At 41.4% G+C, this 72,089-nt stretch overlaps 1 protein-coding gene across 1 annotated transcript; it reads right to left on the bottom strand.

Annotated features, from left to right (window-relative positions):
- Positions 1-32,503: 32,503 nt before the first annotated feature.
- Positions 32,504-71,695, bottom strand: RFX6 (regulatory factor X6; the record flags this gene model as incomplete). The annotated part of the gene is made up of 19 exons (XM_081997883.1): positions 70,835-71,695; positions 70,417-70,573; positions 68,663-68,786; positions 67,067-67,128; positions 57,639-57,716; positions 54,047-54,074; positions 49,635-49,742; positions 47,218-47,295; positions 47,011-47,124; positions 44,904-44,953; positions 43,976-44,135; positions 42,416-42,560; positions 41,038-41,147; positions 38,908-39,025; positions 37,696-37,818; positions 36,088-36,297; positions 35,053-35,562; positions 33,835-34,053; positions 32,504-32,670 (listed from the first exon to the last, which is right to left on the bottom strand). The coding sequence occupies exons 1-19, from the start codon at positions 71,031-71,033 to the stop codon at positions 32,504-32,506; spliced, it is 2,760 nt and encodes a 919-aa protein (XP_081854009.1). The 5' UTR covers positions 71,034-71,695.
- Between the last annotated feature and the right edge of the window lie 394 nt (positions 71,696-72,089).

Here is a 72,089-nt window from a genome sequence, read left to right as displayed (position 1 = left end):
CTCAAATGGACTGGGGATCCAGTGCTGGACCACAAAAGCAAAGAAGATTTTCACAAAGCTAGTTAGCACTAAGCAATCCTTTAAATCATACCCAAAGCAACGATTATTAGCAATTTTAACTGGAGACCCTGGCATGAACACCGCTGCTGTGAGCAGCAACAGCTCAGTCCCATTAAGAGTCTTCTATTTCCAAGCACGAAGTGGTCGGTTCCCCACACCATGTTATAACTACCCCAGGGTAGTGCTGGGGTGCAGTTTCACTATCAACTTATGCCATGAGCTGCTGATGGAGAAAGAGGCCAGCTCTCCTCCCCTCTGATCCAGGTTACATGTCCTCTCCCCGGTCACCAGTACACAGCTGCTGCACGGCCAGGCTGAGTCACCTCTGCTGGCTGCTCTGGCTACAAGCTGGCACTGAAGAAAAGCAAAGGAGTAGATGGATGAAGTGATGTGGCTTGCTGAACCGACACACAGGGTGGGGCAGGGTACACAGTCGGGATCAGGGACAATAAAACTGTCTTTCTGGGGGAGAGCCAGCATCTAGATTGGCCTCAGCACATCGTGAATCCATGTACTTGTGGTGTATGTGTGTGACGTGTCCGAATGCAGAGAGGCCCAGCCAGAAGTTTTCATAAGTGTTCAATTAGAAGAATTGTGATTCATTTTCAGCAGACACCTTTTGACTCAATGTGCCTCTCAGACTGTATTTGCATTTGCATTTTTCCCTTCAAGCTTTCTTAGGCATAGTTTTTTGTATGGAAATGACATTGCTTATGAAAATGAGCAGACCTTTATTGCACACTGTCTCCCTTGATGATCCTTCTGGAAAGCTGTCATTCCTCACTAAAGAAACTGGGAGCTGGTGTTGGGCAGAGGGAGACTGAGCCCCATTACTGCTGCCACTGAGTCTGAACTGGATGCAGGGATCTGCAGGTATACCCCGTGAATCTCTGAAATACTCATGCCCCATAAAGTATCAGGACATGCATTTTTTCCATACAGAGCATTAATTTCTTTTTCCCTCTCTCATGGAAGAATTCAGAGATTCATAGATTCAAGCAATTTTTTCTTGCTTGACTCTGTTTTTACTTTAGACCTTTCTTTTTTTCCTAGAGATTTCCTTTCACCTCTTGCTAACAATTTTGCAGAACAGATTTCACAAAATATTGTATATTCCAAGGTAAACAAAAAAGGGTTGCAAAAGTTTGGACTCTCCAGTACTCCCTCCCAGACTCCCAGGAGAGGGCTTGAGTTAATGCAAGAGTTTATTTTTCTCTCTCATTCCCATTTTTCACAAGGGAAATATGAATACTGAATAGCTGAATAGATGGAAAGACTTAGGTGCAGGTAAAATTCAGCAGTCTTTAAATAAGGAAAGTCAAAAGATGACTCCAAAGCTTCTGCATTTGGATTTGAAAAAGGGCTGAACAGAGGTCCCGGAGGCCAGTACTGCTTGAACCTTGACTTGCTGCAGGCTGAAATATGCCTTCCAGTTCATTCAGGGGCAGGGCTATATTTCATGGTTTTGGATACAGCTCACAAGCTTCCATCACCCTCAGCCCCTGCCAGATACACAACTGAGGCCAGCTTCCTGTTATTTCAGGTCACTGTCATTTCATCTGCCTTTAGACGCTACGTTTTCATAAGTTTGAGGAACGCTACATTTGCTATCTCAACAGTTAAGCTTTTGCCCTGATTGTTCATTTTGGAAGTCATCCTATGTGTCATAAAAGTATGTCAAACAGATGGGATTTGGTTCGGCTAAAGCTGAAGACTGGGTCTCTAAGGATGTACCTTTGCGTGATTGGACCTGACCTGTAGGAGTAAGCACAGCCAGTCTAACGTCTCGGGCAGCAAGTTCATTCAGGTGGTTTGTGATATTGTAGTATATCAAGAAACCATTTTCCCTGCCTTTCCTCCTACTATTTTGTTAGTCTAGTAAAAGTTCAAAGGCTCAAAATAAACAAAGTATTTTGAAATTACATGCACCCAGGAAAGAAATAAACTTTGAAAGAATGAGTCTGGGATAAGAATAAGCTGGTTTCTGGGACTCGTGTTCAGGCAAGTGAAGCATGATGAGGAGGTCCAAGTCTTGGCTACTTGTTGTCTGTGTAGACACAACCACTGGTAGAGCTGAGTGTTCATTTCTGTCCAAAAGCTTGACTTGGTAGCTGACTGCAAATGGGTCTTGATTGACTTGATGCCCACTGACACAGGGAAATCCTTTATGAAAATATCTCATTGCTCTGTGAGTCAAATTATGCCAGAACTTCTGCTTGTTCTCATTGGTGAGGTAAACTAAATGAAGTTCTACAAAGAAAACAACTTGTGACTCGCAGAAAAAAGGTGACAGAATGATAAGTATGGCACACTTGGATGCTGCCTTCACCAAAAAATCTTTCCTTTACTTACTCCTTCTACAAGCAGTAGCTCTCCCCGTGTCCTTTTCTTTAGTTCTCCATCTTGCAGAACTTCTGCTGGTATTTTTTCTGGCAGCTTACTAGAGCCTTGGAGTAACTGTAAAAATTAATACAGGGGAAAGACTAGACTGGAAAAAGTAAACTTTATGGAAAAGTGCATCTGTTAGTCTCTGGAATAGTCTTCACAGGTAGACTCTGCATATGGTGTTTTTCAAACAGAACCAGTCGCTGGTCAAGGATGGTCCAGAAATGGTTGGAAGAGGATAGATAATTTTAAGAAATGTTTTTTTCATCTTGTCTAGCCCTGTTAGCAGGCCAGTGTCACCCAAGGCAGTTGTAATGACAGACACCATTGCATTGCTAGCACTTGGATCCCAGAGCTAGTTTCCCATAAGAATGGTCAGTTGGAACAGGTATTTTTGGCTTGCTAGCTGTAATTTTAAACACAGATATGTGTTTAGCAGATTTGGTTTGAAACTGTAAGACGTATACTTTAAAAAATGAAATGTACAAATTGCTGAACATTTTCAAGTCTCCAAAAGAGTACTCGAACTACCTTCTTTGTATTCTGAACTACTTAACCTGCCCTTCCATAAGATGCTGAAAACATTAATTAAAATTATCTATCATTACCAGGTAAAATATACACAACGCCCTTATTTTAATTTCAGACTGTGGGTGTCATAATGTCATTGGACAGTTTGATGCAAGACAGCTCTTTGTGTAGTCACTGCTGCAAAATGAGACTTGGCTAAAATAGTAAATTAAAAAAATAATTTGGAATTAAAATTTGAAAAAATAATTTCTCATTTGTGCCTTGAAAGCCACAGCTGGTACCCAAAAGATCCCATATGCTGCCTTCATATGAAAAGCACTGTTAGTGTAAACAACACAAAGTGGCACTCAGCAAGCCTGGGGCACTGACAGAGGGAGCAGGAAGGGAGAAGGTAGATAAAAGTGCAGCTTTCATTCAGTTTTCTTCTGATTGATAGCAGTTTTTTGCTAGTTGAATGGTATGACTACCTCTCTACCTGAGAGATCTGATGTCCAGTGCACATACCAGGTCTATAGTGTTGGTCTCTTCTCCCAAGTAACCAGCGATAGGACGAGAGGAAATGGCCTCAAGTTGCACCAGGGGAGGTTTAGATTGGGTATTAGGAAAAATTTCTTTCCAGAGAGAGTGGTCAAGCATTGGAACAGGCTGCCCAGAGAGGTGGTGGAGTCACCATCACTGGAGGTGTTCAAAAAACGTGTGGACATGGTGCTTCGGGACATGGTTTAGTGGGCATGGTGGTGTTGGGTTGATGGTTGGACTTGATGATCTTAGAGGTCTTTTCCAACCTTAATGATTCTGTAATTCTGTGATCTCCCCCTTACGCTTTTAAAAGTCTTCAACAAACCCAGTGTCTTGGGGTGAAGGCACAGCTGCCAGGTTTTGTGCAGTTTCCTGTCTTTGTGACAAGGAGTTGCAGGCTAGAAGAAGTTGGGATACCGTGTATTGCGGTTTAACATGGCAGGCAGCTAAACGTCACACAGCCATTTGCTCAGCCCTCCGCTCCAGCAGGATAGTGGAGAGAATCGGGAAAAACAAAGGTCAAATTCATGGGTTGAGATAAAGACAGTTTAATAGGGCAGAAAAAGAAGGGATAATAATAATAATAGTAATAATAATAATAAAGCATATACAAAATAAGTGATGCACAATGCAATTGCTCACCACTCACTGACCAATGACCAGGCAGCTCCCAAGCAGCAGCCCCCAGCCAGCTTTCCCCCCCAGTTTATATGTTCAGCACGACGTCATATGGCATGGAATATCCCTGTGGCCAGTTTGGGTCAACTGCCCTGGCTGTGTCCCCTCCCAGCTTCTTGTGCCCCCCCGACCTTCTCACTGGCAGGGCAGTATGAGAAGCTGAAAAGTCCTTGACTTAGTGTAAACACTGCCTAGCAACAACTAAAACATCAGTGTGTTATCACACTGATATTTATTCTTATCCTAAATCCAAAACACAGCACTATACCAGCTACTAGGAAAAAAATTAACTCTACCCCAGCCAAAACCAGAACACCGTATAACTATGTCAATATGCTGTTGAGAATGGTCTAATAAGCCCTGCTGAGAGGTAGCATCTGTTGCTTCCATCTCAGTTTAGCACTAACAGGGATACATCTGCTGACTTATATCTGGCTGGCTTGGTACCTGAGATGAATGACCGTCAACATCTGATTCCTTACGTCTTGAAGGAGGATTTTATCCATTGCAAATCAACATTATTAATTCTTTTCTAAAGCATTAGGTTGTCTCTCTCATTCTTAAGAAAATAAAAAAGTACTTTAGAAAAGTCTTATTATTAGAAAATTATTTCATTCAATGGAATGGGCTGCAGAACCCATAGATGCCCCCAGTTACCACGTGATACTCTCTACAAGGTTGGAAAGTGCTCAGGCCTCAAACCCAGCAGCTTCAAACAGGACAAATATAAAATAGCAGAGACCACTAACCATCTTCTGAAGGCTGAACATTTACAAAGGATAGTTGTAAGTGAATATCATCTACTCCAAGGCAAGCTGAAAGCTTGAACGTCTGCCAAGGATGAGCCAAGCCAAGGGACATGACTTGGCTCTCCCTTCCAGAGTCTTGACAGGGGCCAAGGGAACTTGCTCTACGTGTATGGCAAAGCATATAAATTAAATGGGTTTTGACGGTGGCCACCAGAAAGCAGTGTCAGCATCCTGTCACTTGGCTCTGCTCTAGCCCTGCTTCTCAGGCTGCAGCAAGCAGCTCATGGTGAAGGGCACAAATATCTGGATTACGCCTGAATCCACCCATGCTTACTGCAGGTCACAATTCCCCTTCGGTAAAGCATGGGATAAGAGCAGAAAAAGCCTTCATTCCTCAGTCCAGGCTTTTATTTTGCCAACTACTGGCAGCTAACTATGGAAGAAAACACCATGGTTTTTTCACTTGTTGTTTTGTTATCAAAGGAGCAGTTTCCAGTCCAATCGAGAGTGTGTGAGGACAAGAAAAATGAGGTATCAGCATTGGCCTTTGTGAATAACTAGTCACCAGCAACATTTCACACCACAAATCTGTTTGAATCGGAGACAAGCCTAAATCCCATGGAACAGGAGGCATGATCTTCCTGGGATTAGTGAGCACACTCTGTGAATATATGTCCTAGCTTTTGGAATCTGTAGCTTTAACAATATTTATACAAAAAGTAATCTAAATGGCACTGCTAACTTGAAACTAACGGCAGCTGAATGTACCATAATTTATCTCTAAGTTATAGCTGAGCATAAGATTTACAGTGCCAAAAATTCAGAGAGATTTCCCAGATATTTACTACCAATGAGAGAAATGCCTGTAATGCCTGATGGCAGAGCCGGCGTGCGCTGCTCCAGCGCCTACGGCTCTGCTCAGGTTGGGAGGCATGTGCTGGGGGCAAGTACGTTTATGATCTATCAGCCACCGCAGAGATCAGAATATACTTTCACTGTTGAATGGTGTGGTACTTCTCCACATTTTCCTAGCTCATATCGCTCAATAAATAGATTAGGTGAAGGATGAATATGTGAAATAAAGTGTTGCTATTTACCTCTGGGTGTAAAAGATAAATGAGTGGAAAGGGGAGACATTGCATGAAGATTTTAATGCAAGTGCTAAGAGACAATGTCGATAACTATGTGTAATACAAAAGTAACAACTACTATACCACAGATGTATCAAGAACAGAGACCTGTTATACATGCAAAGAATAAGACTGGCAGTAAAACAGAGTCTCTGCAATTGTGAATTTCCAGACTAACTGGGAGGGGAGAATTCCTATCTGTATTTATATATGGGAAGCTGAGTCATGCAGAGATTGAGAGATGGGCATCCTCCAAGGGAGAGTCAGCCCGCCACAGGCTGGGGTCACCCTTGGGGACATGTCTATCTCTTTCCTGGGACCAAGGAAGCACGGAGGAGACAAAGTCCCAACTGGGGACTGCAGTTTGGTACAGAAGACTCTGAGGGACTTCAGACAGTCTCCCTGGGAAGCCTCTGGCAGAGCAAGGAGTAGATACTACACACCCAAAATTCATGTACCATAACAAAAGACATCCTTCCTCTTTCCCTGAATAGGACCTGAAAAATGTGTGTGATTAAACAACACCCTGTCATACAGTTGTATTAACACAGTTCGATCGTTAGACAATTAGGGAGACAAAAAAAATAAGAAATGTCAATCAATAGTCAGACTAAAATTTTGTTTTAACTGAGTTAAAGAAGGGAACAAACTCTGAAGTGACTTCAGTTGAAGGAATTCAGAAATTTGCAATCTTTTTGGAGGGGGGGTCGATTCAGTTCATTTTTAGTGTGTGAGGCCTTACATAGTGCGCTTGGGCGTAGATTTGGGGGGACTGCTGATCCCATCCTGCATTTGAAGATGTTTTAATCAGGAATTGTAATGTTGGCCCAAAGAACCGAGCATCATTTTTATCAAAGAAGTAAGCTATGGCAAGTGATTCAGGTTTGAGAAAAAATGACAGCAAGTATTAGTGTTCATAAAACGTCGTTGGATCGTTTAATCAGCTTTCTTGTTCAAGTCTGATATCTTCTTTTCACCCATTTACCTTCTTCACTGAACCTAATAACTTTATAGGTAGCCCTAAACTCTTGGAAATAATGTTCAGGAGACTATGGTTTTTTAGACAAGGACCTTGGAAGATCTTAGGGAAAAAAAAAAGAGACTTGATCCTCCTAGACCACGTTAGTGTTTGATCTGGAAGCTGAGGGTACCAACTCAAACATTTCACATGAAACGCGGGTCTCTAAATCAAGACACACATCCACTCACCCTGAGTGGTTGTCTAAAACAGGTCAGATGAATCACCCTCTGGAGGAAGGAGAGCAAGATGCCTACAGAGACTAAATATTTATGGTTTCTTGACCATGAGCAAGATGAATCCTGTGCTGGGGAACTGTAGTTTGTCGTATACTATGAAAAAGGCCGTGCATTGAAGGCTACGTACAAAGTTGAGTATTTTAAGTGTCCCTTCATCATCACATCAGAATCAGCTGAAAACACATGTTGGAGTGGGGATGAAGCAGCACACAGTGATGTACTTCGAGGCTGTGCCACAATGCTTATGTACAAGGAATTAAGACAGTTCAGGCAATCTTATTTTTTAATTGATAACATGAAGTCATTGGCTTACATTGGATTTCCCCCAGTATAACTCAGACTATAGAAGAACTTAAATTATCTTTTAATGAGCTCCATCTTTGCTGGTGACCCGTGAAACAGTTGCAGTGTACAAACCGGCGTTAGCAACATGCTCGGCAAAGCTGCTGTTTTCACAGGCTGCTCATGAAAGCACTGTAACAGAAAAGGTAACAAAAAACAACTCACTCCCAAAATGCTGTTTCTTCTAGGTCTTGCACACTCGATGATACAGCTCAAAAAATCTCGCTGTTTTTTTTCCCCCCCTTCAGTTCTGGGAAGAAAGCTCTCCCTAAATTGCTGGTGAAGCATGTCCCCAAATGTCCTATTTCCTTAACAGGTGATAATGTTCTTTTGGAAGTGACAACTAGCCCCAGCTGTTGAAACATTTTGAAGACTGATTGTTCTGATGAAGGGTTACTTCATGTGATGAAACTCTGATCAGTAGTCCAAACATAGGATTACTTCTAGCCCCTTTGTTTTGAGAACTGCTTCGCTTACTACCACATGGGCTTAAGCACGCCGAGGGATTTTCCCCGTACGGGCGTCAGTTTGGTAGATCATTTGCAGGATTGATAGTTGTGTAAGTTCAAGGCAGTGATGGACCTGAAGGGGTCAGTGGTAGTGTAGCTGCATGAAAAAGGTATGCGAAAATAAAGGTAGCATATGGAAAAATCTGTCTGTAATTAAGTCTTCGTTGCCAGAGAAAAAGAAAAGCAGAAACCGCAATCTGGTGTTTTCCTCTCCCAAGCTCCTCGTGTGAGCCTCTGACTTCTCTGTCTTCTCTGACTTACAGAGCGGAGAGGAAATTATTTTGGGGGAACCAGAAAACCCTTCATACAAGCAGAATCCTTAGGAACACTTACAAATACCATATATGCCTCTTCATCTTGGTGATTTTCTGGCATCCACTGTGACAGTATGTTATTTACTGCTTTTGTAATAAAATAGTTTTGGAAGATACTATGTATGGAAAAGCGGTATAGAGGGGGATTGCAAGCCACATAAAGCAGGCACCATTTTTTTCATGTATCACCCCAGTTCTTAATGGGACCTTAAGCCTTTATGGTTAAATAAAATAGTGTTATAAGAACATATAAAGTTCTCCTCTGCTTCTTTGTAGATGTTGTGCACTGAGGTTTCGGCTCTGGAAGATGTTGCTTGTTGCTACCCAGAATTGAGCCTTTTGCAATGGGCAATATTTTTTTAATAAATTACAATTACGTAGCACCAAAGTTTTGGCACAAAGAAACATTTATTTAGGTACAACAGCACTTTGCTAACATATTCTGTGTGAAAGAAGAAAGCACAAACATCACACATGTGTGATGTGAGTATACATATACATACACATACACATATACATACACATACACATACACATATACATACACATACACATACACACACACATACACATACACATATACATATACATATACATATATATAGTAAAAGTTTGTTCATCTGTAAATTAAAAGGGAACTAATTGTAACTAATAGAAAATTTTATATATTAAGGTTGCCATAGTTTCTTTAACTCACTGGGATGAGTGTGCCATGGCAATTTTAACCTAGAGTTTATTAGCTGCTGCATGATGATTGCACACCTAATTCTTAACTTTGGTTCATGCAGGGATGCATAATGGACTTTCTCATGATTCACTTCAGGAAAGATGTTAAGGAGGTGAGAACGTTATGGATATTTTTTGAAGAGGGGTTATGGTTAAATGTTTATTTCCTGTTACCATTCCTTTCTTGATAATAAGTTTCTTTTTGGTGTGGGAGGGAGAGTGATACAAAGGACTATGGAAAGAACATATGTTACTATGGATTTTGCATTAAGATAAATTTAGCTGTGTTGTCAGTTAGAGGTACTGCTAGGTGAAAGCATGTCTTGAATTTAGCTTGAAAGACAGTGAAAATAATGTGCATCTCATGACACCTGTGGGTGCAGCACAGATAATCAAAGCACAGGTATTTGAATGTAGAAATCCAAAGTCTTTAATTCTGTTATCTCCAATGGTGGCTTTTTTTTCCCTCTGTACCTCCTACAAGAAAGCGTCCACTGTCATGTTTGCAGTTTACATTGTTCTTCTATTCTTCGACTCTATTCAACACATTTTCTTCTAGGCAAAATCAAGAACCAGAATGAAGGTTTATGTGTACACATCTTTGCTTATCCTGCTCCTGTACATTTCAAAAGGATAAACAGATTTCTTGAAAGTTCATGAAAATGTGCCCCAATTTTCTTCTGCTCTTTATCTATTCTGCTATTTTGTCTGTTACTGTACAATTTGAGGATGACAAGGTGACAAGAGGAGAAAAGGTTTTAATGGAAAGGACCTTGCTGAGTTCCACTGACAAACAGGGAGAAGTGGGGGATGTATGTACCTTGCAGATTTGGACTAGGAGATTGGCACTACTGGGACAATGTAATCTGAATGATGAAAAATAAGTCGTGACAATTTTTGACAGCATTCAAGGGCTTACACTAGAATTTGTTTTTACATGCATTTCTATTTTAACAAAGAAAACTATCACATGGTAGTAGGAGAAATGAGCGTGACATTAAATTTGTAATTATGAATTAAATTATTTATTAATTAATAATTAAATTTAAAAAAATAAATTAAAATTAATTAAATTATTTATTAATTAATAATTAAATTAAAAGATGTCAAGACACACTTTAGAAAAACATTCCTAAATTGAATTTGGCCTTGAGTCTATGCAGGCACAAGGGTCACAAAGAACACAAAGCCTGAGCTAGACTTAGTGGAATACTTTTGAGCTTTGGAATACATCCCCTAATAACAAATTTATGCCTGAAAATGTCTCTTTGCTTTCATACAGCCCCTGTGAGATAAGGATGTGTTAGCTATTCCATTAACCTTTCCCCATTACCTCTACGGCTGTTCTAACAAAAAAAAAAAAACAAAACAAAACAAAACAAATTTAAAAAAATGAAAGTGCAAGACTGAAAGTCGTCAGAAAAAGCCTAAGTGTTAGGCATGAGCCGGCGTGCCCAGAGAGCAGCTGGCACTTGTGCGTCTCCCTGGACGGTACCCGGCAGGTAGCAGTTGGTCCTTCGCAGACTGGTGAGCCCCGAGGGCAAAACGGGAGCCTGGGCCCCCATCCTGCGGGAGCGGGCTGGAGGGCACAAGGATGGTGAGGGCGGCACGGCTGCTGCAGGGTGACGCTCTGGGCCGAGAGCCATGTGGGACATTGGTTAGAGGGTGAGAGGAGTGTCCTGCAGGGAGAGATGGAGCGAGCAGGGCAGCTGGGAGGTGGTAGGGCTCCGAGTGGTGGGAGATGAAAGGAGGAGAAACTCAAAACAAGTATGCACGCCTCCGAGTCTCCAAAGGCTAAAGCTGTTAAACTTTGGAACCACACTAGCTCCAGGAAATAGCTGAAGTTCACATCCTATCCCCACAGTCTGCATTTAGCTGCACATTTACTCTTAAGTTTATTTTTAATTTTATGGCTGGTCCACATGCCACTGGTTGGCCGATGCTCCCGGCCCTGCCATATTTACTTGGGAGCTTCAAATAATTCTCTTTTTTATTTTTCTGTGTGTGGTACAATGCTAAACCAAACAGAAACTAACTTCCACATTCCTTAATTTTCCTTAACTGTTATTGGTAATTTTTTTCAGATTTCCATAGTAACTTTTACTTCAGGAATATACAAGAAGGGAATGTAAGCAGGGTGGTTAAAAAGTTAATTAAGTTTATTAAATGATAATAACACAGGAGTCTGATGTTGCATCATTAACAAAATGAAGTGCTTTAAATCATTATAAATCCATGAGCTAAGGAATTAAACACTTGACCGCATAGTCAAGTCCCAGCCCTTCCTAAAATCGGGAACCTCAGTTGGCACACCTGGATCCTGCCTGCCCCACACACAGCAGGGGTCCAGCCAGGGGAGGCCAGCGCCGAGGCTTTGTCATCTCCCCCTCTGGGGGCAGAGGGAGGAGAAGGAGGTTGCAGGAGGTATCCAAGATGTCCAGCCTCTTAGCATGGCACAGCAGAAGAAGGATGAAGAGCAAAGTCAAGAACATAAGGGGATGCTCCCATCCCGCTATGGGACTAGGGGAGAAAATCCATCACCCAAGGGGACATCCGTAGCAGATAGATTTTCCCCACAAACACTAGAGGAATCTGAAAACCCACGGTAGCTGTAATGATGGCAGTTTTGACAATAATATTCATCTTGGCTGAGGTCAGGAACACACTTCTCTGAATGTGGAACATTCACAGGCAGTTAGTCATATAAACCCAGACGGCAAAGCCTGCCACAGTGTGGAAGATTTTACTGTAGATCAGGGTTGCAGCTATGGTGAACTCATAGCGCATTGAAAAGAAAATGTCTTTAGAGCATCTCAAATTAGATGCTCTCACATAACGCTCAAAGCCTTTGCATATTTGGTAGAGGCTTTTTTTTTTTAAACTATGCCTAGTTTACCATAGCATTTTTAAATTGAAAAGTCACATTTCCATTGAGCAGAAAATTTTATGATAGTTGGATGTGGTTTCAGGAGCAATTTTTAAAGAAATGTCCTGATCCAACTCCTTCAGGGATCCTGTGTTACACGTATAGGAAACTCCCACGCATTCGCCTCTGTCATCAGTGCTAACACCTCTCACCAAACCACTGCAAACAGTGCCCTGTTTGTGTGAAATCAATGGCTCCAATTTCTGCTGGATTTTGTTAAGCGCCTAAGTACGTGGTTGAAATCTGGCAGATAGAGGGAAAAAATGAAGGTTTAACTGGCACCACAACAGTGTTAAAAGGGGGATTAGTATTAGCATGTGCTTTGAATTCAGAGTAATAGAAGTAAAACCAGACACGTTTTGTTTGGCATCTATTTCATGTCCCAGTGAAACTGGCATACCACCATTTGATCAGGCACGAAGCCATCCCAACAGATGGTCCCCAGCAGCAGCAGCCAAGAGACCATGTATGAACATCAAATGTGTTTGCGAAGGGCAGGACTCCAGGCTGCCAATGTCAAAATTGTTTTCCATTCCCAGCTTCCGTGCCGATGGCTAGCGGGGCTGTGCAGCCTGCTCCACTGGCCCGGGGACCCACCCAGCGCCGTGGGGAGGGTGTACGGTCAGGAGTGTTATCAGACTTTTTGTGCTCTCCTCCCTCCGGCCTTTTGGCGGTGGCCTTCATTGCTTCAGCTTGAAAATGCTCCTGGACACACTGTTGGGGTTTAAATAAAAAGATGGAAAAAGCATGGGACTTCTGCTCGATGATTTTCTCAGGATCTGTGTAGGCAATAAGGGCACCAAAAGTGCTTACAGAATGGGTGCATCTGGGAGGCAAGGAGACATTTTTTTGAGGACCAAACGAGCACATGTTACTGTGCCAGCCACTACGTGTTGCAAGGAGAGATTTTTTTCAGTTCCCAGTTAGCCAGCTGCTGAGCAAATCTGTTGTTCGTGTTCCTGGGGTGTAGCCTACATAGGCTGTGAGTATGGTTTGCAGATGTTTAGTTAATCCATTGAGGACCTGAATGAGCCCCAGCTCTTCCCCTCTCCCAGTCATGACACCTTTATGTGCAGGAGTAAATGTCGTTCCAGCTCCCTTGAGCCCTTTTGCAGTCACGAGGTACCTTCCCCGCACTGTACCTGTGCAGGCATGTGCTTCGCTTCCCAGGAAAGACTGAAGCACTGAGATTACAGCCAAAATCTCTGCTTCTCCTTCCCTTTTCTCCTCCTGCTCCAAAACAGAGGGTGTTTATACCCAGCCAAACACTCCCTCTCTATCACACGGCAGAAGAAAGAAGGAGGCAAGCAAGCCTAAAACATTGGAAGAATGACTGCAACGCCAGCTCGGTGTCCTCCCCCCTGTGCCCACCAGCGCCTGGCCGAGGCAGACCTGCAGGCGCAGAGCAGGAGTGGTGGCAGGAGCTGCCTCCAGCCAGCTCCTCCTGGTCATCTCCCTCGCTGGTGCACTGTGCAGAGAGAGGAGAACCCCGAGGCCACGTGGCAATAAGGGGCGATCCCCACACCACATGGCACTGGCTGTGGAGAGGATTTTTCCACCTCTTCTTCATCTTCCACACTTTTTTCTGCTCTACAGGAGCCTTTAGCTTTTTGAATTAGAAAAATACTCTGAAGTTCCTTTGGAGTTCACAGTGCTGACGATCAGCCTCCTGTTACTCAGGTTCGTGGCTTAATTGCCATCCACTGTGTACCATGGTGTTGTCCATCAAGGAGCTTCCTAGAGCTTAACGAGCCAGACATGTAAACTTCACAAGCATGCGAATATAGATATATGTATTCCAAATAACTTCTCTCATTGCTGAAGTGCAGCCATCCCGCCATGAATTGTGGCAATTTTTCAACAATGTGCAGCTGCATTACAAAGCTGTGCAGGATAGGAAGTGAAGGATACCTCATTTCAAGGAAACTCAGGAGGAATCTGAGGTTGGCTCCATAGAATTAATCCCACATGAATTTGTCTCCTGACCAGGTTAAATAGTTGGCAAGTGGAAAGGAAACGAGAACATATTTCATTAATACTGGGGCATTAATTTGCTTATATTTGAAACCTTTTATGTGTATGAACCTTGGAAATAGCTTGTGATTCAACATCAAATGCTTTTGTGCAATTGTCCTGCCAAGTGAAACTTGTTTGAGCTCCATTGATGTTCCAATACCAACAACTGATACAATCTGGCTAAACCCTAAATTTCCATTTGTTACACTCTTTGAATGTCTCCAATACTAAATAAAGTGTCAAAAAAATGAGATGGATCTATGAATATGTTGGAGAGCAAAAAAAGGGGTTACATACACTGATTTGTATATTCAGTGAATACCAAAAGGTCTTGAATACCAGAAGGTCTTGAATCTGGCTAGGGTTGCCAGAATTGGTGCCAAACTAACTCCAAACAGCTTTTTCAATAGCATCTCCCCTCATTAAGCTCTCAGGTGGACCAGCTCGAGAAAATGCTGACAGGGTCAACACGATGGTGCTTCCAGCCAAGTCTTTCAGTGCTACCTAATGAATTGCAAGGTTTTTTCCTGGCAACGCCTGCAGGTCTGTGGGAATTCCTCAATCACAGACTGACCAAGCCTAGATTCTGGGGCAAGAGAGAAGCAAAATACATGACTTGAAAATAGTACCTCTGCCTGCAGCTTCCAAATGAAAGCTCATCAAGGAATAAGTCAGAAACAGCCCACTTTGTGACTTCAGTTTTGCTCAGGTTTGTTTGACTTTGCTACAGGCTCACTACAGGTACTTTATGTTTTCCTACAGGTTTGTTGTTTTAGGTTGGGTTTTTTTTTTTCCTCTTGGAATGAAATAAGCAAAGATTATAGCAAAAATGCATCAGTTCTGTGCGCATCAAGCTGCAGATTCTTTGCGAGTCTGACATAAAGCCCTGCTTGTCAGACTGGCAGATTTTTAAAACCTCTTTTTCACCCATTTAAAGCAAATACTGGAAAACAGGGAAGAGAAATTTCACAGTTTTATCTTTCTATTATGAAGTTTTATGGTTCTGTCGGTGAGATGTGCATACTTCGACATTAACTGGTAGAAGCACTGAAGCAATGATGTCTCCAGGGGTATCTCTGGTCCTTCTTCTCTTGAGGGATTTTTTTTTTTTCTTTTGTGGCAGGTTGCAACATTTTGGAGAAGGGTGTGCTGCCAGCATCATGCTTAAGGACTCCTGTGAAGCATAGCAGCAATTTCAGTTTGGATCTTTGGGTTCTTTACAATTCAGCTCAAATCCTTACTGGACACGTGCTTGTTTTCCCCTTTTAAATTCCTTCCAGCGGGCACAAGGCTGCTTTTCTCCCCTGAGCCTCCGGGGATTTTGCTGGCAGAGAGGGTTGGTGGGGGGGTGTTTTTCGAGCTTTCCAGGGCTGTGCTGCCATCTCCTGATCAAACCTGCTGAAAGCCGGCCGGGGCGAAGGCTACCAGCCTTTTTGCTTCTTCCAGCAAGGGCAGCGAGCGGCATTTTGAGCTCTGGCGGTGCCGGTACCCGCCCCGCAGGGAACCGCCTCCCTGCTCTGGCTGCCACCGGTGTTTTTGCGAGGACAGCCGCCAGCAGCGTGGGCCGAGGCTGGATTCGGAGGAGAAGCAGAGGTGCCGGGAGCTGCCCCTGCTCAGGGCTCTCCCCGCTGCGCCCCGGCAGGCGCGGGAGAGGCTGGGCACGGGCTTTGCCCCTTCTAGGAAGATGAGGAACGCTTCGGAATGTACGTTTTCGGGAACTTCAACCGAGCTTTTTTGGAAGGCTTTTTTTGACACGTCCAAACTCACCTTTTTCGGTGCACTCACTATTTGCCCACTTCCAAGGTACAACTCTGAGGCCTGCGGGTTTTTGCCCGACCTCCTCCCGCCTCCCCACCTCAGCTCCGCGACTTCCATCTTTCTCTCGCCCCCGCGGCTGCACGGGGCTGGGCCCACCGCCCCCCTGCCGCCTGGGCTCCTCCCCTGCCCGGCGCGGAGCAGCGCTTTGCTGCAGCCCCTTCCCCAGGACGTCAAAGGCACTTTTTCGGGTTTCCCCCCTCGCAGCGTAACACCCGGAGGTCCCGTGGGGAAGATGGCGGGCACCGGTACCCGGGGCAGGGAACGCTCCGCCGCAAGCGGGGCACGGTTCTTACCGCACCGCGCTCCGCACCGCTCCCGCCGGGGGCCGCCAGCGCCGCGTTGTGTTCCGCCGCGCCCGCCAGGGGGCGCCCCAGGGCCGAGGCGGTATCGCCTGCCCCGGCAGCCGGCGACGGCAGCGCTTATTTACCTTTATTTTATTTTATTTTATTTTATTTTATTTTATTTTATTTTATTTTATTTTATTTTATTTTATTTTATTTTATTTTATTTTATTTTATTTTATTTTATTTTATTTCATTTCATTTCATTTCATTTCATTTCATTTATTTCGTTTTGGGTTTGTGTTGGTTTATTTGTTTTGCCTTGAAGGCAAAAAAACCCTACCTACATTTGGTGGGTCTACAAGTGCATTTTGCAGTAATGATTTAAGGGATACGCTTGCCAGCGTGAAAGGAACCAGTAAAATGTTAACTGCCCCGCTGTACATTTATAATGGCAAAGTATTTTCCTCTCAGATATTCAGTGTCTCTCTTGCACCCAAAACCAGAGTGATGTTTATTCTTTAGCCACTATTCCCCCCTTATTTATTCAGGTTTATTTATCTCAGTGAGTGAGCCATTATTGGAAAATCTTTTTAGCAATAAGGCATGAATTTGCTACTATGTTCCTTCTAATACAGGAGTAAAGATTTAATGGTAGCATACCACCTCTCTTACAGCATGTTTTCTGTCACTAAAGTAATGGCAAGTGGAATAAGAGACAGGTGGTGGTATCTATAAACTCTGCTAATGGCCCCATCAACGTATGTTTAATGTATTCTGAACTATACTTCACATCCTACTGTTGCTAGTACATTTCCTCTGGCACCTCTTCTCAACAAAGAAATTTGGAGAGGAAAGGAAACATTAATAAACCCAAAGTGTTTAATTTAAAAGCAGATATAAAGTTTAACACTGCTCCTAAGAAGGCTTATTTGACAAGAGATCAGCTCATTATAGACTTCAATAATTTTGTTGCCAGCATTAGTGAAAGGCTTTGACAAAGCAAAGGCTTTTTAGATATAGTTATGGCCTTTCTGCTGCATTTGGTGTTTGATCATGTCACACAACAGCATCACTTTCTAATGGATTACAAAAGTCGACCGGTCATGAGACAACCCTGGGTAAATGTTTGTTGGGAGAAAAAAGGTCAGGTCTACAACAACAGGTTTTCCACTGCTTAGCTTTTTTTAAACATATCCTCCTCTGTTAAAAATGTGTTTTGTTTTCTAATGCACAGGTGTATTTCAGGCTGAATTCAGCTCCCCTACTCTTTGGTGATGCCTTGAACAAGCCTGCACTGCTGTTTCACCTCCAAACTTTCAGGGGATGAGCTTTGGGTGGTGACAACTTGCCTTCCTCCTCTTCCCTGTGCCCGAGGAGTCGCCAGCATGGCAGAGCCATGATTCCAGGCAGCGTCACCAACTGCTTTGAGAGCACCGATAACAGCGAAGATGGCACTGATAGTCCTTGTGCCAGCAGTACATATCCAAAGCCTTGCCAATGAATTCAGAGTGAAACCAGCCACCTTCAGGGTGCAGAGCTCCCACGAAGAATTACTGCCGCAGGAATAGTGTCCTAGGAGTGTGAAAAGTCAAGACTCCAGTCACTAGGACCAAAGTCTGCCCGACCAACTCATGAAATCCCTGCTGAAATCAACATTTAGTGTGGCAGAGGAGGGCACAATTTGGATGCCATGGTTTCTAGCTGGCCCACAGAGGATATCCTGAATGTGCATCGTGTGAAACAGCTACGTTGGGCAGACTGGCTTAGTAGCACTATTATACTTGATCACCAGGACCACTTTCTTCCAAAGAGTTGTGTTGCTTGGAAAACTTTGTAACTGCTATGTTAGCATGCTTTTCCTGGCGATGTGCTTATCTAGCAATGATGACAGCCAAAATTCCCAGCTGAACTGTAGTATTTATAGCATGCCTCTGATTAGCAGTACCTACTCTAAGCTGAAATCACTCAACTTGTCCTATTTTCCCATATACTGCTCAGGATACAAGGCCATTTCCAAAAAATGGACACTTGACCTGATATTGGGATAAAGAAACAGAGCTGGTTGTAAAGTGCCAGTGCAGGAGAGATGAGGAGCGCTTAGGTACCAAACCCCAGCTGGACTTTAGGTACCCAAACTCCTATGTATCACAATGTATGTGATCTACCTAACGTACACCTGTAGGAATCAGCTCCTCACAGAAGGCAGCCTCAGTCCTTAGCTCCTGTTGGGGTTCAGAAGAAGAAGGAGGTGGTGCTTTCACTTCACAGCTTCTCCCTCAAGGTATCTGCCCGGGCAAGGGGGACCCAGGGTCAATCTCCTCTCCTGATGGAGAAGAATCCTGCTCCCAGAACTGGGTGCTGAGCATCAGGCCCAGTGGTTCTGGGTGAGAGCAGTCATTAAAGAGCTCCTAACTTAAATACAGAATTATCCTGAGAGCAGACATGGCAATTGTGTCCCACATGCACTATGGGGAAAGGCTGAGATCCGATACAAACTTGTGGGTTCTGCCCTGGGCTAAAATTTTTTTAAATGCTGTAACCTTGCCGTATTTTTTTGGATTGATTTCCTAGATACAAATACGTGTTTAGGGCAAAAAAGGGAAGCAAGCATGAGAATAAAAAGATTACTAGAAATTCAGAAGGCCTCTACAGTATTCTCTAAAGGGCTATTTATTATTATAGATAGTAACAAATCCATTTATTATCATGTTCTAGGAAAAAGTATAAATATCTTCTATTCATATAAAGAAATAATTCAAATGGCTTTTGTGTTGGCAGTACTATGCCAGAATTGTGCTATGATTTCCAACAGAACATTAGTTTATGTTTTTTTCTGTTATTACAGAGAGTCAGTTCCATGCTAATGAAACAAAGCACTTCAGCCTGCACTTAGTCTTAATTGAAAGTCAGTGAATCTACTCACATATGTAAAGTTAATTTAATACAATCAGGACTGGAATATGCAGCAATCCGCGGGATCAGGTCCTAGGAATGTTTCCTCTTTCCTCTTAATGATTAAAGAGGATTTTCCTTTAGATTCACTCGGGTGTCCCTCCCCCCTCCCCCCCCTTTTAGCAAGTGCAGCTCTCTGTCCCGAATGCTGTTATTTATTAAGACCTCCAGGGAAAGAGATCAGCTACTAGAAACTCTCATTTGGCTTAGCAAACATGATCTCAGACACCCAAAATTACTCTTCATCTCCCAAACTCTGTAAAAAAAATTATAAAGGGGTAACACAATTGTGAGAACTCCTCCTTGTTGTAGTGTCACTGTTGGAGCCCATTTTCCCTCTTGCTTTAAGCTTCTGATTTTGCTTAGGGGTCAGTGAGGTTCAGTGGTGAGAAGGGATGTTGAAGATGATCGGTGTCTATTTTTGCTTTTACTTTCATGAGCCCGTATCTCTTGTCACCAGCTTGCCAGAGCCTGCTTTTACCCATCCAGCTTGCTAATAGGGCAGAGCCTGACAGTGCTTCGTACGGAGTGTGGATGATGGGTATCCTACGCTGTGTCGTGATGGAAGCAGATGGGACTGGATTTTAGCGTATTCCTAACAAAGCAGAGCCAGACTTCCTCAGACTCTTTCAGCTCCGTGTTTGAGTTGATGTTTAGAAGGGATGTAAGCCAACAGTTGGAGGGTTTGCCACTATTAAAGAATATGTAGAATCCGTACACGGTCAATAAAGACCAAAACCAAGGCTCTCAGCTGCAAGAGCACAGCTTAGTAAGACATTCCCACAACATGCTGTATAGAGTTGCTGCTTTTCCTGCATGTGAAAGATTGAATTTGTGCCTTTTGAAATCATCACAAAATTTTCCATTCCCTGTGCCTTCCCATGTCCTGTTATTTTTTCTATAAAATCCATAGTCTAAAATAAAATGTTGCTTATTTCACCAAATTTTATTTTCATTTTACATATAAATAACTTTACTTGTTCATCTTTTTTACCTCTGAATTAATTCCTGGTAAGGTGCTAATGATGGTCTCAGTTGTACGCTTGCAATATTGGACTTCACATGCAACCTTGCAGAGCCGCAGCTTGCAGTATAGTATTGCGGTTTGTTTCCTTCGGTTTGTTTGTGGCTCTCTCACAGCTGCCCATTGATACTGAAGCAGAGATGGTTAACAAATACAAGCTGGGAAAATCAGTCGATCTTCCGTTTGCTGAAGGCCTGATGGAGAGCTGTACTGCAGTAGCTAATGCAAAGTTCTGGTTAAATATTGTCCTACCGTTTGCACTATACCGTCTGTTGTTTTTACACTAAAGGCTTAGCAGAGGTTGGAGGCAGTATTGACTTTGTAATTAAACTATTTTAACTTCAGGATTTTGTAATCACCGTACTTAAACCATCTGTTATGGTACATGGGTGATTTCCCCACCCCCCGCTCCACCCCTCTCCAGGAACAGAACACCATCATGTTTTTAATTGCAAAGCTCCTCTTACCATGGGGGTAGAAAGGGAAAATGAGGATAATTTCCTTTTTCTAAGACAACGTGCAAAAGCTCACGGAGCTTTCGCTCCTTGCGAGGGGAGGTGCATGTAGGACTTCCACTCTTGGCTCCTCCTGTCCCCTGGTCCCAGGGGCTTCCTAGCGGGGCACCTCCCTCTCCTGACTGACTGCTCGGCCCTCGCCAGGGACTTCCACTGGGAGAAGTAAGGAAGGGGGATGGAGGCTGCGCTCTACCAGGGTAGAGCCTGGTGAGCGGGCTTGTTCATGTGGGGAACCACCGAGTTCTTTGAACTGAGAAGAAAAGGTTAAGGCAGAAGGCAGGGCAGCAGCTTTTGTGAAGCTCTTGGATGTCCTGGTCAGCAAGGGAGATACACAGGTAGGTCAATGGACACAAACACCTTGTACCAGAAGTGCTCAATGCTGCTTAAACAAGAGCACCACTGCCTGTACAATCTTGGACAAATCCCTCAGGATTTGCCTACTCCTGCAAGTTGCATGAAGTCAGCATAGAGAAAGCCTTAGCAAACCGTCTTGGGGTTATAACGATCCAGCATTCCCAGCGAAATGAGCATTAGCACTTGGCAACACCAAATTCTGGACTTTCACCAGTGTAACTAAGTCAATGCAAAAAAGATCATCTTAGCTGAAACAGTTATGACAGTAATACTGCTAGGTGTTAAAATCTGAGCCGTCTTTCTCTGCACCAGTAAAACTAACAGTGTCCTGTCCTTTCTCCCAGTTGTGTGGGATTCTTTTGTTTTGTTTTGTTTCACCGGGTTGGTTTGGCCTGCAGTTTCAGTAGATCCAAATGCAGGCTGAAGGTGTGCTGAGGTAAAGTAGGGGGTTTCCTTTTTCATACATATAAAGTTAATCGGAAGTCTGGATTTGTGTTTCCTGGTTTGCTGCTCTGAATTTAAATCACTAGGGCAGACAACTTACAGCATGCCTTAGTTAAAAATGTCAGTTAAAATTTTGTGTCATCTTGCCTCGGTTTTGTGTGTTCACCTACATTCTCTTACTGGCAGTCAGCTTGGCAGACCTCCTTTGACCAGTGCATGAGATAAATGCACTCTCACACTATGTCACATAAACCTAAAGTATTGAAAAAAGGAGAGATACAAGTGGCAGGGAATCTTCCCAGTTGTGTTGAGCAGAATTCACTTTTTTTCCCTGGTTCTACTTTGCCAAAGAAAGAAGAATTTTCTGTCAGGACAGTTGAAAGTGCTAAATCAGACAGCAAATGCTCTACATACCTAAATATCTCTACATATCCTAAATATCTGGATCCAATTGTTCTCCCATGCATCGTGCCCATCACGCACATTGTGTAGACCTACGCCTTCATCTCAGCCCAAGTTTGTTTGGCATTGTAGCTTCTGAAGCACTTTCTGGGGAGAGCAGATAAAGCCGTGCTTGAGAGAGGTGGATTTTTGCTGTTAAGCAGTGCAAGCACACCAGGATCCCTGAGGCTGCATTTGCACATGTAGATAGAGGGCTGGCCACCCCTTGGCGTGTGCCACATGGCCTGCACCACTGACTCGCTTCATGAACCTGTCTCAGAAAAATGATGATTTCTTCAAAATTCCCGGAGGCTGAAGGAAAATTCGTTAATGCAGCATGGCTGTAGGTGGGTGAGAAATTCCATCTGATTCAATCCCTCCTGGCAGCAATAACCACTGTTATCAATGATACCAGGTTTCACCGACTTCTATCCCCCTTGTAAAGAAACAGCAAGTTTCTATTTATTTCCTTTCCTAAACAAGGACCCTTGTGCCATGACATAGTTGTTGTGGAAAATGTGTAGCATTTTACCTGGTGCTACCGCAGGCCAGTGACGTAAGCAAGAACAAATGCCTCCACCCCAATGCTCGTCCCCACTCTGTGAATTTTGTTTGTATCTCTGTGGCTCTTCAGCATGTACTTGCCTGGCAAAGCCATTTTGTTAATGCCAGGCAGCAGGAACTGCTGAGTGCACAACACTTCAGAAGAACTGTTTGCTCACTTGAGAAACTAAATGCAGATGTGGAAGCCTTGCTTCACCTTTCAAATTGTCAATAAGCTGAAAGAATGGAGGATTTTCAAGCATTGGACCCACAGTCTCATGGGTTTTTTACATGTTTTCACATGTTGTTCTGCTCAGCATTGCAAGGGTGAAGATCTATTTCTTTAAAGATAGGTAGGTAAGTATTGCTATAGAAGTAAATCTTCTATAAATGGATATTTCTAGAAGGTATCTTCTCTTACTTGAAGGATTAAGGATTAGATCCTCATATGTATCAAAAGCTGTCTGCACCCATCAGTGTTAATAAAGCTAAACTCCAAACTCCATTTTTAAAAATGCTCCAGCACTTCTTAGCTTATCTCTCTGTTCACCTCTCAACTCAGCCACCAGGACATGTAACACATAGCCACATGTTGATTAAACACAACTTCTCCACTGTGCGCTGTCTGGACATCATCCAGTTTCAGCTGAGAGGCTGTGTGATGCCCAGTTCAATCTGCTCTGCTGAGTGACTAGTATTTCTTGGAGGTTGGTGTTAACTCTCATTGACTGCATTGTTGCAGGGCTGCAGCCAGCAGCTCACAGAGTAGCCCAAGAAGGTGGACAAACACCTAGGCCAAGCAGGTGGGCAAACATCTCGCCCTGACCTCGCAGGCTGCACCGAGACTTTCCAGGGCCAACAGCCATGAAGGGACTTAAAGCTTGTCATGTACTAACTGCATAATTAGCACATGTCCTGTTGCCAACCAGACTTGTCAACCTCAGCTGAGGCACCTAGGATCCCCATAGGATGCATGGAGAGGCTCGTGTTTCAAATGGAAATCATGTGAGCCACAACTCTGAGAATCTACGTGAGCAACAAGTGCTAAGCAAAGGGATTTGCTGAGGAAAGGCAACCCTCAGGGACAGCCACCTGACAAACTATTTTGCCTGCAGGTAGACTAGAGAGGGACACAGTTCCAGGCCTAAAGTCTTCAGCTTTGCTTGTGTCCGAGTTGTCCAGCACTCAGGGGCATATCACTTATCAGTGATAGATCATGCCTTGACTGCTCTCAGAAGTAGAATGAACCTCATTCCCAGCTCCTTGAAGAGAGCAGGACACCTGTGAAGCTACTCTTGGAAGACTGTGAAGGACTGGGGAGGAAAATCTGGTTCACATCAATGACGGAGAGTAGATGTGGACCCTAGAGTGGACAAACTTTTGATTTATGCTGTTTTCATGCCAAGGGACCTGCTTGGCTCGAGGGTGAAGCCAGGGTGTACTCCAGCAGTTACATGGGGCAGAGTGTATAATCAGGAGATAAAGACAACTCTGCAAAGCAGAGGTGCAAACCAAGCTGACTATATAGATATGTCTTTATCATGTGAACCTTGGAGCAGGATCAGAGATCTGATTTTCTTCTAAATGAGCAGTCACCATCATCAGCTGGAATAGCTCAATATCAAACTTAATGTATGGCTCAGTTCATATTTATTTATTGAAGAAAAGTATTACATCCCTAGTACGATGGACTGGAGTCCATTTGCATCTCATTCTCAATGTTTTACTCTTTTAAAAATTAATTTTCCTAGATTTTTCCATATACCTTTCATTTACAATGAAATTCGCCCTTCAATTTTAGAAGGAACATAATAGTACAGGTAACTTTTTATATTATCTTCTAAAATTCTTTTAAAATTATCCATACTATCAATTATACAATGATGAGTATTTTGGTAGTATTTTGGTAGAAATGGAACTGAAAGAGAACTGTTACATCTAGGGCATCCAGGGCATACCTACATCTAGGCAGTTCGCCAGCTCTTTTTCAGGAGCCAGAAGCTGGGTAACTGCTATCTTAAGCATGCCTGGAGATTGGCCATGTGATCTCTCAAATTAGAGTACTTACCAAGAACTGAAAGCTGGGGACTATCAGAAACTCGTAGCCTTGGTGGATTGGGTGTGGAGGAGGACTGATCCAGTATATCAGTCAGTGGAGGGCACACCTATGTGTGAAAAAACCTGTAGAGTCAAAGATGCTGTTTGAGGATGCTGTACATGTGGGCTAGTTTTTGAAGGCTGATCATAGAAGATGAAGATGAAACTTGGTAAAGACTGTATTATAGAGAAAGGAAGGAGTTTATTGTCCAGCCCTGTATTACATACAGTCAGTATTTTTATTGTAGTGGAGATTTTCTAAAACATGTAATTTTTATTAAATTTTGAGTGATCTCTATGTATGTTGATGCGAAACAGGTGACTAACCAGTAAAGTCAGCTTCTGAACAAAACTGAATGATACAAGAAAATTAAGTATAACAAGAATTAAGAAGGCCTATAATATCAAACTCTAAATGTACAATTTCACTGTATGTCTCTTTTAACTCTAGCAACAAGGGCACAAGGGCAGTATGAACATGTGGCCCTTTATTTGGTCAAGGATAATAATCAACTAAGCCAAAAGGAAGGGAAGTAAATTTTCCTAGTTCAGGCGCTAATATAATCTTTTATGTGTTTCCAATTGTGTAACCATTTCTCCATGCAGCATTGTAACATGTAGCCATTGTTAAATGGGAAAAAACTGTGCAAATAACAGAGAGTCCAAAATATAGAGAAATGGTATTTGGTGTCACTAATTATGCAATGGGCATGATGTTTTGCCTCACTCCATTTCAGATCTCAGCCCTGCTTTCCTCCTCTTTTGCCTGCTCGTGCTTCTGTTGGCAGGCTCAGATCATGGTGAGAAGTGATTCTGCTGAGCCTTGTAATTGCTGCAAATGTCTGGTGACCATGGGAGCAGCATAGTTTGTGGTAGATCTCCTGATTTCCTGATCTTTCACCATCCCAGTAACGTTGATTACTTGAGGTCTCACCATTAGCAAGAATGCAGCATCTCTCTAGAGGCTACAGATACCTACAGTCCTTCCATTAGGAGTATCACTCTCGTCTTAGGCTGTGCAAGATGCATTTCTTTTCCGTCGGAGAGGTTTCAGCTAATGACTACTTAGATGTGCATTGATCCTGGCTCACACCATTACTGACCTGGTTGTGGCCTTTTATTCCAACTTCATCCTAGCCTTTTATTCCAACTCTCAGCTGAAGCTAATGACTATGTCAATGACTTTAACTAATTTCAGTAATGAGCATAGATCCTTGCAGGTCTTAAATTCATAATTAGTTCAGATTCATTGCTTCATGTTGGCCTGACCCCCAATCATGACTTTAAATTCCCCAGTGCCAGCCTCAGAAGTATGATTGACAATGTGGTCTCCATCACCTAAAATCGCAAAGTAGTCTCCCTCAGTTTCTTCTAGACCTGGCTTTAACCTAAATGGCTCATCTTTTTTCATTTCCAAACGTAAATTTCAAATCAATGTTCAGTCTACTCTTAAGACTAGACCTTGAAGGAATCATAATTAGATCACCTGGTCTGGCAGTAGCTTTCATATAAGCGCAACAACACCTGCTAAATGCAGAAACACCCTCTTTCACCAGTTCCTGCCCAAGTAAATCTCAATTTTAATTTTGACTATAATATTAATCTATATTGGTCTCCCTACATTCTGTTTTATCTAGAACTAAACATAGTATATGGATCTCTCTAAGCAGCATTAAGCCAAGCTTGATGGCTACTTATAAATCCAGTATTGACTCATGGTCTCAGCTTCATGTTGACCCAATCCCTGAAGTTAACCTTAATGCCAAAGCTAACTCAGATTTAAGTTCCACCCTGAGTACATCACCAAGAAGAAAGCAGCAAACTTTTCTGAATTATCTAAGTTAAGGTAAGCATTCCATGCAGGCCCTACTGGCCCTACAGTTTTTCTTCAAGTGCTCTAAGAGTAGGGGGTTTTTGTAGTTGTTTCTTCTCTGGACCATTTGCTCCATAAGCCTGAAGTCCACTCAGTTCTGATACCACACTGAGGGAAACAGCACTGTGCTGCATCATATAAAGCATCTGCTCCCATTCCAGCATATCTGTGATCTTCTAATAGTCTGCCTTAAACAGAAACTTCTGCTAAATGGCTCATCTCTACCCACTGCACTGCCGGCTCCCTTCCTCTCTGTGACCACTGACCACTCACGTCCTGGACTGCGATATCTGGCAGGACACTGATCAGACCATTGAAGTGCATTTGGCATGTGGGATGACAGTATGATTCACAAATTCACTGTGGAGTACGCAGTAGGAACCAGCTGCACGAAAACAGTGTTCAATGCCTACTTGATTGCAGTTCCACCCTTTTTACAAGTAATTACACTGTGCTCTCACTAAAGTGATGTGCACATCTAAAGGTAAAGGGAAACTTTCTTTTGCTAATTTTCAGTCTGGAGCAAAATTCTTATGGTCCTAATTGCCTTCAGAGCCGAAGAACCACACTTCTCTTCCAGCGCAAATTCTGTAAGTTCCCATGCTTGCTAAGCAAGGGACCATGGCACGCAAGACAGTAGGTTCTTCTCTAATATTACTTCATCTTGGTTGATATAAGTTCTATTAGAATCAGTTTTACTTTAGAAGTGGCAGTAGATTTCAGGACATGGTTTAGGGGGCATAGTGGTGTTGGGTTGATGGTTGGACTTGATGATCTTAAAGATCTTTTCCAACTTTAATGATTCTGTGATTCTGTGATTTGACTTGTTCATCCACCTCTCTTTTGCCTTTTCTAGCACCAGTTCAAATTCACTGATATTGGCAAATTGATCAAAAGGATTTCATTTTTTATTTTTCCTTCTTGGAAAAAAACCCCAACTTTTCTTCTCCCTTTAGGCCATATTCATTTGACACTGATTGTACTCAATATCTACAATTTTTTAACACAGATTCTCTGGCATATATATATATATAAAAGCCAACACATTAATGCATCCACAAAAATGCAACTAAACTGAGTAATACAACACCATCAAGTGGCAACTCCATCGATTCTTCATATTATTTACTGTAATTCTGCTACACTACCAAAGGTAAAAATCTTCCTGTGGAGTATCCACAAAAGCTATGAATTATTTCATTTCCCACAGACAAAACTTACTGAATTCATCAAACCACATATTTGACTGAACTAACGGGTCATAAAATGGAAATTTCTCATTTAGTTTTGCTAGTTATAATTATTATGGTTTTGTCTTGTTCTACAATACTACGAGAGATTCCTCTTAACTGGCTGTTTGAATGTTAGGACTTTTTTTAGTGCTCCTTGCTGTTGATAATGAATGGAAATTTACAATAGTGTGATACTTCATGCTACTCTGCGTTTTGCAACCATTGCAAGAATCTGCACATTTAATGATATAAAATTGTTTCTTATCTCAGATAAAGTGCAGATAAAGTCATTTACATGAATACTCCACCCCTGCAATGCAAAACGTTTCACATGAAAAAAATAAAATTACTGGAAATGATGCATATAAATCATGTATAAGTCACTATGTACCACCAACTATGCCTGATGAACTAAGTCCCTGTCTGCTCGTGGCTGCCCCTTCCTCTAAATTCTAAATATTGCTCTCAAGTAAATTCAACAGTTGAGAAGTTTCCAGCTTAAAGTGATTATTTAGGCCATGCCATTTGTCAGCAGAGGGAGCCAAGCATTTCAGGATAGTGACATATCCCTTCCCTTCATACTGCCCTTCCCCATCTTATCTCACTTGCAACAGGAGGGATCTCTCTGTCTCCACTGACTATAGAGGAAATCTGTGTAACCTGCTTAGATGGGGAACCTGATATTTATAGGACTAATTTTAGGTGAAAATGTATCCTGTTCTGAATAATCATGAAGAAAGAACTCTTTTGCAGTACCTCCTTGACTTGCTCTAGAGCCTTGCCCCATAAGTATTGGTTTAAACAGCCTGCATTACCACTACATGTCATGAGGAATTTTTATTGAAAACAAAACTTTCTTGCATCATTATGGCATTTTTGGTCGCAACATAAGACTTCACCCTGAATTAGGAAGTAATTGAGCTGAAGTCTTCTACATCTCAATTACTGAACTATGGTGCCTCATTTCTGCATAAAGTATTTCATATCAGTCAATGCTCGTGATAGAACTCATTAGACTTCTCGTGATTGATAGAAAACACTAAAGGAAGTTATACAGGTTTAGAAAGAAAAATTTCATCATGGTATCATCCATTTTCCTCCATGAAAAATATCCTACTATCTAACTCTACAATATCCAGCATATATTCAATGGATTGAATGGGAATATAGACATCAAATAACTTCAGAAGACTGGATTTAAATCCAAGTCTGAATCTGATGTTGGGACAATCTGATAATAAAATAATACCTGTTATTTCATAATAAGCATTCTTACTCCAGCTACAGGAGACATTGCGCTCACAGGGTCTCGTCCTACTGGGGGACTTCAACCACCCCAACATCTGTTGGAGAAGTAGCACAGCGAGCTGTAGGCAATCCAGGAAACTCCTGGAGTGCATGGACGATAACTTCCCGTGCCAGGTAATAGACAACCCTACCAGAGGGCATGCAATACTGGACCTATTGGTCAGTAACGCAAGTGAGCCAATTGGTGACATCCAGATTGGCAGCCTGGGTTGGAGTGATCATGCACTGGTGGAGTCTTCAGTCCTGAGGGGTAGGGGGCAAGCAAAGAGTAAAGTCAGGACCCTGAATTTTAGGAAAGCAAAATTCCAGCTCTTCAGGGAGTTAGTCAGTAAGACCCCCTGGGAAACTGCCTGCAGGGACAAGGAAGCAGAACAGAGCTGGCAGATCTTTAAGGACGCTTTGCATAGAGCGCAAGAGCTCCTGATCCCCCAGCTGTAAGAAATCAGGAAAGGAAGGCTAGAGACCAGCATGGCTGAGTCAAGACCTGCTGGGCAAACTAAAGGGCAAGAAGGAAATGCACAGGCAGTGGAAGCAGGGACAAGTATCCTGGGAAGAGTGCAGGGATGCTGCCCGGTTGTGTAGGGATGGGGTCAGGAAGGCCAAGGCATGGCCAGAGCTGAACTTGGCAAGGGATGCAAAGAATAACAGGAAGGGCTTCTATAGGTTTTCAGCCAGAAAAGGAAGATCAAAGAAAGAGTACTCCCCTTGATGAGCAAGACTGGCAGACTGGTAACAATGGATGAGGAGAAGGCTGAGGTACTCAATGACTTCTTTGCCTCAGTCTTCACTAGCAGTGTCTCTTCCCGCACCTCTTGAGGCGATGGACTGCAATATGGTGACTGGAGGGGCAAAGTCCCTCCCACTGTAAGTGAAAATCAGGTTCATGACCACCTGAGGAACCTGAACACATATAAGTCTATGGGACCTAACGAGATGCATCCCAGAGTCCTGAGGGAATTAGCTGATGTAGTTGCCAAGCCACTCTCCATGATATCTGAAAAGTCCTGGCAGTCAGGTGAAGTCCCTGGAGACTGGAAAAAGGGAAACATTGCACCCATTTAAAAAAAGGTAGCAAGGAGGACCCTGGGAACTACCAACCCATCAGCCTCACCACTGTGTCTGGGAAGATATATGGAACAGATCCTCCTAGAAGCTATGCTAAGGCACATGGAGGACAGGGAGGTGATTCAAAGCAGCCAGCATAGGCTTCACCAAGGGCAAGTCCTGCCTGACCAACCTAGTGGCCTTCTATGATGGAGTGACCACATCAGTGGACAAAGGAAGAGCTACTGATGTCGTCTACCAGGACTTCTGAAAGGCCTTTGGCATGGTCCTCCACAACATCCTTCTCTCTGAATTGGAGAGAGATGGTGTTGATGGGAGGACTGTTGGGAGGATGAGGAACTGGTTGGATGCTCGCATCCAGACAGTAGTGGTCAATGGCTCAATGTCCAGATGGAGATTGGTGATGAGCAGTGTCCCTCAGGGGTCTGTATTGGGACCAGTACTCTTTAATACCTTGATCAAGGGCATAGTGGGATCGAGTACACCCTCAGCAGGTTTGCAGCTGACACCAAGCTGAGTGGTGCGGTTGACATGCCTGAGGAACAGGATGCCATCCAGAGGGACCTCGACAAGCTCAAGGAATGGGCCCGTGTGAACCTCATGAGGTTCAACAAGGCCAAGTGCAGGGTGCAGTCAGGGCAACCCCCAGTATCAATACAGGCTGGGGGATGAAGGAATTGAGAGCAGCCCTGCTGAGAAGGACTTGGGGGTACTAGTGGATGAAGAGCTGGACATGAGCTGGCAATGTGCACTCGCAGCCCAGAAGGCCAACCATGTCCTGGGCTTCATCACAAGAAGCGTGGCCAGCAGGTTGAGGGAGGTGATTCTGCCCCTCTGCTCTGCTCTGCTGAGACCCCATCTGGAGTCCTGCATCCAGCTCTGGAGCCCTCAGCACAGGATAGGCATAGAGCTGTTGGAGAGGGTCCAGAGGAGGGCTACAAAAATGATCAGAGGGCTGGAACACTTCTCCTATGACGACAGGCTGAGACAGTTGGGGTTGTTCAGCCTGGAGGAGAGAAGGCTCCGGGGAGATCTTGGAAAGATGGGGACAGACTTTTTAGCAGAGTCTGTTACGATAGGACAAGGGGTAATGGTTTTCAACTAAATGAGGGCAGATTTCGACTAGATATAAGGAAGAAATTTTTTGCAATGAGGGTGGTGAAACCCTGGCACATGTTGCCCAGAGAGATGGTAGGTGCACCATCCCTGGAAACATTCAAGGTCAGGTTGGATGGGGCTCTGAGCAACCTGATGTAGTGGAAGATGTCCCTGCTCATTGCAGGGGGGTTGGACTAGATGATCTTTAAAGGTTCCTTCCAACCCAAACTGTTCTATGATTCTATGATTTCGTGAACATGTAGCAAGAAGCTTGTTTGGTAAGTCTGTTCTCATCTATTCTCTACCATCAATGAATATCCTTCACCTGGCTTCTCCAGAAACATATGTAAATGCTTGATGGTATACAGAATATCATGGCACTTGTAAAGTATTTTTTTATTAAAATAGCTGTTCTGGAGAGTTGAAATATTTTTTAATCATCTTTACTGCTTTTGTCTTCACTATACACAGTTGCCCCAAATCCATGAAAGCTGATGGACATCTTTTTGGGGATTTCCACCAGTAAATATTTTGGTCTCATATCACAAGTAGTTTTGAAATCCCATGACATTTTGTGGCATACTTACATTTGTTTAAGTTTCCCAGCTACAGTAGCACGCTACTGCAATTAGCTGGCTTATGATATTTGCTGTTTTGTTGGTTTTATTTTAAGAGAAAGTGGTTTATTTTAAAAGAAAAAAATTCCCCACAATATGTTTTATTTATTTCCTGAGGACTTTCACTTACACAAGTAGGCACTAAACATTTGAAATTGACTTTCCAGAGCACAACAGTAAAAAACTTAAGAATTTGGCTTAGTTTCATTTAAAACAGTAAAAATTGACCTTGTAAACATTTCCATAGGAGGTAGGATGCATACATTTGACAATCTGTCAAATAAGAGAAAGTAAACAGTTACTCTGTGATCCTAATAAATAATGAGCAACACAGGCATTAAATAAACATTTTTATACAAAAAGATATAAGTGAAAGACTAAAATAGCATTTTTAATAAATTAGGAATAGATGTAATAATTTCTTTACAACTTAGTCTTGCTTGCAAGAATCACTGGTTCTTTCTGCTCGCCCTGAATTTCTGATTGAAAAGCTGTAATGGCGAGAACAATCCCGAGTGATTCATAAGTAGGACCCAGTATTTTTTCATGTGGAGGACTGCTAATATCTCTAAAATGGCTCCTTTAACACCTATATGTAATACTTTTCTATCCCACCAACTTGAAGGGGATTGTCATCATAGCCTTAATGTCTGGATTTGGAAAGTAAGCTTAAGGCACTGACATGTCTTTCCCAGTTCAGGTTCCTCCAGCAGCTGCTCCCATGAAGACAGTGTTGATTGGCGGTAAAGATGACACCAAATCTCTGCTTGATGGGCCATGGGACTCCAGATTTTCCTGAGAAGGGAACTGACTAGATGTTCCATACATACACTGGGAAGAAGATGTGGTTTGCATGCTTGAAGCTGTGGGAAAGAAAGGTTAACATCATTGCATTTTCTATCTATTGAATTTAACAAAAACCACAATCCAATTTCATCTGATGGAAATACTTATCTACTAGGCACACCATCTGAAGGACAGAAATGTCAACAGTTCTATACCTCATTCAATTTACTTATACTTCTATAACTTTTCTTCAGTGGCTCCTCACACCATCAGGGAATAAGTCAAAACTCATGTATAAGTGAACTCTGCTAAAAATCCAGCTACAGACCTGAAGTTTACAGCTTGCATATGAGCCATCTTCTACAAAAATTGTGCAAAGCTGTTTATGTGCACTATGCTCATCCTTCCATATCTTACACGTTTCGGGTCCATATGCACTGGTGGTACCACTGCCACCACCTGGCACATATCAACATAGAAGATAATTGATGGGCACAGTCCCTGTGCGGTGGTGTTGGATTTTTCACCCCCTTCTTTAGCATCCTTTAAAGAAATGAGCACTGAATTCTTGCAGACCCTTAATGAGGCAAGTAATGTCTGATCTTCTGTTCAAGGTTAACGGGTAAGTAGTAGGAAGAGGAAAACTTGTAGAGAAGCAAACAGTGCCCTAGTTTATATCTTCCATGCAACCCTTTCTGGAATGTGAGACCAAACTCAGCTGCCATTTGTTTACTCCATATACCAAAACAAACCCTTTGAGGTTAGGTAATTTCTCCTAAAATTCACTGTCAATGGGAGCTTTGCGTAATACACACAGTTCTTGAAGCACAAGACAGGAAGGGGCTACACCACAGGAAGTATATATCTAGGCATCCCTGACCCAGGGTTGATTTGGTCTGTTTGGCAGTGAGGATCCTTAAGAGCCCTTAGAAGAGCCCAGTTTGTTATTAGCTCACTTAATAGTTAAAGTGTTTCCTAATATGGATTTTTCTGCAATTCAGGCCAGTCACTCCATTCCTCATGGACAATGGATCATAGTCTACCTTATGGGAGTGAAGAGTTATTAAACCCACTGTCCTGCAATTTTAAGGAAAACACATCTTATGATACATCCTAGGTGCTGAGCTATTTTATCTTTATATTGCATCTCTGATACTATATATCTGAGCTACAGTTTAATACTCAGCACTTATTAGGGTGCTAAAAAGTTCATAGCTCTTACTCGGTCGCTGGCTACTTACGCATAGGAGCGCGACGGACAATTGAAGGTGAGGACTCTGTGTAGTATGAGCCTGTTTGTTTTCTTCCACTGTCATCCAAGATATTCAGTGGATCATGTATATCATTGTATGACGACAATGATCGAATGCTGCTTACACTGCTGATTACAGAAACATGTTGATCCACCATTGTTCCAAGTCTGTGAGATTCTGGATAATTTATATTGTTTCCATAATATCCTATTGACAGGAGATTGGAAAAAAGCAGAGTGAAACTACTGTTGAAGAGAAAGGTAGGGTAGGAGCCTGTGATAAGCTGGGACAAAAGCTAATTGTTACTGGCTGAGTCCCTTGAGAATAAGATTATTTATGTACACATACAGCCTAGTAACATTAGTAACACATGCAGTGACTGACCCAAAAAAAGGGGTGGTAACAAGGGAGCAAGAAGATCCTAAGAGGTCAGTCATGCCTTCAGTACAGAGTCGCCCTTCCATTCTAAGTTCAGAATCAAACAGTAGCCTGCAATCAGTGGCCATAAGAGACACTATGGGAACTCCTATCCACAGTTCAGTGCTCCCTTCTGAAGCTCACCATCAAGGAAAGTATACCTGAAAAGAAAATCTGCATGGTAATACAAACTTACTGCATACAGAAATCCGTATAAAAGCAACATTTCCACTGTATCTTTCCTCCAGAAGAGGGAAGTGTTTTTGCTGACTATACCTCTGAAGCAGATTGTGGCAATAACTTTATGTTTGAAGTATAAGAAATACTAGGGCCAAAGTCTCAAACTAATGCTAATGCACATTTTTATACTTCATTTCACCATCCTGACCTGTGACTAGAATGGTCCATTATGCTGATCCCAGAGGTAAGCTATCTTATGCCTGCTCTATTTCATAGTAGATGTTTTGAGGGCTTTTCAAGAGATTGTTAAATCACAAGGTCATCCTGGTTTTGTTTCCTTTGTGCGAGACATAGCAATGGTGCCAAAGGAAGACTAGCATAGATGAGGCAGATGCATTTGAGGTCAACTGAGGATTCACCAGAGGAAAATAAATCCTTAAGTAGCTTGTTAAGCTACTTTACAATTTCTGTGTGTCATCAGAGAAGTGGAAAACTGGAAGGTAGGAACAAGAGCTGAAAAACACCTTACATAGAAAAAAGCAGAGAAAAAGTGTTTTACTCCAGCAAGGAAAGAGAAACAGAAGGGAAAAAGAAAATATATACTAATACCGTTGGAAGCATTAGTGGGATATGCTGCTCCTGGGCATGTAGACACTGAGTTGCTCAAGAAATTGAAACTCCCAGTATTCAGAAACTGCATATTGTGTGTGTCCTGAGACATGGATGAGGGACCATAGCTGGAAGGAGATCTGGCATTGTATGGAGACACAGCACAACTGTTGCTGAAGTAGTCTCTGGAGAACTGCTGTTCACTCAAGGTATTGAATCCGCTCTGCTCTGCTCTGTGGTGGTAAACTCCTGAAGTGGAATGGGTCTGAGTTCTGAACATAGCCTGGTAATTGGAATTGTTTCCATAGTAATTCTGATTAGTTTGTGACAAAGTCTGATAAAGGGGTTCTGAGTAGGAAGAGCACTGTGAATGCGTGGATAACACCGGACATACACTTGGAGGTCTCACAGCCATTGGCCCCTGGTTGATAACACTTCCTCGGCTGACCATGGCTGGTGAAATGGGTGGAGTCATCATGTGGCCAGTGCTTTGGGACAGCTCCATCTGACCTGAAATAAATAAGCATTAGCTGTGATTAGTGTTCATACTGCAGTACTGCTGAATAGAGCGGATCTGTTAAGACACTAACCCTCTAGTGAAGGGTACATTACCATCTGAAACCTTTACAAAGGATATGCACTGGCCTCTATCTATAGAGCAGAGGTTCTTTAATCCATGGCTTCAGGCTACAAAGCTTCCCACTGTCATTCTCCAGCTTGGAGGCTGCCACATTCAGTGGGAAATTCCAGCAGTTACGAACCTCGTGTGATTCAGGTGTTACTGTTCATTCTCTCACAAGAACCTCACCAAGCCAAGACGTATAGGACAGTTTTACCATTGTTCCAAGAGTATCTATTACTGGCAGGGCTCTACAATTGCTGCCTTCTGTAAATCAGCACAGAGGGTGAGCTCGTGAAATGCTATTTACTAGGTGTCTTTACAAATGCCTATGGTCATTGCTTCTCCTACAGCAACGTGTTTCTGTGGACTGAAAGCAAAGAAGAGAAGGAGAAGCCAGAGGAACAGATACATACCTGTCAGCTGCATATTCTCACTGTCTCCTGTGGCGAAAGGGTTCAGACCAGAAGGTACACTGCTGGGCTGGCTAGCTGACAAGGACACGTAGGTTTGCTCTGCTAGACACTCATTTTTGACTGAAGTGTCACTGGGCAGAGGAGCAGTTTTGTTACGATTTGCTAGGAAGCAAGAGCTTGGTGATGCGGTAAAGGTGGCTTTACTTGCATCTGGAAGAGTAAGTGAAAACTCTTGGTGGGTGTTATGTATGCTCATTGCACATAAATTCACTACTAGTATATAGACAGCATATGAGCTGCCTGATTTGTCCGTGTCTTTGGTTGCTTATTTTAAAACCCACTGAAGCCTCCATATTTTGCATGTAGCCAATGAATACAAATACCGCTCTAGTCTTGATCATCCCAGTGGAACTGTTTGTATCATATTCCCTGACCACAGATCTACATCACGGAGTATCAGCTCTTTACTGAAGCCATCATAGTGAAAGTATGAATCAGATTTATTCCCTTGAAGTAAATGTCAGCAATGAAGTCAAATAAATTGCACTAAGAGTGAATCAGGCTCATGACACTTCATCCTAAAGAATTAACATTGGGAATTTTAGAATGCTTGAACTCTGTTTTCATACTGATATCTAGAGAAAAGCATTTGTTATACTCAGTAGTTCTTCAGTTTTCTGCAGACTATTGATAAAGTCAGTGGAAATTTTGCTATCCTTCAGTGGAAACCATGACTTTACCTTATGGTTTCAAGTACTTCACCTAAGTATCCAAGGATAAGGCAACTGCTATATAGGAAAAGTTTTTTTCCTGAAGGCTGAATTAAAAGAAGCAGCACAGCATCTACTGTCAGACAAACTCTATGCAAGTTTCCGGCAGCAAAGAGCAGATTTAGAGGAACAACCACCAAAACAATAAAGATTGATTGCTGTTGCTAATGTTAATAAAAAATAATTCAGCAGAACCCAGTCGAGTTTCACTGGATTTTCAGGGATTAACTTGGACCAGAATTTGATCCAAATCAATCTTCATTCATTTTATAGCAACAGACCTAGACTTCAAACTGTCTAACCTTGAAAGAGCCTGGTAGATGGGAAATGTTAAGGATACTGTTTTAAATTCATTTGGTTTCTCTTCCACATAGTAATACTTCAGCTAGATGCTAAATAGGGCTCCAGTGTTTCAACTCTGCAGGGATATTTGCATTTTGGTAACTTTTAATACATTCCTTGTTCAAGGTGCAATTACATATTTCAGCTTTGGTAGAAAAACCGGATTGGAAATTCCTGTCCTTTGTGCTACTTATACCTCTTTTCACACTTCAGCTTGTGACGCTTCACATGTACCTACAAGTGTTTGTTGCATCCAAGATCATTTCAGTGATCCAGTGTATTCACATTCCCACAACATGCTATTAAGTGAACTATGGTAGGAAGGTGGGAATGAATTGCTGTGTGAATCATCACAATTCACTATGGTGAATTTGACAATGTTGTATATAACTATATCTTCAGGAGAAGATGGTAAGCCTGTTCTGTTCAAAGTTAAACAAATATGTTGATTTGTAAAAATACAGGAGTACATTCAAAAGAACCAAGCTCTAGTTACCTAAATTCTTCATGTATTTGTCCAGGAGATTCTGGAGTTCTTGTTCTTTGTCATTGTTGAACTGTGTCTCCATGGCAAGCAGGATGTACTCATCTAGGAGCATGCGGATCAAATGAAAAGAACCTTTTGGAGGAGAAAGAGAGAGAGTAGCGGAGTTATCTTTGTGACCATCTCTCACCACTCTACAAGAAGCGAGTGAAACAAACAAATAATTGTGGACTTTAAATGACCTGGCAAGACCAACAAGGAATAGTGCCTAACTTCTTGCTCTAATCTCTCTTTGCACTGGCCCACCTAGCTCAATTGTTTACTGTCCTGTAGGCTATTTGACCACTAATTACATCAAAGAAAAATACTGATGAAAGTGAGACATGCTTTATACTTGAAGAGGGCACACAGTGGAGCTAGATAAGGCTGAAGTCTGCTAGAATGCCTCTGCTCTATTTCTGTTTGCCTTGTGCTAAATAACCAGACAATAACTGGTGAAGTCTTTGACCTTATTTCAAGGATATATCACATTAAAAACTTGTGTCTCCTTACAGCCTTTTCAAATACCCTTTGAATTTTAGATAACAACATACCTACAGCTAAATTTAGGAAATTATGTACTAGATTTAAAGTGAGTTTCACTTGCTCTACCACCTTCTATTTTATAAAAGGTTCTTTCTGAGAGTCCCCCCAAAATGTAAACATTTCTAAAGATGGGCACGTGACCCTTAATTTTTAAAAGCCACAAACACTGTTGAATTGACTGTATGCTGATTCCAGAATTAAACAAGTGGTGACCTGACAAATTCTTTTTGCTTTTATGAAAACATACCATGCACAAGAACTGCTATACAGCAGTAATTTTTTACCAAACTGATCCACATGTAAAACTAGTAATTTAAATCTTCTGTCTCCTATAATGAGATATGCAGTTACAGTCCCGTTGCCATATCAAAACAAACAGAGCTTCTAGCTCTTAAACGGCAATGTAATACCGAACAGCAATTCAAAAGAAAAATACCTTTGAAAAATGAACATGTGACACAAAATATTGCTAGCATTTACTGTGAAATGTTAGTTTGAAAAACATTTCACATAGCATTTGTGGCTTTGATCAAAGAATCTTTAGACTAGGACAAGTTCCTCTGCTGAGGAAATGGTGGAAAGCTGGTAAGTGCTAGCACGTATGTCCAAAATGTAAGTGTTTTTACAAAGCCCAGGTACCAAAACTTGACGCGTTGTTTAGAGTTAGGTTATGCATCACTCGAGCACCAAAAAAACTCCACTTGAGAAGGAAGTCTTGAGCTCTCTTCTTTAATGACCTCCCATTTTGCTTGCTTGCCTGGAAATGAATAGTAAAATACTGTTAAGTATGCTAACTTACTTTCTGCACACAGAAGAAAAGAAAGAAGAACTGAATATGCTTGAGAGTTCAAAGACTCCTTGACTCAGGCTGATGTGGCAGCGTGGATCAAGCTGCCTGATTCAAACTGTCTTCAGAATGTGTGAGCTAAAGTGACAAAGAAGAGCAGCAAGTGCAACCAGAGTAGAGCTCTGACGACGTTAGGTAAAGCAAACTGCTTACTGCTTGGACTCTGCTGTGCCCTGAAGGTATACACATTAGGTCATATTCTAGTATTAAAGGTACCAAATTATTCTGTAAATATCCAGGTGTACGAGGCAGAAAGAAATAAAACTCACCTTCTGGCACTATTTTATTCCACATAAACAGGGAACTGAAACTAGTCTTTGTACTTTAATGTAATCTGTATAATACGGGACAGGTTTTCCCTTACCAAATGGTATGTTTACTATTGTAACATGGACGCTTTCAACACTGCTCATTTCATACTGTCACTTTGCTCTGGCAGCAATTTGTTCATCTGGTAACGTATGCCCTGTTGTTTTGTCAAACAGCAAGCAGAAAGAAGCTGTTGAGTGCGTTTGACAGCAACCACACTTTAGCGTGAACAGAAGGCAGACACCAATGGAAGGATTACATGTTCTGTAAATTATTAGCTTCTACTTAGTTGACCTAGCTGCATATCAGGACTTGTAGGTATTTCTTACCACTAACTACAGGAGAGCAATGCTAGGAAACATACCTGTTAACTTTAATAATACAGTATCACATAGTAAGTAGGAGAGTGCTTCACCTTTTCTGCCTGGCTTGTTTATCAGGAATTGTCTTCTGAAATTGTGGAATCAATTTTAGACCATAACCATTCATTCTAAAACAAGTTGTGATTGATTATTCGGCTTCAGTGGGAGTTTTGTGGCTAGGTAAGTGTGTATGAGGACTTGCTTTGGCTCTGCTGCCCTGAATCATCCAAAGCTCCTCACTGTGTTGCTCAGATATGACAGCAAATGTTAGGAACCTCAGAGTGCTTTAAAAAGAAAGAAATTATCACTGTCCCCACAGAAATTTGGGAAAACAGGTGAAGAAAGGAAAAATGGCATGCCCATGGTTATTCTGTAAGTGACAGTCACTCTTCTGCAAGCCAGTCAAAGCTAACTGCATTGTCTCCTCCTCTTGCATCCATTCATAACAAGATGCTTCCTAAAATGATGGGTAAGATATTGCATTTCCAGACAGAACATGACCTGATAAGAAGACCACTGTTTAGGTACTAGTCAGCAATGTGCAACATTTTATTCTGCTAGTTTGCATTCATTAGAGTCACAAATTGGGTAAATATTTCTTACTTGAGCTATAACTCAGAACTCAATTATTTTTTTCTGAACTATAGTGTAATCATTCTTGTATAATTACATGGATATTAAATACTTATGATTATAAAGCATCTTGTAAATCAGGGGGAAAAAATCCCATCAAAACCATCAATTACTGAGTTAAGCACCTTATAAAGCTACAAAACTGTATCTTCCATCCTGGTCTGTAGAAATCCTTCTACAGGTTAGCTACTTCTGAATCCATCTGCTAGATTAACTTATACCACATACAGTACTATCCGAATACCATGAAAGAAAGAATTGCTTCCCCAAGGAGCAACTTCCATTCACCTTACTCACTGGGCAATACCCCTGTGATTCTGCATGCACAGATAAGGTGGATGGGTTTCTTTCATGTACAGTTTATGGCAGTGCTGACTTTAATGTTTTAGTTAAGATACTTCTTAGTTTGCCACACACAGCACTGAACATGATTAATTAGAACTAACGGCACTGGAACCTTTCAAACCAAATGAAGAACTCCCCTGTCACTATAAGGAGATGGGAGCAGAGATGAGAATCCCATGTGGGAAAGCAATGGGACTGCATAAGTAAGGGACTGTGTAAGGAATAAAGGGAATAGGATTTGGTCTTGAGTCAGGCAGAACGTTTGAAAGGTACCTTGATAACCCTTTGCTCAACCACAGTATCCAACCATTCAATAAATGATTCCACAGTGGCATTCTTCTTTAGAAGGTCCTTCAGTTCTTGGAACACTGTAATAGAGTCATCTACCATGTAAAAAGGAGAACAAATCATTGCACGCTATTCTGAACGTGAGAAAAAGCCACTCACCAGCCATATGACAGTATTGTAGCATGGAAAGGAAAAGCAAAGAATTAGAGCAGTGAAGAAATGACCAATTCCCCAGCAAAGCAAGCAGATGCACATCCATCACACATATATATTTTAACTACTTAAGCATTACAATGACACATGTTGTAAGACAATGAAGTTTTACAAGAAAATAAAAGCAAAAAAAAATTTCTGCTATTTTCCATTAATTTTAAGACTCAGCCTTGAAAAGTTTTCTACTACTAAGTTTCATACTAAAGCTTTATCTGTAATGTGGCAGACTTGTATACTGTCCTAGGTTTCCCTTATATCTTACAAGTTGTTTACAATATAATGTAGAGCTAATTTCCCCAGTTCCAATTTTTGAAAAAGTGCCTGAATGACCAGTTATTTCTCTTGTCCTTTTCTTTTTTTAATCAGTGTGAAAGAAGACAAAGAACAAAATAGAAAACAATTACACAAAAAGTAGGCAATGGGCAACTCAAATGAAAATGTGAACAGGATTGTGAACCATTAAAGAGGACAAACTTTGATGATCAAAGTAACAATATTCAGAAGACAACACATCGCTATTGCTCTCCTTTCAGCTCTCCAACCTCTGATCAACATGATTCCTACTACAAAAGTTATCTTTTTAATGAGAAAATGGTTGTATCTTTTTTCAACAACAGGTATGCATATGAAAACTAACACCCCCAAAATTTGTACTTTACTCCACTGTATTCTGTGTATGAAAACAGCTGTTACACTTTATAGAAAATGATGTATTTCTTAAAGGTCAACTTTCAGGAAAAAAAACTCTCTTACCAAAAAATAGGTAAACTAGGTCAAATATCCATTAAATTAGGCCATGATATGGAATTTTTGCGACTTCTTTCAAGAATTGATCTGTGCTAATATCCCCATATGATTAGGACAAAACTTCAAAAGAGTTTTTATTAAACTTAGCAACTGTCAGGTAAATGATTTTTTCAATAACCATTTAGTCATATAGCTGGGATGATTTCCCAGCGCAAGCTTCTGTTCTTGTAGTACATGCTAGGGCAAACAATTGGTTTTCTAAAGCTACCGAAGTTAACACTGAGATAGATTAAAGAATGTAGTGTCTACATGTGCCTTTTCTCAGTCCATCCCCAAGCAGACTAACGTGGCATGGAAAGAGTGAGCAACTTTTAATGATACAAAAATATCACCATGGACTTACATTCACTGTAGACTTCCCCATCAGACTCTGTGCTCCCTGAGACTGCAAGGAGTGCCTGAGAGCCAATACTATTCAAATCAACTTTTTCAATGTCCGACACCATGGAGTTCACCACATGCTGGTCAAAAAGGGCTGGCCGAGCAATCTGGAAGAGAAGGCAAGGTAAAATGCTGAGACCCTGTCGTGGCTTAACCCCAGCCAGCAACTAAGCACCACACAGCCACTCACTCACTCCCCACCCTCCGGTAGGATGGGGGAGAGAATTGGAAATGTAAAAGCAAAAAAACTTGAGGGTTGAGATAAAAAGTTTAATAATTAAAAAAGAAGTAGTAAGGAAACGGGAAAAAATAACAGAGTGGAAAATACAACCCAAGAAAGACAAGTGATGCAAATGAAAACAGTTGCTCACCACCAACTGACCGATGTCCAGCCAGTCCCTGAGCAGCGGCCCCCCAGCCAACCTCCCTCCTAGTTTTATTGCTGAGCATGATGTCATATGGCATGGACTATCCCTTTGGTCAGCTGGGCCAGCTGTGTCCTCTCCCAACTTCTTGTGCACCCCCAGCCTACTCGCTGGCAGGGCAGTGTGAGGAGTGGAAAAGGCCTTGACTCTGTGTAAGCACTGCTCAGCAATAACTAAAACATCCCTGTATTATCAACACTATTTCCAACACAAATATGAAACATAGCCCCATGCTAGCTACTATGAAGAAAATTAACTCTATCCCAGCCAAAACCAGCACAGACCCACACTTGGGGATCACCTGAATAACTCCTCAGAGAAGAATCACGTTCTGTTTAATTTTCTTATCATGGCTGGGTTTTTCGTAGATCAGATGAGACAATGTTTCCCTTCCATTAGACTTCTAATGCTCTTCTAATGTGCCTTCCTATCAGATCATCTTCACGATGTCACCCACGTGCTACTTCTGTCTTAATATTTATGAAAGAGAAAACTAAGTCAAGATGAATATATGGTGCATCTACAGTTCTCCATGAGGACTACCACCTTAAAGCCCAAGCTGTTAGCACTTACGTTCCCCAAAAGGCATTGTATCCTTTTGTATAATCTACCAAACCATCACACAGAGGTGCCTCCTAATTGCAGATGCCTGTATCCTGCCAACACAGCCTTGGAGCCCTCAGCTACCTGTCACTCACATGTTCTTCTTTCAGTCAAAAATCTAAAAGAAATAAGCTGACTAAAGGTCACCATGGACAAGACAGCGAACCTTTGTTAGGCAAGAAGGATCATCTGATATTTTCCAATTTGGAACTAAAACAAATACCTATATATTCCACTTCATTTGATTGCCAAAAGTTCCCATGATAGTAGTTCATTATAACCATGGTCTTTGCTGTCTTTTCTACTACAAAAGCTTGAAGTTTTGGTCAGATCTGTTTACGACTACTTCCTTCATGCATGGTTAAACCTATGAGATGCAAGTCTTCCATGGCTGAAGTTGAACCTTGAAAAAATAAGGCATTATATCTCATAGCCAGCAAGGTGCACTGAACGTAATTGACAATTTTTTGGGGGTATGGTCTTACTCTGTTTACCTGTGCTAGGTGTAGGAATGATGTCTGTCGTTTCAGGGAGGAAACAAATCTTCGTGCAATAGGCAGTTTCTTATCTGACAGGTTTTCTGGTAGATTTTCCAGAGAGGAAACAACCCACTGTTCCCAGTTTTTTGCAAAATTTCTTATATCCGCCAGTAAACTATAGGGAAAAAATGTGGTTTAGAGAAACATCAATAAAAATTGTCTTGCGTTAGTTTAAATAGTTGAGTTTCAATCTATGATTAACAGACTCCTGGACATATCTGTGAATTACTCACCAAAAAGAAACGACCAATCACCAAAAGGGTAAAATTGACTATATATTGATCTGTACCGCCTCTGAGAAAAATTGTAAGTCATCTGCCAACTGAAACAGGTTGAAAAATACTAGCTTTAAGAATAAACCATAAGAAATTCAAGAACCACTACAGGTATCTGAAGTGAAAGACCTTAGTCAGACATAAAACGCCAAACAAGATGCCCTTCAAGGGAAAGGAAAGATGAGAAAATTCAAAGGCAACTTATAGTAATCCTTTTATTAATGTCTTGCTGAGAAAATGCTTAGATATTATGGTGATGCATAGGATACAAACCTGAAAAGTATTTTGAAAAATGTTAACTATTATTTTTCCTTAAACAACACAAGTACATTTGTTTCTTTTTTGATCTTCTAGGACTTTCGTATAGAAGAAACTTATTTCAAAATATCCAACAAGCCAGTCAAATGGGACATTAAAATACTGTGTAATATTTTAAGGCTGTTCTATATCTGTCCTTGGAGCTGACAGTATTTTTCCATACATACTCTACTGTTCTAAAAATGAGCATAAATATTGTGAGAAAATTTCTCTAGGATATAGAATTCCTGCTATTTACTTGGAATATGTCTAACAAACAGAATGTAGCATTATTATCACCAATTACCTACCTTTCTGGCATTTCTTGCATTGTTGCAGGGATAAGTACATCTGTAAGGACCTTCAAAAAGATAACAGAAGATTATATCAAGCTTCTACTCCTCATTTTTTCATTCATGTCTGTGTTGACTACTTAGATTGCAAAGTGATAAGGACAGAAAATTTATACACAATAAAGCTATTCAACCTATCGTCCAGATATTTATATACCTTCATTTCTCCCATCACTATTAGATGGGAACGTACGAGATATTTATATACCTAGATAGCTCCCATTCTTAACATATGGCAGGATGCCAGTAAAACAATAAAGTGCTATCACTCTTGTTTTACAGTAGGGAAATCAGTAGAAGCGAGATGTATGTCTCAGTAAAGCAGATACGCAAGTATCTCCAAAGTCCTCGAGTGCTATCAGGCACTTGACTCTTCCATCTGCCATACTGCATGTGGCACTGAAGGCTTTCAGAGTTTAGGGCAAATCCCTATACCTAAGTGTGGTGTGGAACTGTTTTGGCAAAAAACTGTGCCTTCTGGCATGCCTTCTGGGGAATGTTATTGCGGAGGGCAAAGTTGTTAGCCTATATCCCAAAAATCTGTTTCCACTTACTAATGCAAATGGTTTGATAACAACACAATAAAATTCCTCATTCTTTCTGGCAGCTGTGCTGTCAAGAATATCTAACGTGATTATAAGTGAGAAATAGTGAGGAAGAAAGATGAGGCACAATAGTAAATTTATGAACTTTTCAGAAATTCTGTCTTAATTTATAATTTAGTGCTCCTGTAGTATTTTTCTTCTATCATATTAAATATTTATTACAAATAAAGTTAATATTGGATCTATTGGGACAGCACATTTAGATCAGGAAAAAACCTCATAAATTCAATGTACAATATAACCTCTACAGGTAGATGAAGCTTAATGAGTCATCGCCAGGGTAGTAATTATGATCTCTGATGCTAATCACCTTTACTTCACTCTGCTAACTAAAACATCTCTTCTTACTTTACAGCTTGATATACTCTGAAGAAAAATATATTTTCATCTTTTCTGGATTTTTCCCCCATATTTTTTTACAGTAAAGAATGACAAATACATGACAATAAGGCACTCAGTGCTGAACAGCCTCAAAGCCTCTCTTGCCTTGACTGCTTGGTGTTTACTGTTATGCCAATAGTTATTTCTTCCTATTAATATGTCGCTGTGAAATGTCTTACAGAGAGGTTGACAAACCTTTTCCATTTATATGGCACGTCTCATCAGAGGAACTTAAAGTACTTTGCAGCTATTAATGAATGATCTGATCTCGTTTTCCAAATTAAAAACTTGGGAAACTTTGGTGGCTTTACTTTATTTTTTCCCCAGTGCTCTACCGCTTAATCCTACCCTTGCAACACTCCTTACTTTCACTTAGTTTTGACTACTTGCGTGATCATGCTGTGAACTAGATCTCATATGATCTAATATTCTCATAAGATGCCATGTTCTCAAAGAACTCATACGGTACAAAAACTCTGCAAAACAAATGTTCCTTAGTTTTTTTTTTTTAAACCCAAACCTGTTCAGAGTGCAGCAGTTTTGCTGGTACACCCAGCAGCATAGGAACAGAAACGAAGCACAGCAGGCAGCAGAGGCAGGAATATCTTAACCCTCCACTGTTCCAGCTCTGTAACATGGAACCATGGCCTGACATAACCTGTGAGTAGCAGATTCGCAGGTAGAATCACCTCGCTGATCTGCCACAGACTCCCTTTGCTGGTAGAAATTGCAATAATCTTTTAAGTGAAAACAAAGCTTCAGTTTTCATCCAGGTTTAACTTCACCTTGTCAGCGAAGCACACAAGCATTTCTTTTAGCTACATTCAAGCAAGTAGGTCAGGATTTCACCACTGCTGTGCTGCCCGTAGTGACACACCAAGTGTGCAGCAGAGCTGAGGCGGGAGTTCAGCTCTTACGTGAGCCAGTTTTATGCTCTTGATTTCAATGGATTCCTTGCTGATTGACACAGGTAAGAGGCAGAAAGCAGCCATGGCATCCTGTTATTCTGACTTCAATGCTGGTTTTACTCAAGCTGTAACATGGTTGGGATTACCCATATAGCTAAATGCTTAACTTACCTTATACAGTATTGAGTCACAAACACAGAAGATGTCAATGATGACGGGATTTTCAAGCAGAGGAAGAAGATGGTCAGGCATTCCTTGCCAAAAATGTAATAAGAAATGCTGAATCTAAAGGAGTAGGAACCAGATTCATGGACATAAATAATGCTTTCTTTACTCCCTGTGCATATATACTAAGAATGTGTGTTCAAACAACCTTACCTCTTCAAAGTTCCCATTAATTGCATTGTCAAGGACACACTGACAGTGTGTTTTGTACATCATGATAAGAGTATCTACCTATTTTGGAAGAAAGAAAGATTAAATAGAGTTTCTTAGCTCTCTCCTTTACTGCTATAGTGATCTAGGTTTCAGCTTTCTGTAGCTAGTATTTAAATATAGAATATAAACTGTATTACAACGCATATTTACAAATAGACAGTCTGTATATCCAGAGTGATGACGAGGTCACTTACCTCTAGTTTTTATCAACATCTTTAAGTCTCAATGCTGTTGTCAGAAATGTAGCATCTGAATGTGTATACACTGTGAAAATGTGGATATCAAACTAAGGCAATAGCTAGATTAGCCAGTCAGATGGTAAAGTACATTCACTTTTCTGAAGCAAAGATTAATCCAAAAGAGTAGTACAAGTTAATCATTAGGCTACTATAGGCGTCTATGAGTGTTCTGAAACATCATCTAGTTGGACAAATGAGAAAATAGCTGCCAGTCATTTGGTCAAAGTTTAATCACTGCCTTACAAGAACTGAACTTTAAAAAGCAGAACTCCCTTTCATCTCATCAGGCTAATTTATCTGAGTGGAGTGCTCCCTTATTTTAATAACTGTGCAGAGTTATTACAAGACTTTGTAAAAAATGGTAGTAAATTTTAAAGTTTGCAGCAAATTATAAAACAAGAATTTTGTAAAGTATTTTAAGGAGCAGGAAAACCATTCTGATGGTCCAGAATCACAGAAAGTTCATTACAACTTGTGATCTCCTCTAGCAAACCAACATCAGGTTTCAAATAAACCTAGCACTACCTTATTTCAATCGGTTTAGCACAAAGACCTCTCTGAAAATGGACCTTGCTGACTTTCAGAGCTGTTTCTGTACCTACATATCTTTGGCAAAGGGTGAAACTCAAGAACAGTTTAAAGAATTTTTTGGAAGGGGTTGATGGAAGTTTAAAGTTTGGGTAAATTTTCTTCAGAAAATGCAGAAATTATCAATCTGTTTTAGTGCAGACTGCTACATTTATGGACTCTCCAGAGATTTAAGTTGCATGCAGTTTCTTAGGAGTTTAATGCAGGAGTCAAACTTCATGTATGGGCTTTCTTCAACAGAGTACCTAACTACGCTAGATTCAATAACTCTTTGTCAGATCAGATGAAGGAGGGGACAGTAAGGAATGAAAACAGGAAATAAGAGAACAAGGAATGAGGAAAGAGCAGCAAGGAAAGAGAGAGGGAGACACACAGAAATTCATCTCTCTTCCTACAGTCTCCTCATTACTCCATGAGGCTGTCGCCAGCCAGAGCCAGCCGCAAAGCCCTGCCAAGCCCTCTCATCATCTGGTCCCAACATCAGAGCAATTACATGCTACTGACACAAAAATGAAGAGAAAAAGAGTTGCACCTTTTTCTTCATTGCTGAAGTGGTAAAATTCAGCTTGGCTTACACTGCTATGTTGGGTCTGCAAGGAACCTCAAATGCTCTTGAGATTTAAATGTTAGGAGATTGTTGTATGTATGAGAGATGTCACTTCACTGATGGACACTACGGCAGCAGGTGATGCACACTGTATTCTACCAGTTCTTGGGCTTTCTTTAAGAACTGTAAGATTTCCAGCTAAGATCTCTGTACTACAGATGGCTCCTTTTGTTTAGCTCTTCACAACAGGAATCCTAGGCTTCACTACTTTTACAGAACAAACTTAAGAGGAAGGTTCATAAAACAAAAGGCTTTAAAGCAACATATCTCAAAACAGCCACCATCATGACCTGTACTGGAATTAAACTGGAGAGTTCACAATGTGTACCAAAAGCACAGTTCAGGGATGTAGCAACCCCTAAGGTGACCAGAAACAACACAGTCGTAACCTACAGGCAAGCAGTCAAAGACATAAAACATATGTCAGCGATACTTCTAACTGAATAGTTACCCATAGGATGAGCAATGCTGAGTATTGATTTGAGGAATATGGTTTTACTAATTAAAAAAAAAAAAACAAACCTTGGATATTTTGAAACAATTAATGAAAGAGAGTAAAGTTCATCTAATTATTTGTTGTGAATTATTTTTTCTGATCTAATCAGAACAAAATTTACCTTAAATTCAAAGGCATTTGGAATGAATACAACTCACAGTTATTTGTTTTGCTCTCTCCGTCTTACATACCATCAGTTTGTAAAATACTAGGTCAGTTAATCGGTAAATAATTCAACCACCTTTCCAGTGGAAAGCCAGTTAATCGGTGTTAGTAAAGATTTTCCCCCTCTATAAATCAGTCACCTCTGTTTGATTATGGACATTTCTGGCTCTTTCATGTCAATACCTCAAAGGCTGAGATATGAAGAAACATTCTGTGGCAATTTTTGATCTGTAAGTCGGAAGAGGAGTAGCTCACATTTTACCTTGTCTTTAGAAAGGCACCCTTGAAGCAAAAGGTGTTGAGCACTTGGAAACTCTGGGAGGAGTGTTCCAGTTTTGGAACTCAGAGAATATTTACGAGTGAAACCACCCTGAAATGGAAGGGAAAAAACAGGAACATTGAAATAGCTGATATAGATTCAACTGAAACCAACAATTCATGCTAAAGTTGCATATTATCTCATAAGTGTCTCAACATGCCAGAATATTTATAACCAGATAATCCTTCCAAAATATTGATGCTTATCCAAACCTGGATTCTAGCTCAGGAAGGTAACTGGATATGTTCCTAGATCTGAACTCCACCAAACACAGTATTCAGAGTGATGCAGCTTTGAGCCACATTACTTCATGGAATTCTACAAGCTTTGAATTTAATCTATGTTGAAAAACTAAAGTACAATACTACTCTCCTCTACAGTATGGACTGTGATATCCTCAGGCAGACCCAAAGTTTTATTTAATATACATCTTTCTAGTGCAAGGATCTAGGGTGCTGGAGATATCATCGTTCTCCCCTGCTCTCTTCCTGCTCCGATGGCACGGCAATAGTGATTTTTGCTGGTTTAATATTTTAGTTTATCGTAAAGTTTGGTAATATTTTATGGTGTTACAGATGTGATGCTATGTAGGGTTTATGGACACTTCTGAACTAAGTATTTACTATATAGCTCTCACTGATTGTGGCAGAATTGACATGAAGCCCCAGTTTCATATCTCAGTAAGAATGATACTCTGAGCTCTTTAGTGTTCTCCAGCTACTTTCTTGAGACACGGTCAATGCTGATCTGGAGACAAGATAAATTCCTCCTGAATTATGCTAAATTCTGCTGATTTGAGAGTTCCTTTTAGTTCTTAGAGTTCACCTCTTAAGCCTCTTGAGCTTGTAACATCTAAAATATCGTATACACAACTTGTACTAGTTACAGACTGAGAAAAGACCTTGAATAATTATTAGATGGCAGCCTTTGGAGAGGTGGGATTGAAGGATGAAACAACAAGCAGCCTTGTGTATGTGGATACTGACCATGAAGCAATATATGGTAAATCAACCCTTGTTTAGATTCCTAACCTAATACTCTCACAAAATCTGATTTAGTCTACTTCTCAGTACAGCTGAGCAGTAACATTCTGTACTGATATAATGTTACTATGCTTATATTTATAATGCACACCACATTACGCTTATTAAGCTCTCAAATGATATAATCAAGATGAAACCCTCATCCTCAAGAGAAGCAATAACATCTCTGCTATGATTCTGTCCTTATGGACTGAATTGTACTTATTCTCATAGGATTGCATTCACACCTAGAGAAGACTATTTGGCTGAAACCCTTTGTTTTGTTTTAGCCCACCCAGTCCTTATGTCAAGGCAGTGTACGGAGCCTTGAGCAGGCCTTCTGCATATTCCTGCAGTAAATCCACTACTTCTGTGCAGACTCCCTTTGTACTAATGGGTGGAATTTATGACCATGCACAAGGTATTTGAATGGTCCTTGAAGTGACCTTTTCCTACCCCTTTGCATACAGTCAGATTTCACTGAAGTGGGAATAGTAGGTATATAGTGTAACATAAAAACATGCAAAAGGGAGTATTCTGCTATAAATGTTGACTCACAGATTGGAGGCCAGTTTCAAGAGAAATTCTCTCAAATACTGAATTCAGAAAACTATAGCTGTAACTGACTTATTCACCATATATATATCCCTATTTTTATAGGGTGATATGTCTGCCAAAACAGACAGCAAGGAACAAAAGCATACATTATGTAAACACACTTTGCCTGTGCTATCTACTATTCAAATACATATAAAGCTCTAAGTCAAATAAATTGTAGAAATTTAGAAACATTAGTACTTTTTTGTGTCAATACTCTTGCAGTTTTGTAATTGCCTATCAGTATCAGGAGATTTGGGTTTTTTTAATAACAGGAGTAATCTCACTGATTTTATTATGCAATTACCCATAAAATATATTAAAAGCTCTGATTAAAAGAGATTAGTTAATTTAAAAAGAAGGCAGTGATGGTGGTGGGAGGTTCAAGAGAAGATAATCTGCAATGTTTTTTACCTTCCTAATGGGCTTACATGACTATGCCTCAGTTCTAGGCTTAATATTTTAACCCACTGCCACTCGCCCTTTCAATTTAATGCCATCTGTTTCTAATGGCCGTTTAACATTAAGATAATGACAGCAATATTATCTGCCTAATTAACCATGCAGACTCTAATGGTGCACTAACTGGTTTAGATAAAAGAATTTGCTGATATCTCCCCCTACAGAGAGAATACTAGAAAATGTGATAAAACATACCAGAAGTAAACAGTGTCCCTGGCACTCAATAAGTGTTCATTCAAATGCCATTTACTCAGTATATTTAGACAATCAGTGCTTTAACATCTTTTCAATGTCTTTATGTTCCTACTGAGAATTATACCTTATGCAATCACTGCAAATCTTTCTGGAATACCTGACTGCATGTACCTTCAAGCAAATGAATAAGGATATATCACCTGTTCACTTTAATGGAAAACATGATGTCAAATTTTTAGTACGCTGAGGTTGTTAAAATTCATTTTTGACCATGAAAGCCATTTTTTTTCTTTTAAGACCTGCCTGAATAATTTCAGACAAGACAGAGCTACACAACCAAAACTCATACTGATGTGCCCTTTCCCACTTATTTCCTCTGATTTCTCTGTGATTCTTTTTCTGGGAGGATGAAGGTATTGAACTTTGGGGCACAAAGAAGACAAGTTTATGGTTCTGACAATTCCCAAATAGACTGGGAATGCCACATCAGAGATGGAAGTAAACGTGCATTCATTTATGCCAAGGTAACCAGAAATTTTCAGTCCCAAAACTCTGAAAGAATGAATGCTGTAGTAGCGCTCATGAATTCTTGAATATGTTGGGGATAACCCATGGCATACCACTATCTCTTTTTGATAAGATAGCTGATTATGCAAACAGGGAAAATTCAGCAGATCTAATCTATCTGAACCTCACGAAAATACTTGACATAGTGTCACCATGGGAAATGATTAGTTATGCTGGTGAGAATGGGGATTAGTACAAGAACATAAAATGTTTAAGAACCTGGCTTCACCTGAAATGCTGACAAGTTGTGTTGACAGGGAAACTACTGGGTTGAAAAGGGACTGAAGTGAAGACTCTCAAAGATCAGACTTGGGGCTGATCTCATTGAACATTTCATAGATTAAATTGGCTGACATGAGCTAGTGATATCATCAATAAAGAGGAAGACCAAGACGTCACGTAGAAAGATCTGGATGGCTTTCAGATAATGGCAATAAAGGGGATGAAATCAACAGAGCAAAGCTACACCCTCAGAGACTAATAAGAATTTCTGCTATCAGCTAGGAGTTCTTTATCTGGAAATGAAAAAGGAGAAAGACTTGCTGTGTATCAGTCAATCACAGAGGGTATATTTAGTCTGGTAAATTAAATAGCGTCAGGAAACAGTCCTGGGCAATACTGGAACAGTATTCTTCAGAATGGCCACTGGCAATCTTTTGGCCCATGCCAATTACCAGTCTCCCAAACAATTCCTAGTGATGCTTCAACAGTTACTGCGTGCTAGGGACTCTTCTCTGCGGCAATGTGGCTGAGATGTGCCTATGCTGTTTTGTAGGTTCAGGAGTTTAATAAAGAGGGCGCAGGCTGTTCCATGCCAGTTGAACTCAGTGTCAAAGAACAATCCTGGGAGCAATCATTAACCCGTTATGTACAAAAATAAACAACAACCAAACAAACCCCAAATGAGGTTCTAGGGCTCATCAGAAAGGGCTATTTCCAATAGAAATTGGAGACATGTCATTTACAAGCCTTTATGTTTTTTTTGTATAAAGATACTCAAATCATAACAAATACAGTGAAAGGCTATAAGGCTGGTCACTAAAGTTGCTGCTTGTTCCATCTAGCAAGCAAAAGCAGTGAAAAGACATAGCACAGGAACATGTCGTGAAGAGCAAAAAATAAACACAATTCTGACCAGAAAGTATACAACTCAATTTATTAAAAAAATCTTTTGGCTTCCAATCAGACAAATGAGATTCTGAAAAAGCCCTCTTGCAAAAGTAATGGATGCAAAAAATTAAGCTAGAGCTTGATTCTTTGCTTAAGAGGGTCTACTATGAAGCTCTGTGGTTACGGGGAACTGGATTGGAACAGGAACCCCAGAAGGTGCCTTCCAATCTTATTTTCCTTTGAATATTTAGAGGAGCAAATACTCAGCGTCATGAAAAAAGGCTATGCAGTCTAATCTTTAATGAAAACTATTGCTGTAATTTTCAAAGAAATGAATGTGAAGAAAACCACAGGTCATATGGATTATAGCAGAAGTGAAAGGAAACAGACTCCAGCACTTACCTCGTTCTTTAACTTGCTTCCAGAGAACCTTTGAAAATAAACACATTTGATTATTTTTTCATAAGCAGAACATTTTTCGAGTTTGCATATGTATACACATATAAAATAAACATATGAAACAGATCAATTAGAAAAATGATCACATTTCTCCAAATGTAATTATAATAAAAACAATGCTTTTTTCTTAACTTCTTCCATTGGTTTGCAAGTGCCTGAGGATATCAGAAAACCTGCTAATGTCTTCTAAAACATGAAGATTCACATCATTGACCAAACAGTAAAGTATAAAACCCAGTTTTTGTTTTTTCTTCGGATCTTTGCAACTTCACAAATATCAAAAGGACAGCACAGGTGCAGGTCCATAACGTCTTTATCGGGAAATACATAAAGTTTTTGATACAGCTGAGTAAATTCAGAGTAGCAAAAATATATCTAGAATTTACATTTCTCAGGAAAATTAAGAAATCATAGCTGTTTTCCATTTTTTTCACCACAGTATTATTTTGATGCAGGTGCAGTGCATTTCTGAGATCAAAGATTCATTAACTGTCAAAAATATGTTGCAGTATAGTGAATGTCCTATGAAGAGTCCAGTTGGGAGATTGCCAGTAAAGTTATTGGACTATCAGGCAACTCTTCAGTGCAGAAATTAGAAAGCATATGTTTTAAATTATAACTACTAACCTAGAGAATGTGTACTGATAGAGATTCTAATGGATCAATATAACGATAAATCACGGAATCACAGAATCACAGAATGGTAGGGATTGGAGGGGACCTCTGAAGATCACCTGGTCCAACCCCTCTGCCAAGGCAGGATCACCCAGGACAGGTTGCACAGGAACACGGCCAGTCGGGTTTTGAAGGTCTCCAGAGAAGGAGACTCCACAACCTCTCTGGGCAGCCTGTTCCAGTGCTCCATCACCCCCACAGTGAAGAAGTTTTTCCTCATGTTGAGGTGGAACTTCCTGGGCTGCAGTTTGTGCCCATTGCCCCTTGTCCTATCACTGGGCACTACTGAAAAGAGACTGGCTCCATCCTCCTGACAGCCACCCTTCAGATATGTATAGACATTGATAAGGTCCCCTCTCGGCCTTCTCTTCTCCAGACTAAACAGCCCCAGGTCTCTCAGCCTTTCCTCATACGAGAGATGTTCCAGTCCCTTAATCATCCTCGTAGCCCTCCATTGGACCCTCTCCAAAATGTTGGAGACATAAATGTTGTTCGATTATTGTTATTTCCTGTTCTGATAGCTGCCAACTGATAAGATACTGTGGGCAACATTGAGTCTTATAATTATTAGTGGTGATATGTGATTTCATGCTGTTGAGATGCTCTCCTGGCAGGACAGAAAACCAGATGCTGAGTGGTTATGGAATTCCTCCTGCCCAGGCCAGGCACAAGTACCTGACAGTTCCCATCACACGATTATCCAGTTCTCTTGGTTGTTAACAGATGAGTATGGAAGAAGGCATCACTCAGCTGGTTACAGCATGGAGCTAATTAGCTTCATAGCTGGATGTGTTTGTTGTGGACTGCGGACTTCCGCATGTGCAGCAAAATGTACACAGAATGTACGGCAAAAACACGAGGCAGCATCTGCTAGCGTTGCTCCTCCAGGGCCTTAATTGCTAGCTAAAGCTACCCTTCACACAGAGCTGAGGATACTAATGACTTTTGGTGTTAGGTGTGCTCCTTTCACAGTGCAAGGCTCAATACTTAAAGGAATCAGGAGGTCAAATTTACAGTGGAAGTTAAGGATCCAGGCATCTGCAACCCTGCATTTAAGGACTATTGTACTCAGCTCAGTTACCTAAATATTAATACATTAATGCCAATTAAATTTGAAATGGCAGTAGAGACCTATATTTAGGCAGCTAAACTAAGGCCCATTGCCCGTTCTAATCTTTTGACAAGCTGCCATCTAACATGCAAGCCTTGTGGTAAAGACCTCCATATGCCTATATTTGTGCATGGTGTGATCTGATATTATTATCAACCCATATATTTCCCCTGCCTATTTCTGCCCCAAGCTTGATCCAGGAACCATTTTTATAGCTCACCTACCAGAACAGACATCAGCCAAAGGACAGATTTTACGATGGATCATTATATGCAGCAGCCAGCAACTGGGAGATTCACTCTCGGTTTTGAATCCCTACACTGCCTGACTCTTTCCTTACCCAGAAGCTTGTTCTTAACCCCAGGCTACTGCATCGTTATCTTCACACAGACAAATCCAACCACAGTGATGGCCCAGACTGTGCAAAATGAGCATTTGAGCTTCTGTTCTCAACCAGCTAGGGAGGCAATTTGGCTGCTGGACCCTGAAAATTCAACATCTCATACCTGAGAGCACAAGTCCTAACACAAAGAAAAGGTTCCTAACTATTGAATCTAGTGAGTACTCCTGAAAATCTTAGAGACTATCCATGCCATCTTTATGTGAACATATACTTTTGGAAATCCAGCCGTGGAGTATTTTGCAGAACCTCCACTTTCTTTGCATTCACTGCTGCTAGATTGTGCAAGGACAGAGTTTTACATGAAAAGGGCACTGGCTGACATAAAGCTGAGGACTAAGAGTGATTATATTTCTTTAAATGAAAATAACTGTCTTTTGGTCAATTAAATGAGCAATTTGTTCAAGATAATTCTGTATTATAAAAGAATCTCATCTCACTGTGTACCAGCAACACCTCCACAGCTCTGGATAAATACTGGACAAGGAAATGACATATTCCAGTCTATTATCCTGTAAGTCCTGCAGTGGAGAGAGCCCTCCTTTTAAGCATCGTTGGCAACATTAGCCTCAATTTTTACACTTAACCTATTGTTTGGAAATAGTCTGTTTGGATATATCGTAAAACTGCCAGCAGTTGAATTTTCTATGTGTGATTATAAACTCATTTATTCCTTTTTCAGAGTCCCCACTTATACAGGTATACTGCCGTAGACAATGAAAGCCATCATTCAAGCCATATGTGAACAGAGACATTTGTTTTAAGAACTATTAATCTTTGGCAAACCAACAGGCAGCTATCGTAACGTATTGATCCTGCTAGCTGTCCCTTAAATAAATATAATTAGAGCTTCCTGGGTTAGGTTTAAACTGATATTAGCCAGTCAAAGGACCTGTAAATATTAATCTACACTGATCCCTCCCTCCTGCCCGCAGGTGCCAGCTTCACACCAGTCCCCAGACGTTTCATAACGTGAAGCTGTCCTGGGGAAAGAACTCAGAGGGTGATACACAAGCAAACAAAATGAGACAAGTGTTCTGGAAATGGTGTTTTGCTGCCTTACACCAACTTGAACAAACCCTCTGCTGGTACAAGCTGACACAGCTCTACACTGACTGAGGTGGGGCCATACTGGATGATACTAGCAAAAGATCTAGCTCAACCTGTTAAAACAAAATCAATGTCTTTAGGGAACAAACTACTACCTAAATCTGGGAATGCCAGACATTGAGATATGCAGTAATACTAGTTCTGGTGTCAACAACAATTATTGTCCTACAAATATCTTCCTAAGAGAAGGTTAAAGTTAGACCTTCACTGACTACGTCTCAGAAGTTATGTTACTATACCTGGTTAAGCCTTTTCCAGAATACACAGAGTGGTAATATGCACTACTTTCTTTAATGCCAATTCCATAATAATGATACCTGTGGGGAAAAAAAAAAAAAAAAAGAGGAGTGTTTATGAGTGATGTGTCAAGTAAAGCAAAGTGTCAAATTGATTTTCAATGCTTTCTGAAAACTTTTCTTAACAGCTTCTACCAATTACTTTCACTGACGTGGAACAAAATCTGGTGTCATAGAAAACAGTATTGTCATGATTTGATCCAAAATTCAAGGCTGGGATCTTCTTCAAATTTAAAACACTTACTCTCTAACACGAATGTAGCTGGAACAGCGAATCTCCTAGAAACATGTTACATCTCTTTTCCCTAATGTGCATTCTCTTCCATTTTACTTTGTTTGTTGAAAGGGTGCTGGGTTTGATCTACCAGGTTTATTTTATCAGGCTTACCACTGTCATAACTAGACAGTCCCACAGGGCTCTCTTCAGTTGAAAATAACTCCCCACTGTACCCTATAAATCAGTGTTCAGCCTCCTATGACTAAAAATGCTAACATGTCGTTCATTCATTCTTCTCTCAGCTTGTAGGGTGACCGACTCTGCTGAATTATTTAGCTGCTTAGGCAGTTTTCATCCACATTTGTCTCCCTTGCAGCTCTCCTGGAAATTACTGCTCCCAAACAGAGCTGGAAGGAGGAAACATGAGCCTATTGCTCAGCCTCTGCAGTGCCGAACCCAACACCTTAACCAAAGACGCTAGAGAGGGTGTATTGGTGCTGAGAAAACTGGCTACACAGTAGGTACTTACTACCTTCCACTGATTTTGTTACAAAAGAAGTGACCTTCAGGAGAAGGGCAGGAGAGCAAGCTCAGGGCAGCTTTTTCTTTACCAGTCATAGCAAAGATTGCTTGAGTTCATCTGTCAAAGGTGATAGGTCCTCTCTTATAAATTCCGCTCAGTAGATTTAAAAACCGATTGATTGTTTTAAACTGAAGTCGTCTAAGAATGTTATGGACAGTATACTCAGGATCATTCGTTTTTTACTCAAGTTAGCTTGAAAACATCATGGCAGCTGGTTTAACTGAACTGCTTCAAAGTAACACTTGTAGTTCAAGTATATTGCCTGTAAACCAAGCCTAACATAGAGGTAACACTTTGCAACACATTGCACTAATTTCACTGAAACTTCTCAAAAACTTGAAGAAATGTACTCTTAAGACACACAGTCCCCAGCAAATAGTTCATAGAACACATAAACAAATGTTTTGAGCTCCTCTCTGCTGTTCCTGGTGACGTCCATTTAAAAAAAATCACAATTTTATTGTTTGTTCTTGTATGGGACAGTCAGAGATAAGAACAAAACCCTCAAAGGTTTTATATTTACAAAGCTGACTAAAGGCTTTAGATACAAGATGATAGATACAAATGATATTTAAGAAAATGTTCATTAGGATAATATATATGCTTAGCCTAGGTGGCTTTGAAAATCTCAGCGGAAATAGTCGTTCTGTTTCTGGGTAGAGTGTTGCATGCACTGAGGATTTTACAGCCCAGAAATGTGACAGAGTGGCTGCTTGTTAAACATCATAGATTTTACTGTTTGCCTGAAAATGATGAGTCTTCATAATACCACTAGATTGCAGTAGTACCTGGTGACCCACAGGAAGGCCAAAAGCTTCTCACCTATTTCTTTACCATTCGTTCTCTTGCCCCATAAGTGTATTTTTCTGAGGGACGGTGATGAGGTGAATTGACCATTTTTAAATATCTGTTAATACTCAGAAGCTCCGACATAGGACCATCTGCTCGTAGCAGTTGCCTTTTTACCCATTAAAGCCAGATTTGGCTGATCAAAGCAAAGTGACACCTCAAGGTGCTTTAGGATGCCAATGGGACCTTTAATTAAGTGTCATAATCACAGAATCACAGAATCACTAGGTTGGAAAGGACCTTCAAAATCATCAAGTCCAACCATTAATCCAGCGTCACCATGTTCCCTGAACCATGTCCTGAAGTGCCACATCCACACATTTTTTGAACACTTCCAGAGATGGCGACTCCACCACCTCCCTGGGCAGCCTGTTCCAATGCCTGACCACCCTCTCAGTGAAGAAATTTTTCCTAATATCCAATCTAAACCTCCCCTGGCGCAACTTGAGGCCATTTCCTCTCATTCTATCGCTAGTTACTTGGAAGAAGAGGCCAACACCGTCGTCGCCACAACCCCCTTTCAGGTAGTTGTAGAGAGCGATAAGGTCTCCCCTCAGCCTCCTCTTCTCCAGACTAAACAACCCCAGTTCCCTCAGCTGCTCCTCATAAGACTTGTGCTCCAGACCCCTCACCAGCTTCGTTGCCCTTCTCTGGACACACTCCAGCACCTCAACATCCTTCTTGTAGTGAGGGGCCCAAAACTGAACACAGGGTTCGAGGTGCGGCCTCACCAGTGCCCTCACCAGTACAGGGGCACGATCACTTCCCTGCTCCTGCTGGCCACACTATTTCTGATACAGGCCAGGATGCTGTTGGCCTTCTTGGCCACCTGGGCACACTGCCGGCTCATGTTCAGCCGGCTGTCAACCAGCACCCCCAGGTCCCTTTCCGCCGGGCAGCTCTCCAGCCACTCCTCCCCAAAGCCTGTAGCGTTGCGTGGGGTTGTTGTGACCAAAGTGACCTGGAATGTTTCCACGGATGGGGCATCTACCACCTCCCTGGGCAACATGTGCCAGGGTTTCACTACCATCAGTGTGAGAAATTTCTTCCTTCTATCTAGTCAAAATCTGCCCTCTTTTAGTTGAAAACCATTACCCCTTGTCCTATGGCAACAGGCCCTGCTAAAAAGTCTGTCCCCACCTTTCTTATAGGCCCCCTTTAAGTACTGAAAGGCTGCAATAAGGTCTCTCCAGAGCCTTCTTTTCTCCAGGCTGAACAACCCCAACTCCCTCAGCCTTCCTTCACAGGAGGGGTGTTTGTTCCATCCCTCTGATAATTTTTGTGGCCCTCCTCTGGACGCACTCTAACGGGTCCATGTTTTTCCTGTGTTGAGGGCTTCAGTACTCCAGGTGGGGTCTCACCAGGGCAGAGGGGCAGAATCTCCTCCCTCGACCTCCTGGCCACGCTTCTTGTGATGAAGCCCAGGGCACGGTTGGCCTTCTGGGCTGCGAGCGCACATTGCCGGCTCATGTCCAGCTCTTCATCCACTAGTACCCCCAAGTCAGACCCCTGAGGGACACTGCTCATCACCTGTCTCCGTCTGGACATTGAACCGTTGACCACTACCCTCTGGATGTGACCATCCAACCAATTACTCATCCACCCAACAGTCTTCCCATCAACTCCATCTCTCTCCAATTCAGAGGACCGTGCCAAAGGCCTTTCAGAAGTCCTGATAGATGACATCGGTAGCTCTTCCCTTGTCCACTGATGCAGTCACTCCATCATAGAGGCCACTAGGTTGGTCAGGCAGGACTTGCCCTTGGTGAAGCCATGCTGGCTCTCTCCAATCACCTCCCTGTCCTCCATTTGCCAGGCAGGTGATTCGAGACAGCCAGCATGGCTGTTGTAAATCAAAGTCCTAAAGGTTTTCAACCACTGCTTTTGCTGTTAACCAGATAAACTTGGGCCAAAGACCTGGATCTGGAAATTGCTAATATTTGACAGAGCTCTGACACAAAACCTAAAGGCATGAACGTTTTTTCTTCTTGCAAGAAAATGAAGTAATTTTAGATGTGACACAAGAGGTATTGCAAATATGCATGTATGGATTCTTTGAAATAACAGCATTTACTTAGTCTTGACATTGCAAAGCTTGTACAATGAACAGCATGAAAAACAAAAGAGAACTATGACTGCTTCTTTAACAATGTTATCTGCCTATTTGTCATTGTCCATGTAAGCAAGAAGTTGCCTACTTCTCATTCCAATACCCTAAAATTTCTCAGTTTCAATTACATGCCATTTTTTAAATTTTAAGAATAAAATTTCACATTTTCACCACAAATTTGGAATTCCCTCCTGCTGAAGTTGGAATGGGCCAGAGGCAAGGAAAAGCATTACTTCTTTACAAAGGTACGATTCAATATCTAGATTATTCAATATCTAATTCAATATTAACATATTTGTGCTAGAAGCAAAAACTGTTATATCATTTGGATTCTCAGGTTTCCAGTGATCAGCAATATATTTGTTCCTGCTCTAGAATGCCCCAAGATATTAGAATTTACATTGTGACATTTTGGTATGTAGAAAACAGATATTTTCAGTACCTATTCAGTGTCTCAAAGGCATAGCAGTTATCCTTCTGATTTCCTTCAGCAATTAGTGTACTTGAATTTTTAGTACTAAAATGTACAGCTTTCCAGTCATGACACAAAAGAAATTAAAAAATTATAATCTGTAATGTCCAAGTTCTGTCTGGCCGACTTCATAGAGTAGTAAGATATAAAGATTTTTATTCTCTTACAAGCCAAAGTAATTAGCCAAATAGGTTATTTTGGACTCCTTGTTGAAAGTAGTATACCCATCCCAGACACACTGATAACATCTTTAACTTACAACTTCAAGCACCTTCTTTCCTTCTCTTTATATGCATATTTCTATGTGTATGTACCCTATATATTTATTTTACTATTTATATTTTTATTGCATACTCAATAAAATTCAACCAGTCATCATAAGGAACTTATTCTCAATTTTGGTAAGAAACCTTTTAAAAAACAAGCTGAACTGCTTTCCTCTTTTAATTTTAGTGGTCTGTTGTAACATATGTTCCTACGCAACTAGTAGCCCTGATTTTAGCATACACTGACACAAATGATAGCTGATAAGGAAATGATAGGCTTAAGCTGTTCAGGGACTTGCAATAACTTGTTATCACAGGGCCAGCTGCCATATCAGTTTTATTAACCCACTAAATCACTCCTAATAAATAAGATAATAGTTTTTCAGACATGATGGATAAAAGCTAAGATTCATCATTGATCAAAGTCTACAAAGAAATTAAATTGTAACTTGAGCTCAAACAGTCTTCTGTGTGTATGGACTGAGCAGTATGTATGTTTTCCTGAATAGCTGCTCCAGCTAATTCATGTACTATGAAGATTATAACTGAATTCTAGCAGTGACCACAGTATGTTCAATATTACCTATGCAAAAATGAGGATTCAGAACCTGCTGCACAGACAATGGTTGCTTATGAAGTACTAATCTAAGACAGCAGTTTGCAGTATTTATTGTTCTGGGTCTTCTTCCACTCAGCAGGAATATAGAAAACTTCCCCTGCATTCTGCAGTCTGGAGTCATTAGCATAAGCATGAGAGATGAATGAACCTTGTTAACAGAATTGTGTCCAATGTGTTGTACCTTGTTGGTCAAATGTTTAAATGAGTGTTTTAGTATTGACACTTTTGTACAAATGGGTTGTTGGATGTCAATACAGCGAGAGAGACTCTGACTTGAAGTTCTAGGATTTATTAGACCCATTTTTAAGTTTCTCCTTTGCCCAAAACAGAATATGACAAATGCTGCTTGGAACCAGAGGAGGAACTAACATTTGTGTATCTATCTCACACCTTAGAGCAGCACCTGTACCCCACACCTTAGAGAAACAGTTCTTCCTCAAATCCAATTCATGCTCATGAGAATGCTAGAAAGAGCTTGCCCGTGTTTCGGTGTGGGAGAAAAGCAACTTCTGTCACCTTGAAGATGATGGGAAAGGGAACTGATTTTCTTTGCTTTCTTCTGACCACAGCCAGGCTCTATCGATACACTACTGTGTACGCACGCAGTGTGCCGCGAGGAACTCTGTTCCTGGTGTTTAGATTTTCTTTGCAATATAAGAACAACGCTTCCATCGGAGAGGAATCGTCTTTTTCCTTTCTTGCTTTTGCAGCATCGGGCTCGGTACAGCCCTGGACAGTGATCAGAGCTCCTAGGCAGTACCACAATACAAAACATCACTGTCAGGAACAGCTAGTACTATTACTGCCCCTACTAACGCTACATCGAAATAATGATAGCAACAACAGAAATAAAACAATGTCACTATACTACCATGCCTAAAAAAATGGGATTTAATTGCTAGTATGAAGTGTCTCTTAGCAGTCCCAGTAACGCAGCTCTGTTCCACACAGGAACAGCTTAAAACGTTTAGAGGCCATGCTCAGATAAAAGCAGAGGGTAACTAATCATTTACTGAAACTGATGAACCGTCCCTTAATTTCCTTATTAATTTAATGGAAATACTTCTGTAAATGATACTTGTGTGACTTACTGCTACCTGGTGAAAACAGAAATGAATTTACTCCTCAGTGAGACTGTGGTTTGGAGGGGAATATGGTGCACAGTATCAGAGACCGATAAATAATAATCAGATTTTTATTTTATACTGCCACTTCTCTATGACTACTTGCTTCTGTATCCAGTCTCCAAACTGGAGATGTTGTCACTTGTGCCTGTTGTGAGGCCCTTTTTTGCACAGCAAGAACAATGTAAATGTGCCTTAGTGGAAATGACAATTGCAGAGGAAAAATCCAATTAAAAAAATAAGAAGAAACAAATGCCAGATGTTCAAACAAATTCTGCTGATGCCTCATCCCTTTGAGGAAATTGTTTAGGAACAATTAATCCATATGAAAATACGGCATATAAAACCACCAAGGTCAGTAGGGATATGGGATCTGCTGAAGAAATGCTGGGCATGAGGTATTTCTGTGCTAGTACTGTTAAATGTCTCAGAGAAATGGGGTGTATAGTGACACATGTCCCAACACAATTAATTTTGTAGCGAGATTCCCATGTCAAAAACTAGATTTGAAACATACCCCTTACTTAATAGACATTGACTTACAGTGCTTTGAATTATGCAGATACATGATAGATTTTGGAAGTTTGGATCCGGATTGGATCTTGTTTATCAATGTATTAGATATGTCAGATCAAAAATATAGTGAGCATTTGGGATACTTTCCAACTTGTATTCTCTCATTCATTATAACTTGAAAGTGATTCTCCAAACATGTCAGGTTATGAACCTGACCAATACTTACTCAACCAAGGCACTGATGAATGCGCAGGTTGTCAAATATTGCTGCACAGATCGTGAACGCCAGATCTCCTAAAAACTTAAACACAATACTAGCGGCAAATACCCATCTGCAAAGGTGACCAACTCTACATCATCTTATGCCTGTAACCACAGCTGAACTTCACCACAGCAGACAATATATGAAATCCCTCTTTTCTCCTACAAATAACATTTCTAATAGTAACTCTACTCAAAACCCCTCTATTCAGTGTCTATAAGTCATCCATAAAAAGAGAAATGACCTTCAGTTCCAGTTTTTCTCTATGCAATACAGATTGTGTATTCTCTTCTGAAAAAAATCAATGGATTACCAATTTGTAAGACTGTAACATGCAAGAACTGTTCCCTGTTAAAAAAAGGGAAAATATTCTATGCAGGCTTTATTTCCTTTGGATTTTATTTTTATTAATGATTATTTAAAATAAATACTTGAGACATACTCAAGAAATAGAATGCCTTTGTAAAAATTTGGAATTTAAATCTTTTCCACCTTTATTTATACTGCAACAAAATCTAAAATTCACCAATTACATTTCCTATGCATTCTTCAAAACTAAGGTGGAATCAACTGGCTATTTCTTGTATTTCTAAGGCAGAAAGAAAACCAAGCATAACAACATGAAGCACGCCCCCAACATTATAAAAGTAAACAATGCATCTTTCAGACACGCCTAATACACTGCAAAGCACTTAGGAAAACCACAATCTTGTAGCTTTTTTCCTTTTCAGTCTCCTTTCATTTTGAGTTTTGCTTATAAATTACTGAAAGAATAGCTTTGTCTTTCAAGGCTAAGTCATTCAAAACATTTTTCCCAAGCAAACAGAATGTTTTAGTTTCTTCTATTACTACCAGTATTCTTGTTCTCTATCTTATTCATTAGCAAAATGTTTCTTTGACAATTTTCTGGGGTTTAGTTTCGTTTCAGTAAACCATCAACTCTTTGTGCTTTCTTCTCTAAGTCGAGGATAGTTCCATGAATCTTATTCAGTAGGTGATTCATCAATGCATTTGTAATTTTAAGCGTGAGAAAAACCCTAGGACTACTCACATATTTAAAGGCATGCATCTCCTAAAATATACGCATTAATAACAAATGTTTAATTTCTGTGTGTACGCAGAAAGCTGGACACATTATCTATCCTAATTTGCTCCTTGTAGCAATGTCTTATTTTTAGGAAATCTTGTTTTGAAATAAATAGAAATACACAGGTAAGGATCTGGTCTAAACTTGATTTGAGACTGAAAACCGTTAAGTTTTTGGAGAGTTACTTTAAAAGAACAAAATTATTTAACTAGTCCTATTTTATGTAGAATGGTATGGGCACATTATTTAGGTTTAAATATTTTTTAAAACCGCATGTTGATAAACACTGAAATAACAATTTAAAGCACAACACCCAGAAAAGCTCAGAGCCAGTCTTGGTTTCAGGCAATACAGAGGACTGTTGTATTTGTGACTCTCCAAACAGGGATAGAGGTTTCCTAGAATTACCTAACTCATAGCTTGACACTAGAAATACTCTAGAGCATTATTTTGACTCTTCTACATGCATTACGTCAGTACATCACACAGTTTTTCCCTGCCTTAAGAAGTATCATTCCCCTATCAAAAAATAAAAATCAGATTGGGTACAATTCATCAGTCCTTCCTCAGCAGTCTTGGTATCAGGACATAGGAGGGAGGGTGGGTGTAAGGGAATATGTTGTTACCACTGTTCACCCCAGTTTTAGAGTATCATGGCCAAAAGCGTAATGCCAGAACCGGAATTAATAAGAATTTCAGCACAGCTAATATAAAATCATCTGGGATCTGTTCCCACAGGCTAACATTCCACAGATCAAACATACAAATTAATTGGATACGTTATTTATGAAATGGCTGCACCATAGGTTGTGTACTTTTCAGAGTTTTTATAAACGGCTCACAACAAAGACCAAACGTACACCTTCTTCTCAAACTAAGACAATGCTTTTTCCTAGTGTCTTTAAATTAATCCCTATTGCTATGTAGACAACATAATGAAAGTTGTTGGATTTGCAAAAGGCAAATAAAATCATAGTTAAATTGCACATTATTTATAGAAAGATGAACAAAGATATATGTATTATGTAACGTTTTTGATATATAAGATTTTGACATAGATTTGCAAGAATTTTTAGAAATTATGCCTGCAGTAATGTTTTCAAACTCAACTCTGTATCAGTTTCGTCACGTACATGAAAGTTACCACTTGCAGCTTGTCATCAGAATAAACTCCCCTGCCAACTAGTACATATTATGGAGACATGGAAATACATGTTCTTCCTAGAATGTGTTTTGTAAGCGGGTGCAGAGATAACTGTGCCTTACTTTGAATGGCCCCTTGTTCCAAGCCGCCTTGTGGTAAGGAGAGGGAATTTCTGGCGAATGGTCTAAAGAGAAAAGAACTGTATTAATTATAACTATGCTACACTTTCTTAGCAATCTGCTCATAGAAAAATCGTAAATATATGTAGTCCATGAATAAATGTTTATGACATTTATGACACAACATAACCAATGAAGCATGGTTTACACTGCAGGGGTCCTTCCATCCTCGCCCATCTCGCTGTGTACCTCCAGCCTTCCCACCCGTAAACTCCTTCCCACCTGTTCTTCCTTTCCTTTTTCACTTCTACAACTTAAAATCTAATTTTCTTCACCAGGATTCTGTTTCATTCAGGTCCCTAAAGTACAACTGTACTTTTGCTTCAGAGATCTAAACAGAACCAGGGAAAGATCTGCCCTCCAGCTATTCTGTTTTCAAAGTCAAACAACTAAAATAAATTGATTTTTGATTTGAAAAGTATGTTCTGAAGGTTAAAGGAAGCAAATATTTGCCTCACAGGTCCTCCACTATCAAAGTGCTGGACAGTCCTAAATTTATTTATGCTCACTGAAACCCTGTGATAGTTTCTGTTAGCTCTGTGCTGCACATAAAGAATTCATGTTATGTGATTTAATCCAAGTCAAGCAAAACATTCTGTCACTGGACTCGTGAGATTGAGATTAGTGCCCTAAAAACATCCTACTCTTCCTGTAAAGAATGATGCTTAAGGCAAAAAGGTTTATTAAGTAAAAAAAGTAATTCAGTGATAGAGGTAGATCTAATAGATACATCTAATAGATAGATCACTGTCAAAACAATGTTTAAATGGAAAGCTATTGTCTTCCTCATTTATACTGAAGCTGCATAATGAAAATTAGGCATACACTTTCTCAGTAAATCCAATTGAAGAGGAAAAAAATTAGTAAGTGAACATTTTATGAACTGGATTTTAAATCCATTATTATTATTTAATTAAATTAACGCATTTTGCTATGTATGAACAGTGACTAGATGAGCAGTGTTTAAAAAAAGATGATCTTTGAAGCATTTTTGGTTTCCTGTTTCACTAACTACTCAGTATTTAATTTAGAGAGTTCACATCTCCCTTTCACTAAATGATTTCAGGATTAGTTGTAGGGAAGGGAGAAAAGAGGATGAATCAACAATTTTTCATTCAGGAGCTCTTTGTGTTATTGATTTTTATTCCCCTTCTTGTATTGCTTCTTGTGTCACTTCTCACTTTACACAGCCTTTAGTATAATTAAAAGTGTCTTTCATGTCAGATCAGTTTTTGTGGAAAGAACACTACTAATATCATCATCAAAAAAGAAGAAAAAAAAAAAGAGAAAAAAAAACTTCCAAGGAGAATGCTTCTTTTTAAATATGAAATAACAATCAATCAAAGGGAATTTCAGCTTCACGCTCCTATAAGGTGGTGTCATGAAATCCGTTCAGCTAGACCGGTGTAGTTCGTTTGATTCCCTGTACATTAGCAGTAGAAAAGATGTGAATTTGAGAGGCACTTTGACACAGCTGTGCTAAATTATCATTCTATCAAAGAATTAGGCTAACAAATTATGAAGACATTTACTCTTTACCTTCCCAAAAGTTGCAGCACAGGCAGGTTCCAGCTTCTCTTTTCTGCAGAAGTCTAAATAATGTGCATAAAGGATGCATCTTGGTAAACAAACTCCTTCACAGACAATGTAGTTTTCTTCCAGCCTGTATAGAGAAAGAAACTGCTGTAGTAAGAAGCAACATGCCATGTCTCCCCATTTTATTTTCCTTCTGTTTTTTGGTACTGCTCTCTTTTTTTTTTTTTTAATTTTACTGAAGATTTCCATGAGAGCACATAGATGAGTTTCTTATGAACAAGACAGACACTAGAGACTAACTCCACACTTGGTGCTTAGGGTAGCTGCAGAATACAGAAAACCTGGGGCCAGGTCCCTTTTCTTAATGAGTCTTTTTTCGATGTCTGGACTTTCTTGCTTTCTATAAATCATTATATGGTCATCACCTAAGAACCAGCCTTGCTCTGAAAATAAGAGCACTAACTAGGCTATGAAAGTCTTGGGTTTACCTCCGTGCTTTGAATAAAGCTGAAGCTTGAACCTGCATCTTCTGTCCCACTGTTTCTTTAACACTAATGGGCTAACGTCTCCTTTCTTCCTACGTTTGCTTTTTCACTTCCATGCTGGACCTGAAACTGTTTCTTTACCAAACCATACTGAAAAGCAAAGAACTGGCTTTTTCTGAAGGGGGTGCATTTTTACGTAGCTTCCCAATCATTTTACAAAATACAAGTGCCTAGTGATGGTCATTAAAGTAAAATTTTAAAAACTGAAGTGAATAAACTTGGTTCCCTTCACTCAAACTGAACTCTTGGTAACAGCTGGGTATTTCACTGTGGTCCTGATTCTTTTCTTTATCAATTTACATTATTTGCTACTGCTGGAATGATGTGCAATAAATTTATTTCTCAAATTACACAAATCTGTAAGAAAATACTGTGTAGTAAATGCTGCATACTGAATAATTTTGCACTGACTCACCAGACTCAAATCCTTACAATTGAGGCTCAGACGTCAGATGTAAGCTAGACCAAGAAACTGGGAAATTTGGATTACTCTCATTTTTCAGTTAGAAGGAAAAAAAAAAATCTAGATTTGCATTTGGTAACTCCTCCCTAATTTCAAGTGTGCTTTAATAGAAACATTTATCAATTAATGCCTGCAAAATTTGACCTCTTATTTGGTTAATTTTTGCCCAGATAAAACGAAGTAAAGTTAGGGCTTCCATGGATGGTAGAATATAATGTAAAAAAATACATTATAGGACAGCAAAAATCTAACATTCATAGCCTTAAAGGATAATTAAAACATCCATTCACAAATGTAATTCTTAAGTAACGCTTCATTTCCACATTTTTTTCGATACATTTCATGAATAATTTCTCACGTACTGTGAGAATCTGACAGAGATTTCTGTTAAGTGATAAACCTCTGCTAATGTAAAAAAAAATCAGATATTTGGGGGTGGATGTCCTTATTTTGTAGATGAGGCTTACCCGAAAAAAAAACAACAACAAAAAAACCAAAAACAAAGCCCAAACCCCCAACTAACCAAACCCCCCACAAACCCAGAAATGACAACTATTCCTGAAAGAGCTGTGAGGTGTAACCCTCCTTGCCGGCCCAGCTTTCAAAGCAAGGGCCCCTCGGGCCTGAGGGACCGGCCAGCGGCCGCGCAGGGAAGGCGCGGGCTGTCCCCGCCGAGCGGCCAGGTCGGCGGCCCCGCGACGGCTCTGGGTGCAGGGGCGGGCGGCGGGGGCTCGCCGCCGGAGCCCTACCATTGCAGGGTGAGCTGCGTCTGCTTCTTCTTGTCCTTCATCATCTGCGTGATGCTCTTCTTCGCAGACGGGCTCTGGTCCGCGGCTTTCAGCGCGCCGCCGCCAGCATCTGCATCCTCTTCTTCCGAGGGGAAGGCTTCGCTGCTACACCGCGTTTCTGAGCGCCGCGGGTGAACAAGAAGAGAAGCCCAAGGGCATCGTTACGGCCGGGCATATATACGTCGCCTCCTCCCGACGCCGCTGCCGGCCCCGCAGGCGCCCGTTTAACCGGCCGCCCTGCCCGCCGCTGCCTGAGGAGACGGGCCCGGCGGTCGCACCCGCCGCACCTCGCGTCCCCGCCGGATCCCGAGCGGCAGCCGCGGCGTCTCGCCCCGACGGCGGGATGGAAAGGGAACGCTGCCGGCTCCCCACCGCCTACCTGGCTTGATGCCGGCGGGCAGCGCCGGCTCCGGGAGCCGCCTCTCGGCGCCCGCCGCGGCGCCCAGCCCCTCCCCGGCGTAGGGCAGCAAGCCTCGCCCCAGCAGGTCCGCGCAGCAATCCTCCTGCGCGGCGGCGGACGCTGCCTGCGCGGCCGGCAGGTGCAGGAAGGCGTCCTCTCGCTCGGGCCCCTTGGCCATGCTCCTCACCGGCGCCTGCTCTGCCCCGCCGCGGCGCAGGCGGCGCCCATGGGCGGCGGGAGGGGACGGGACGGGACGGGGCGGGCGCGGCGGCGGCCTTAGGGCGCGGGGGGCGCCGGCCGAGGCATGGGCCGCGCCGGCCGCTTGTGCGGGGCTCCCTCAGCGCGGCGGAAGACGGTGTCAGCCCAAGGGAGGAGAGGCGACGCGAGGGCGGCGGCGGGGGACAGCTGTGCCCTACGGCGCCTTCCCGGGAGGCTGCATGGCTCCCGCGTGGGCAGAGGCGGCCGGGCCCGCGGGCGCCACTCCCTCCCCACGGCAGCTCCCCCGCGCCCGCGGATGGGGCTCCGCCTTGCGTGGGGTCCCGGAGGTCGCTGCCGGGCGGCAACGGGGAGGCCTCCCCGTCGCTTGCCTTCCGCCTCCGCCGCCCGCCGCGGTGCCCGGTCAGGCTGGTCGCGCCTGGCCGGGAGGGGACGAGGCACGGCCGGAGGCCCGGGAGGTTCAGGGGAGCTGCCGGGGACTGAGTGATTCGCTCCCGCCGGCGGTGGCCCTCGCCGGTGTGAGGGAGTAGTCCTTGGCCCGGCAGGGGGGCGGCGGGCGGGGGTCCGCAAGTCCCTTCACGGCGGAGGGCGGCCGCGAGATCTCTTCTCGACCCCTCCGGTGAGGGCGAGGGGGGAGCCGACGGACCTCCGCTCCGGCAGCAGCCTCTTGACAGCCCCCAGGCCAAGATGGGGAGCCGGCCGTGGCTGGCAGGCCATGGGACCCTCCTGGGCACCGTCTGTTACTGTCGGGATCGCGTGATTTCCTAGTGTAATTTGATGGGTGTTGGAACAAAACATCTCGATTTTGTACAAATAAATCACATTGATTTGGCAGGCGTGTCGTTGCTGTGCTCCATTTCAGCATGCTGACTGAGGGAGGAGGCAGGGGACAATCACAGAAAGATGGTTCCTGCTTTTTGCAGAGAGCAAAGTTGTCAGGATGGAAAATTAGCCTGATCACTGCAACATCCACTGTTTTAATACATCTTTGTTAAAGCAAAATTTTGGGAATTTTGTT

Source organism: Phaethon aethereus, assembly GCF_964289735.1.
Source record: "Phaethon aethereus genome assembly, chromosome: 3".
Taxonomy (NCBI): Eukaryota; Metazoa; Chordata; class Aves; order Phaethontiformes; family Phaethontidae; genus Phaethon; species Phaethon aethereus.
This window is presented reverse-complemented; position numbering and strand designations above follow the sequence as displayed.